Source organism: Somniosus microcephalus, chromosome 28 (assembly GCF_052327205.1).
Source record: "Somniosus microcephalus isolate GS21.2 chromosome 28, FLI_Smic_1.0, whole genome shotgun sequence".
Classification (NCBI taxonomy): Eukaryota; Metazoa; Chordata; class Chondrichthyes; order Squaliformes; family Somniosidae; genus Somniosus; species Somniosus microcephalus.
This window is the reverse complement of record NC_141014.1, coordinates 35,299,311-35,370,856: the sequence shown is the minus strand read 5'-3', so window position 1 is coordinate 35,370,856 and position 71,546 is coordinate 35,299,311. Positions and strand designations below refer to the sequence as shown.

Here is a 71,546-nt window from a genome sequence, read left to right as displayed (position 1 = left end):
CCTCCAATGCAAGTATATCCCTCCTTAAATAAGGAGACCAAAACTGTACGCAGTACTCAAGGCGTGGTCTCACCAATACCCTGTACAGTTGTAGCAGGACTTCCCTGCTTTTATACTCCAACCCCCTTGCAATAAAGGCCAACATTCCATTTGCCTTTTTGATTACTTGCTGTACCTGCATGCTAACTTTTTGTGTTTCATGCACAAGGACCCCCAGGTCCCTCTTGAACTGTAGCGTTTTGTAATCTCTCTCCATTTAAATAATAATTTGCTTTTTTATTTTTCCTGCCAAAGTGCACAGCCTCACTGATGTGCGCCAAAGTTCACAGTGGGAATCAAAGCGATTTGGATCCGCTCGCTGCTTTGTATTCCGAGTGTTCGGAACATGATCGGAACAAAACAAAAACAAAAAAATCTCCATCCTGGTGGAGCTGGTGTTCCCCGCAATCAGTGCTCCCGCCGAGCCGCGCGGGTCATCAGCAAGGTCCCACGCAGGCTGCCCAGCAGCTTTTGCGTTGTTGATACCCGCGCGGGCGCAGAAATTTGAATGGGCCGCGCGTTGTGGGGGTGCGGGGTGGGGGGGGGAAGGCAGGACGGGGGCTTACGGGGGGGACGTTGCCCACAGCGGTGTTCGGGAATTCTAGGATGTTGAACCAGCGACAATGAAGGACCGGCGATATACGTCTGCTTTGGGTGGTGTGTGATTTGGAGGGGACTTTGGAGATGATTAAAAAAAAAGAAAGACTTACATTTCTATAGCGCCTTTCACGACCTCTGGACGTCCCAAAGCACTTTACAGCCAATGAAGTACTTTTTGGAGTGTAGTCACTGTTGTAATGTAGGAAACACGGCAACCAATTTGCGCACAGCAAGCTCCCACAAACAGCAATGTGATAATGACCAGATAATCTGATTTTGTTATGTTGATTGAGGGATGAATATTGGCCCCAGGACACCGGGGATAACTCCCCTGCTCTTCTTCAAAATAGTGCCGTGAGATCTTTTACGTCCACCTGAGAGAGCAGACGGGGCTTCGGTTTAATGTCTCATCCTAAAAAACGGCACCTCTGACAGTGCAGCACTCCCTCGAGTGTCAAGCCTAGATTTTTGTGTTCAAGTCCCTGGAGTTGGGACTTGAACCCGCAGCCTTGCTGACTCAGAGGCGAGGAGTGCTGCCCACTGAGCCACGGCTGACACTACGACCCAGCCCTGAAGACCCTCGCCTATAATGTCAAGTTATTTTTACAGGTTGTAGTTTGGTAGGCTGTAATAGTAATGCCAGTCACACAGCACCGTATCTGCTTGCTCTGTGTCATTACTGCTCTAAACTGCCCACTTTACAGAAACTTAAGCCTAGAGCTGATTATGCCATCGTTAAACTCCAGTTACCGATTTGAGAGCTGACACCAGTAGCTTCAGTTTTAGTTCCCATTAGTGCTTGGCTACAACTGCGGTTCTGCTGCCCAGGAGAGAGCTGTGTGTGTGCTTGGTTACACAGGTACGCAATCTCAGTATCCAGCCATTAAAATCTAATCTCCTGATATTCCCATCAGGCCCAGGGCTTGGTAACATGCAATTAAAAGGGAATTAAAAGCAGAATCCGCTACTGCCAGGATGCTGCTCAGAGTCCCATACAAGGCAATGCAACTCTTGCCAACCGCGGACGGGAGAGCGTTCTGTTAAGCCTTTGGAAAGGCCCTAGACGTCTGCCTAACAAAGGTAATCAATCCTGGAGGGGATTGATTATAGAGTCATCGAGAATCATACGCCACAGAAGGAGGCCATTCGGCCCATCGAGTCCGTGCCGGCTCTCTGTAGAGCAATCCAGTCAGTCCCATTCCCCCGCTCTATCCCCGTAGTCCTGCAAGTTTATTTCCCTCCGGTGCCTATCCAGCCTCCCCCCTTGAAAACATTGAGTGTCTCCGCTTCCACCACTTCCGTCGCCACCACTCGCTGCATAAAAAAGTTTTCCCTCACATCCCCCCCGTATCTCTTGCCCAAAACCTTCAATCTGTGTCCCCCTAGTCCTTGTACCATCAACTACTTTTGTTATGTTCATAAATAAATAGACGATTTCATTATGAACAGCTAGCTTGAGCTAGTCATTTATTCAGCCATGTGGACTAGTGTACAGGCATCCATCTTGACTACTGCCTTGTGGGTAGCCCCTTACTAAACATACAGCTCCACCTAGTGTACCATTCTAGAATGACATGTTACTGATCATTACACTTTTGTAACGCCTCTGATGTAAAAAGACTACTAAGCACTTGGTTTGAGTATAAAACAAGGCTTTAATCAACTGTTTCACAACCATGAGATTCTAGTTACATCACTAGTTCCTGGTTACAGAAACATCCTGAGCAAGCTGGGCCCACGCCCGAGTATTTATACTCCTTGGACAGCGCCACCAGCTGGTCGCCCAGTGTTATTTCATGAATCATTTCTTCATGAATCACAAGATTCATGACAAGGGGTAAGCGGAGGAAATGGGGGAACTAAAGTCTTGCAACCTGCATCAACAACAGAACTGGTGCCAGTAATGACCATACAATGGTCCAGTTGCTACACTCAGATCTGTGACTGCCCACTCCAGGGAGTCTCGCGCTAGTTTTCATCAGGCCAGATTTATACGGCCACTTTAGTGTCATTGTGAAGCAGAAACCTCTTCAGAATTTTTTTTAAAATTTGTTTATGGGATGTGGGCGTCGTTGGCAAGGCCCAGCATTTATTGCCCATCCCTAATTGCCCCTTGAGAAGGTGGTGGTGAGCCGCCTTCTTGAACCACTGCAGTCCGTGTGGTGAAGGTGCTCCCACAGTGCCGTTAGGGAGGGAGTTCCAGGATTTTGACCCAGCGACGATAAAGGATCGACCGATTATATTTCCAAGTCAGGATGGCGTGTGACTTGGAGGGGACCTTGGAGGTGGTGGTAGCAAAATACTGCAGATGCTGGAAATCCGAAATAACAACAGAAAATGCTGGAAAAACTCTATTTCTGTCTCCATGGATGTTGCCTGGCCTGCTGAGTTTTTCCAGCATTTTCTGTTGTTATTTTGGAGGTGGTGGTGTTCCCATGCGCCTGCTGCCCTTGTCCTTCTAGGTGGACGAGGTTGCGGGTTTGGGAGGTGCTGCCGAAGAAGCCTTGGCGAGTTGCTGCAGTGCATCTTGTAGATGGTACAGACTGCAGCCACGGTACGCCGGTGGTGGAGGTCCCCAGAATAGTGCTAATGTTGCAGTGCAAACACACCAGTAGATGACAGCAGTGAGTGTAGGAGGTGTATGGAGCAAGTACTGTCATTATTTTTTTTTTCTATTCATTTAGCAGAAATATTCACTTTATGAGTGTAGCAATTAGAGCAATGTGTGGCAATTACTGACACCAGTTAAATTGTTGAAGCAGGTTGCAAGAGTTTAGTTCCCCCATTTCCTCTGCTTACCCCTAATCTCCCGAACGGGCAGTCTCTTGCTGAATTCCGGTGTCACGGGCACTGACAGTCCTCATCAATGTGCCCACTTATCACACGTGAACCTAGAGTGATGGCCAGGAGGCAGGATATTTTTTACTAAAGATAAAAGAAAGACATTTCTACCGCGCCTTTCACGACCACAAGACGTCCCAAAGCGCTTTACAGCCAGCGAAGGACTTTTGAAATAACAACAGAAAACGCTGGAAAAACTCAGCAGGCCAGGCCGCATCCGTGGAGAGAGAAACAGGGTCAACGTTTCGGGTCGAAACCCTTCTACAGAACTGAGAAAAAAAGGCAGGAAATGAAACAGATTAAAAGGCAGTTTGGGGGCTGGGAAATGGGGGAGGGGATGAAAGAAGAGACATTAAGAGATATTCAAGGTGAGACGAGATGGTACTAGGACAGGTAAAGAAACAATGGCTGTAGATGGTCACTGTTGTAATGTCGGACTATGGAGGGCCTCTGTCAAAGCATTAAACTGTTTCTAATTTGGTTGTTGGGTGGAATGGAAAATACTTGCACTGCTACAGCAGGAAGTGCTCTTCTGAGTTTGGGGCTGAACACCTTGTTCAGCAGAGTGAAGGCAGCTTTAGTCTACATCTGTCTGACCTGCGAATGCCTGGTGCTGTCGCTGGTTGCCTGACGTACTAGGTCCCCAGCGTTAACATGCCTCGTCTTACTAAGCACCACATTCTCACGTTGAGAACAAACTTGCTTAACATTGAGGTAGAGCAGTTTATCATTGCAGCACTCCCTCAGGTCAGCCTAGTTCTATATTATTTACAGATCACTTGCCACCACCCCACCCACCTCACCTTACCCCCTCTAGCCCGACACTCAGAGATCCTTTGTCTCTGTGCATCCCCAACTCTTTCTGCACCAACGGGTGGCAGAGCCTTCAGCTCTGCAAGTTTGCAGATGATACAAAAATCGGCCGTGTGGTTGATAATGAATTAGAAAGCTGCAGACTGCAGGAAGATATCAATGGAATAGACAGGTGGGCAGAACAGTGGCAAATGGAATTCAATCTGGAGAAGTGTGAGGTAATGCATTTGGGGAGGGCTAACAAGGCAAAGGAATACACAAAAAATGGTAGGACACTGAGAAATGCAGAAGATCAAAGGGACCTTGGAGTGCATGTCCACAGATCCCTGAAGGTAGCAGGACAGGTAGATAAGGTGGTTAAGAAGGCATACGGGATACTTCCTTTATTAGCCAAGGCATAGAATATAAGAGCAGGGAGGTTATGCTTGAAATGTATAAAACACTAGTTAGGCCGCAGCTAGAGTACTGCGTGCAGTCCTGGTCACCACATTACAGGAAGGATGTGATTGCACTAGAGAGGGTACAGAGGAGATTTACGAGGATGTTGCCAGGACTGGGGAATTTTAGCTCTGAGGAAAGATTGGATAGGCTGGGGTTGTTTTCTTTGGAACAGAGGAGGCTGAGGGGAGACCTAATTGAGGTGTATAAAATTATGAGGGGCCAAGATAAAGTGGATAGGAAGGACCTATTTCCCTTAGCAGAGAGGTCAATAACCAGGGGGCAGAGATTTAAAGTCATTGGTCGGAGGTTTAAAGGGGAGTTGAGGAGAATTTTTTTCACCCAGAGGGTGGTGAGGGTCTGGGACTCACTGCCTGAAAGGGTGGTAGAGGCAGAAACCCTCATCGCATTTAAAAAGTACTTGGATATACACTTGAAGTGCCGTAACCTACAGGGCTACGAACCAAGAGCTGGAAAGTGGGATTAGGCTGGAGAGCGCTTTGTCAGCCGGCGCGGACACGATGGGCCGAATGGCCTCCTTCTGTGCCGTAAATTTCTATGATTCTATCATGGTCCTACTCTTTGAAACTCTCCCGGAACCCCTACACCTTGCTGCTTCTCTCCCGCATTTACGGGCCTCCTCGCAACCTATCTGTTTAACCATGATTTTGTCATCTCACGTAACTCTTCTACTATAGGTCAGCATCTGCTTCTCCTCTGTGAGGTGGTTTGGGGTGTTTATTATGTTAAAAAGAAAGAAAGACTTGCATTTCTATAGCGCCTTTCATGACCACTGGACGTCCCAAAGCACTTTACAGCCAATGAAGTACTTTTTGAAGTGAAGTCACTGTTGTAATGTAGGAAACGCAGCAGCCAATTTGCACACAGCAAGCTCCCACAAACAGCAATGTGATAATGACTAGAGAATCTGTTTTTGTGATGTTGATTGTGGGATAAACATTGGCTTGGACACCTGGGAGAACTCCCCTGCTTTTCTTCGAAATAGTGCTGTGGGATCTTTTACGTCCACCTGAGAGGGCAGACGGAGCCTCGGTTTATTGTCTCATCTGAAAGACAGCACCTCTGACAGTGCGGCACTCCCTCAGCTCTCCATTGGGAGTGTCAGCCTAGATTTTTGTGCTTAAGTCTCTGGAGTGGGACTTGAACCCACGACCTTCTGACTCAGAGGTTAGGAGTGCTGCCCACTGAGCCACGGCTGACACACAAAGGTGCTATATAAACACAAGTTGTTGTTCAAAAGTAGGGAAAAGTGTTTTTCATTTACATTGAGCTCTGACGAAGAGTCCCACCTGAACCGACAACCTAACCTCTTTTAGATAACTCCACATTTCCCGTGTTTTCCTGTTTTTATTTCAGTCTTGCTTTCCTGTTGCAGATCCCGTACTCCGAGCTCGGGGGCAAGATCCTGGTGATGTCAGTGTACGACTTTGATCGGTTTTCGAAGCACGATGCCATTGGTGAAATTCGGATTCCGATGAGCAGCATTGATCTCGCTCACGTGATCGAGGAGTGGCGAGACCTTGAGTCCGCGGAGAAGGAGGAGGTATGGCGTTAACACTCAGGCAAGCTGGCTGCAGTTTTATGGCAGACTCCTCTGAAGGACAGGTTCAGTTAATGAGAAGGAGACTGTATCAGTAAAGCAAGTAGCACTCACTCAAAGCAGACCTGAGAAAGAAGATGCAATCCCGCTCCTGGACAGGAACTATGTTCTTCAATTAGGAGAGAGCAGAGACGATTCTGAGATTGCTGGCATGGCCACAGATATTTTTTTAAATTCGTTCATGGGATGTGGACGTCGCTGACAAGGCCAGCATTTATTGCCCATCCCTAATTGCCCTTGAGAAGGTGGTGGTGAGCCGCCTTCTTGAACCACAGAGGGCAGTTAAGAGTCAACCACATTGCTGTGGGTCTGGAGTCACATATAGGCCAGACCGGGTAAGGGTGGCAGATTTCCTTCCCTGAAGGACATTAGTGAACTAGATGGGTTTTTACGACAATCTTGTAGTTTCATGGTCACCATCACTGACACTAGTTTTTAATTCCAGATTTATTTAATTAATTAACTGAATTTAAATTCCCCAGCTGCCTGTGGTGGGATTTGAACTCATGCCTCCGGATCATTAGTCCAGGCCTCGGGATTACTAGTCCAGTAACATAACCAGTAACATAACCAGATCTGGTTTTGAAAAGGACAGCCTAGTGTTGGGGTGACCTCCCAATAATTTTTGCACCTCAAAACGAGACATGAAAGTTGACATAAATCTTGTCATTCACGTGGAAATGACTCATGAAATAATACTGGGCGGCCTGCTGGTGGCGCTGTCCAGGGAGAGTATAAATACTCGGGCATGGGCCCAGCTTGCTCAGGACATTCTTTAACAGGAACTAGTGAAGGACACAACTAGATCTCCATGTTGAAAAACAGTTGATTAAAGCTTTGTTTAACGCTTAGACCAAGTGCCTAGTAGTTTTCTTACGTCAAAAGCCTCAAAGTTTCAAGGCGGTGCTTTGTTCGGTTACGCCCCTGTGAAGCGCCTTGACGCGTTTTACTAGGTTAAAGGCACCGTATAAATGCAAGTTGCTGTTGTTGCGGGTGTGCAGGATAGAGAATTAAGCATCGGATTTGCAGTGCTCCCAATTTTCTGGCCATTGGTTTAAGTTGCGGCTTTTAAATCTCTCTGGCTTTTGATCCTTGTATTTAAGAGAAAGCATTTTGCACGTGCAAATGCGGACCTATCTAAAACACAAAACCATCCCTAATTCAGCACTAATTAGCGCTTACTCCCTACTCTCCGGGGGGGGAGCAATGCTCAAACCAAGTGTGGGGCGGAGAATGGTGCTACATTGTTGTAGCTGCGAGTCTGACCCACCCTCCTCCCTCCGATCCCAGCTCCCCGCTGGGAGCACGGGATCAGTGCATTGACCCTTAGATTAGCAAGGCATTCAGAGGGGCCACAGAATACTCTGCAACGAACTGTGATACAATCAACTGGGAACGCTTGATGATGACACTGGGCGTTTGAAATGGAAATTATCCCATTTCAAGGCACCGCATTGGCGTGCAAAAAAAACCCAACAAAAGCGTTTCGGGTAAAAAAAAAGGCCTCGACCAGAGACCAATCATAATTTTGAACGTGCGTTGGAGTAAGCCTGTAATTTTTACCATGTGACATAATTCATTTTGACAGCACAATGTTTTGTTCTGTTTTGTGCGATGCACAGAATATTGGGCAAACACCAGCCATTTGCACACATGTGCTGTACGGGTAACGTACACAGAATTGATATTTGATCCATCAGAAAATTCAGCGTGATGATTGAGAAAGAAATCAGTATTAGTAAAAAAAAAATAGCACTGGAGAAATTAATGGGACTGAAAGCCGATAAATCCCCTGGACCTGATGGCCTACATCCTAGGGTTTTGAAAGAGGTGGCTATAGAGATAGTGGATGCATTGTCATAGATAGAGTCATAGAGTTATACAGCACAGAAAGAGGCCCTTTGGCCCATCGTGTCCGCGCCGGCCATCAAGCCCTCCCTATTCTAATCCCATTTTCCAGCACTTGGTCCGTAGCCTTGTATGCTATGGCGTTTCAAGTGCTCATCTAAATGCTGTTTGGTTGTCATTTTCCAAAATTCCATAGAGTCTGGAACGGTTCCCATGGATTGGAAGGTAGCAAATGTAACCCCACTATTTAAGAAAGGAGGGAGAGAGAAAACGGAGAACTACAGACCAGTTAGCCTGACATCAGTAGTAGGGAAAATGCTAGAATCTATTATTGAGGACCCGGGAACAGGGCACTTAGAAAATAATAATAGGATTGGGCAGAGTCAACACGGAATTTTGAAAGGGAAATCGTATTTGACGAATCCATTAGAGTATTCAAGACAGAGATCGATTAGATTGTAGAACATTAAGGGAATCAAGGGATATGGGGATAGTGCAGGAAAGTGGAGATGAGTTGGAAGATCAGCCATGATCTCATTGAATGGCGGAGCAGGCTCGAAGGGCCGAATGGCCGACTCCTGCTCCTAATTCTTATGTTCTTACGAGAAGTGATCAGCAGCATGGAGTGTTCGAGGATTCTCTTAAGATTCAGCCAGCAGCCTTGTTGCTTAGACTGAATATAACTGCAAGTTGTTGTTGTTGTTGCTGCGACTCAACACAGTTCATTTTGCCAGGAACCTCAGTTACTCATTTCTGATGTGAGATTTTCATGAACATTTTTTTTGTCATTTGTTAAAGCAAGAGAAACTGGGCGACATCTGCTTCTCTCTACGCTACGTCCCGACAGCAGGAAAACTCACCGTCATTGTCCTGGAGGCCAAGAACCTCAAAAAAATGGATGTGGGTGGACTATCAGGTAGGATGCTTTGAAAATTGATTTTTGCTTGAAATTGTTGGGTGGCATCAACCATACACTGCCGCTGTCCCTCAACACTGCTTATTAGGCGATTCATAAAGTGCCAGGCAATGACCATCTCCAACAAGAGAGCCTAACCACTTCCCCATGACATTCAGTGGCACTGCAATCTCTAAATTCCCCCACTGTCAACATCCTGGGGATCACCATTGGCTAGAAACCCAACTGGACCAGCCACATAAATGCTGTGGTTACTAGAGCTTGGGTCAGAGGCTGGGTATTCTGCGGCGAGTGTCTCACCTCCTGACTCCCCAAAGCCTCTTCACCACCTACAAGGCACAAGTCAGGAGTGCGATGGAATACTCTCTGACATGAATCAGTCATTCATGAAAGAAAGACTTATGAAATAATACTGAGCGGTCTACAGGTGGCGCTGTCCAGGGAGAGTATAAATACTCGGGCATGGGCCCAGCTTGCTCAGGACATTCTTTAACAGGAACTAGTGAAGAACACAACTAGACCTCCATGTTGTAAAACAGTTGATTAAAGGTTTGTTTAACGCTTAGACCAAGTGCCTAGTAGTTTTCTTACGTCACTTTCCACTTGCCTGGATGAGTGCTCGACACCATCCAGGACAAAGCAGCCCGCTTGATTGGCACCCCATCCACCACCTTAAACATTCACTCCCTCCACCACCGGCATACCATGGCTGCAGTGTGTACCATCTACAAGATGCACTGCAGCAACTCGCCATGGCTTCTTTAGCAGCACTTCCCCAACCTGTGTCCTCCACCAACTAGAAGGACAAGGGCAGCAGGTGCATGGGAACACGGGCACCTTCAAGTTCCCCTCCAAGTCACACACCCGACTTGGACAGGTAACACTGTTCCATTATTGTCGCTTGGGTCAAAATCCTGGAAACCCCTGCTTAACAGCATGGACTGCAGCAGTTCAAGAAGAAGGCTCACCACTATCTTATCAAAGGCAACGAGGGTAGGGCAATAAATGCCGGCCGTGCCAGCGACGCCCATATACCGAGAATTAATATAGATAAAAAAATGAAACTCTTCGTTTCTCTTGCTCTCTCTTGATCTTGCTTCGCCCCGCCCCCCCCGCCCACCCATAGCGCTCTCCTCATCTCTCTGTCTCTACCCATTTCTCTATGCCCATCTGGCCTGCCCTCCCCAGTCATTGTCTTTCTCTCTCCTCTCTGTCTCTTCGTTTTTGTCTTCCTCCCGCACATTCACTAATTATGTTTAATCATTAGTCATTGTACATTTAAGGTTTTTTTTTTACCATATCTACACACCCTTCACAAGGCATATATCTAGCTGGCATACAATTCTCATTAATGTATTATCAAGCTGCAGTTTAAATCCATTAGGAACAAATCTACAGATGACATTAAAGAGGAAGCACTAACAACTTCTTTAAAAAAAAAACCACGGCATGTGTTGTATTTTAGGAACCGGATGAAGACAAGAAGAGATTAAATTCACACCAGGAATGGCGATATGTGCAACTGTTATTGATCGTATATGTGGGACGGGAAACTGGGAGGATCAAGAGGGGAAGGCACCCTGGAGTTTAATTTCCGTCTAGTGGTGCCAAGTTTCCTTGTATCTAACCCCTTTGGTTCAAAAATAACGCAGTGAATCTTCGGTTCGATGCCATTATAGAGTAATTTACTCAGCATGCCAGATTCCAGCTCCAGGGCGAATGTAGTGTAAGTGTACCTATGAGTCTGAGACTCAGCAAAAGACCACAGTTTAAATTGGGCTGAGCGGAATTCAATCTCCTCATACACACGGGCTTGTTCTCGGAGATTCATATTGCAGTTAGATTATTAACCTGGCTGAGGCCTGGGTCAGGGGCCGGTTATCCTGTGAGCGGGTCTAGGTGGGCTGCTGTCTTTGTGTGGATGTGTGTGGATGCCTTATCGTGTAGAGTGAAAAATAGATGTTATGAACAGAGAATTATTTGTTCTTGGGATGCAGATGACACAGGCAAGTCTGCATTTATGGCCCAGCCTTACTTGCTCTGTTTAACTCTGTATAATGGAGTAGCTTGCTGGGCCACTTGCTGGGTCAGTAACCAGGGGGCATAGATTTACAGTAATTGGGAGGAAGATTAGAGGGGAGTTGAGGACAACTTTTTTCACCCAGAGGGTGGTGGGGGTCTGGAACTCACTGCCTGAAAGGCTGGTAGAGGCAGAGACCCTCATCACATTTAAAAAGTCCTTGGATATGCACTTGAAGTGCCGTAACCTACAGGGCTACGGACCAAGAGCTGGCAAGTGGGATTAGGGTGGGAGAGCTCTTTTTCGGCCGGCACGGAGACGATGGGCCGAATGGCCTCCTTCTGTGCCGTAAATTTCTATGATTCTATGGCTTAAAAGAGCCAAGTAAAGTCAGATATAGGCCAGACTGGGCAGAGGTGGCAAATTCTCCGCCTTGAATCGGAGCAGAAAGTGAAGAGCGTTAATGCACCATCGGTCGTTATGACAATCCAGTAACTTTCATTACCAGATTACCACAGATATTGAAATCCGTTTCACAACTTGCCCAAGGTGGGATTTGAGTTCAGAACCCACGGGTTGGTTGTCCAGTACCTCAACCACTGCACTAACATACCCTAGTTATAACAACGATGAGCCATTAACACGGACAAATTAATGACCCAGAAATTCGGGTCGGGGGCTTCCCGCGGGTGCAAGCCCCCGACCTGCACTTACCTTGCGTGCCAGCAGTTGAGCTGTAGGGCCCCATGGAATTCCGCTCCAGGGCCTGCTCCAACTCCCGGCACGCTGTGCTTGCGTGTCCCAGGGGCGCAGTTAGTGCGATGCGTTCCTTGGGATCACGTGAGCCATGGGCGGCCAATCGGAGGAGGGAAAAGCCCATTCATAAGATTGACAGGAAGACCTGTGAAAACTTATGAATACTACGGGCCCCAAAATAGCAGTAAACCTTCAAATAAATTTTTGAAAAACATCACACTTTTTAAATAAACTATAAATTACATTAAATAACAATTTTAAACAATAATTTAAATTTTTGGAAAAAAATGTTTTATTAAAAAACGGGGCTAAAAATAAACTTACCTTGCTTTAAAGTATTTAAAAATAATAAACCTGTGGAAAAAATGTTTTAATTTTAATTAATTGACCACTTACCTTGTAAAAAGCAGGCCTTACGCCTGCTTTTTAAATGTGTAAATCCTGCAGGCTTAACCTCCCGGGAAAACCTGTAAAAAAAAACTAAGTTCAAAGCGCACGCGCAGCCTCCCCTGCGCGCGCGTTCGAGCTCTGAACCCCTTCGTTCAGAGGATCGGAAGTGCCGGTTTCCCGCGCATGCGTAGTGCATGCAGGAAACCGGCATTTCCATTCGGCCTATGGGTGAGTACCCCGTGCGTACTCACCCGTGGAGAGCCGAATTTCTGGGCCAATGTGTTTTACACTGACACAAGAAGCCTAAGGTACCGGAGACCGAGGGTTGTGTGCTAAATGAGAAGGTGGACGTGATCAACCAAACAGAGATTTACGGAAGACTGAGGTTGGGAGAGAACATAAGAAACAGGAGCAGGAGTCGGCCATTTGGCCCCTCGAGCCTGCTCCACCATTCAGTGAGATCATGGCTGATCTTCTACCTCATCTCCACTTTCCCGCACTATCCCCATAGATGTGTTTTATTCTCCATTAAGCCAGCCTTCTGTGGGGCTGCTAAGGCTGAGAGGTAATGAAGGAAAGTATCACACGGAATTACATAGAATTTACAGCACAGAAACAGGCCATTCGGCCCAACTGGTCTGTTTATGCTCCACACGAGCCTCCTCCCAACCCTCTTCAGCTCACCCTATCAACATAACCTATTACAGGTTGAGCGTCCCGAATCCAACAACCTCGGGGCCGAGGCCGAGCCGGTTTTTGGGGTTTTCCAGACTTCGGAACGTGTTTCTGATGTCCGAAGTCCGGATACGCCCGAGCCCAGGTTGCGATATTTCCAGACTTCGGACATCAGCAACACGTGCCGAGTCCGGAAATGCCTGGGCCCAGGTTGCGCTATTTCCCTTTTTTGGTAAGCCTCCCTCAGGGTGTCCGGATTCCGGAACATTTTACGGATTCCAGACCCCTGCCACCAATCGTCCCGGAGTCCGGATTTCGGACGCTCAACCTGTACTTTCACTCTCATGTGCTTATCTAGCTTCCCCTTAAATGCATCTATGCTATTCACCTCAACCACTCCCTGTGGTAGCGAGTTCCACATTCGAACCACTCGCTGGGTAAAGAAGTTCCTCTTGAATATGGGAACATAACATAAGAAATAGGAGCAGGAGTCGGCCATTCGGCCCCTCGAGCCTGCCCCGCCATTCAGTGAGATCATGGCTGATCTTCTAGCTCAACTCCACTTTCCTGCACTATCCCCATATCCTTTGATTCCCTTAATATCCAAAAATCTATCGCCCTCTGCCTTGAATATACTCAACGACTGAGCATATAGCCAAGGATAGAGTCAACAGAAGGAATAAATAAGGGGAGTGTAGCACTGTGAGTCAGGGAGCACCCAGATAGTAGGATTTTTTCCACCGGACATTAAAAACAGGGGTCGTGTCAGATGATTAGAATATTTTTTCTGAAAATGTCCAAACATGATCCTGAATATTGTAGGTCTGGCAGTATGAAAAACATTGGGGTGTATTACAAAGAAAGCAAAGCAGGACTATTTAAACAAGAGTAAGGATGATGATTCCAGGCCCACGCAGTCTATGAGAGGCGGGGCAACATTTTCTTTGATGGTATGTGAATATAAAAAAGTTGGAATAAGGATCGGTCATCATGCCCACTGCTTCCACAGACCGTGTACACTGTGCCCTATATAGGCAATGCACATTTAATCTTATCTGAGGAAAGATGTTCTTGCCATGGAGGGAGTGCAGCGAAGATTCACCAGACTGTTACCTGGGATGGCAGGAATGACTTATGAGGAGAGATTGGGTCGATTGGGCTTATACTCGCTGGAGTTTAGAAGAATGAGAGGGGATCTCATTGAAACTTATAAAATTCTAACAGGACTAGACAGACTAGATGCAGGAAGGATGTTCCCGATGGCGGGGGAGTCCAGAATCAGGGGTCACAGTCTAAGGATAAGGGGTAAGCCATTTAGGACAGAGATGAGGAGGAATTTCTTCACCCAGAGAGTGGTGAACCTGTGGAATTCTCTACCACACAAGGCAGTTGAGGTCAATTCATTAAATATATTCAAGAAGGAGTTAGATATATTTCTTAAGGCTAAAGGGATCAAGGGATATGGGGAGAAGGCAGGGACAGGGTACTGAGTTTGGATGATCAGCCATGATCTCATTAAATGGCGGAGCAGGCTCGAGGGGCCGAATGGCCTACTCCTGCTCCTATCTTCTGTGTTTCTATGTTTAATCTCTGAAGTGGAAGTTTTATATAAATACCCCCCCGATACCCAAAGCTAATGGAGCAAAACTCCAGAATGTCTATCCTTCCCCAGATATCCACTATTCAATCCTGGCTGGTTGCTTTCCTCAGCTGTCATTCCCTTAGCCAAAGCAACTCCGGACCCATCTCGTTCTGTGGACTATTTGATATATCGCTCTCATCAATACAACAATAGCTTGCATTTGTATAATGACTTTAACTAAAATAAAATATCCCAACGCACCTCACAGAGGAGAGAACAGATGTCAAATAATGGTGGAAAAGAGATTATCAAAAGCATGGTCGAAAAGCTGTGATTTGATGAGGCTTTTAAAGATGGGGACAGCTGTTACAACACAGTGATGTTTAGGAAGGAAATTCCAGGGAGTAGGGCAAAGCAGCTGAAGGCTCTTCAGCTATACTCACCGGAGTTTAGAAGAATGAGAGGTGATCTCATTGAAACATATAAGATTCTGAGGGGGATTGACAGGGTAGACGCTGAGAGGTTGTTTCCCCTGGCTGGAGAGTCAAGAACTAGGGGGCATAGTCTCAGGATAAGGGGTCGGCCATTTAAGACTGAGATGCGGAGGGATTTCTTCACTCAGAGGGTTGTGAATCTATGGAATTCTCTACCCCAGCAGGCTGTGGATGCTGAATCATTGAGTATATTCAAGGCTGAGATTTTTGCACTCTAGGGGAATCAAGGAATATGGAGATCAGGCGGGAAAGTGGAGTTGAGGTCGAAGATCAGCCATGATCTTATTGAATAAGGGTAACACACAGGCGGCCAGAATTGGATGGGTGAAGGGCCTGGGCTACAACGTAGGGTTAGAAGAGGTTGCAGAGATAGGGTGGGGTGAAGACAATGGAGAGATTTAAAGACAAGGATTAGGATTTTGAATTCAGTGAGTTACAGCACATGGAACAACTGGAGGTGGGTACGGACTTGGCTGATGGGTGAGCAGGGCTTAGTTAGGGACAGGGTGCAAAGAGTGGAATATTGGTTGAGTTGGAGTTTGTCTAAAGTGGTACTCAGAGGGCCAACGAGAAAGGAGTTGGAGAAGTCAAGCGTGGAGAATGGTTTCAGTGGCAATAGGATGTGAGGTAGGGGCAGAGGTGAGCTGCGTTGCAGAGGTCGAAGCAAAGTCTCTTGGTGAGGGATAGAATATGGGGTTTGAAGTTCAGTTCGAAGTCACATAGAACATCAAGGATGAACGCTGTCTCACGCAGCCTGAGTGAGAAGCTGGGGAGGGAAATGGAGTTAAGGAGCTAGGGGACAGAGATCTTGGTGGGAGCCGAATTCAAAGGATTATACGTGACGTAAGAACACTTGGTCTAAGCGTTAAACAAAGCTTTAATCAACTCTTTTACAACATGGAAGTCTAGTTGTGTCCTTCACTAGTTCCTGTTAAAGAATGTTCCGAGCAAGCTGGGCCCGTGCCCGAGTATTTATACTCTCCCTGGACAGCGCCACCAGCAGGCCGCCCAGTATTATTTCATAAGTCATTTCCCATGAATGATAAGATTCATGTCAATACGTATATTCCTATGAACTTCAACGGCACTCCTATCCAAAAATGTAAGCAGTTCTTTTTGGAGGAATGAATTGACATCACTGCTGTTGCTGGGAGTCCGCTTCTATATCCATGGCTCTGTGGAGAAAAATATTCATACACCCCAGTCTAGTTTTAAAATGATTAATTTTATACCTGCATCCTGTCGTTCTACGCTCACAGTTCAAGCCAAATTAGTCGTTTACATTTACAAGTGTGGATCTCTGCACTGAAAATAAGCCCAGCTCTTCACAAAGCCTCAGAATCAGCCTTGCTGCTCCTCTCTGAACCCTCTCCAATCGATCAATTTCCTTTTGAAAGGTATGGTGGCCAGGATATTCGTCCAGGTGTGATATCACCAATAACAAAATAATCTGTTTCAGTTGACCTGGTCAAATGGCCACAATCTGCATTATTGTACTTAATTAACCCATTGTGTAACCTGGGCAAATTTACTCGCCCTCCCACGCTGTCAAATTTAATCATCGACACCTCAATTTCCCTAGGGACACTGGTCTTGTTTCTGGCTCAGGCACTGATACAAACACTAATACAGTAATAAAAAGAATTCAGCATCATTAATAACTTTATTATTATTATAATCCTGAGCTGTTAAACACTGAAAAACAATCTTGCATTGAAATAAAAAGCCTTACCTGTGCCTTCATTGTCATCCTTTTTCCGCCTGTTTTCTCTTCCCTAGTCCTTCTGTATCACATATACAATAACTGTTAGTCCCACTCCCCTTGCTCTTTCCTGTAAATGTTTCTATTTGCTAATTGTCAGTTAACCTATATTCACATAAGTGTTTCCCCCCCCCCTTGTATCGATGACTCTGAAGGTGGTGGCCACATTTCAGGATTTTTTACTCATTTTTTTTTAACCTCCGTGGAAAGGATTTGGGAATAAGTTGCGTTTAAGTATTGTGTTTTAAAGCAAAGTGATTCGGCAGTCCTGAGCTTTTTCTCCCTTTTTTAGAATGGTAAATCTTGTGTTTACCTGACACTAGCTGACAGTAACCTTGATGGGAACGGTAGTACAGTGGTAATGTTACTGGGCTAGTGATCCAGAGGCCTGGACTAATGATCTTAAGTCGTAGAGTCATAACAGCACAGAAGGAGGCCATTCGGCCCATCGAGTCCACGCCAGATCCAGAGACGTCGGCAGCTAGGGAATTTAAATTCAGTTACTTAAATAAATCTGGAATAAAAAGGTAGTATCAGTAATGGTGACCATGAAACAATGAGATTGTCGTAAAAACCCATCTGGTTCACTAATGGAAATCTGCCGTCCTTACCCGGTCTGGCCTATATGCGACTCCAGACCCACAACAATGTGGTTGACCCTTAACTGCCCTCTGAAATGGCCTAGCGAGCCACTCAGTTGTAACAAACCGCTACGAAACACAATAATAAGAATAAAACCGGACAGCCCTAGCAGCACTGTGGGAGCACCTTCACTACACGGACTGCAGCGGTTCAAGAAGGCGGCTCACCACCACCTTCTCAAGGGGCAATTAGGGGGTGGGCAAATGCTGGGCCTTGCCAGCGACGCCAACATCCCAGGAACGAATAAATAAAATAAAAAAACATTTACAGGAATATGGGGAAAGAGCGGGGGAGTGGGACTGACTGGATTGTTCTTCGAAAGAGCTGGTACAGACTCGATGGGCCGAACAGCCTCTATCAGTGCTGTTCTATTGCCTCGCTGCTCCCAGTGTCCATTGGGGCCAGGTTCTGTTAGCAATAATTTCCCTTCAATGCTAGCTCCGAAGGTTTGTTTTTTCCAAACCAATAGGAAGTCAAGACATAGTCACATCGCAACCTTTGACCAGGCTAGGATGCCGTTTCCCTGGGTGGAAGTGGGTGTTTTGTTTGTTCGCAGCTCACTAGCTGTGAAGGCAAGTGCCGACTGGCAAACATTGCAGTAACCGCAGGAATAGCTTTACCACCTGAAGGGTTTCTGCTAAAAGTACGCTCGCTTAGTGACCCCCTTCAACCCGCCTGATCCCAAATAAGCAAAGTTGGCCACAGCACTCAGAGGGTTAGATATTACACTGAATATTACATACTGGATTTTTTTTAAGTCTCACATTATTACATAGTTTGCAGTTATTGATTATTCCGATGATTAACATGTCTACCCTAGATCCATATGTGAAGATCCACCTCATGCAGAATGGCAAGAGGCTGAAGAAAAAGAAGACCACCATTAAAAAGAACACTTTGAATCCTTACTACAATGAGTCGTTCAGCTTTGAAGTACCCTTTGAGCAGATTCAGGTATGGCCAGGTGCTTGCATTCATTTGCAAAAAAAACAGCAGACAGCGAGTCTGGAGACAAGGTCACTGCCACGGTGCAGAGTGTTATAATATCCACAGGGAACCAAGAACATCAGCAAATTCTAAGCGTCCATCCAGTTATTCTAACACCAGTCTGAAGAGACTTTGTTGTCTCAAGTTATTTCTTCCAATTCATGACTTCTTACACCAGTGAGTATCCTTATGCTGTTCTAGAACTAGGGGGCATAGTCTCAGGATAAGGGGTCGGCCGTTTAAGACTGAGATGAGGAGGAATTTCTTCACTCCGAGGGTTGTGAATCTTTGGAATTCTCTGCCCCAGAGGGCTGTGGATGCTGAGTCGTTGAGTAGATTCAAGGCTGAGATCGTTAGATTTTTGGACTCTAGGGGAATCGAGGGATATGGAGATTGGGCGGGAAAGTGGAGTGGAGGTCGATGATCAGCCATGATCTTATTGAATGGCGGAGCAGGCTCGGGGGGCCGTATGGCCTACTCCTGCTCCTAATTCTTATGTTCTTATGTTGAGTAAACAGCAACGCTGTACAATTACAGTGTGTAACCCATTTCCTACATTACAACAGTGACCACACTTCAAAAAGTGCTTCATTGGCTGTAAAGCGCTTTGGGACGTCCGGTGGTCGTGAAAGGCGCTATAGAAATGCAAGTCTTTCTTTTTTCTTCTTTCTATACCCTAATGAATAAGCAGGGAGCTCTGTACAGTCACACAGTGTGTAACCCTTCCCCTATTGATCAAGATAGACACAGTAGACACACGGCCGTGACAAGCCGCTGGTATCGGTCCCGGTCGGACAGACAGCTGGCGTGCGTGGTCAGCTCTTCCCTTCCCTTCGCCGTCTTGTGCTAAAAGCTCTTTAGATATCTCTTTTACGCTCTTTTTAGGGGTGGGCCTAGGGTAGATTATCAAAGACACAGTCAACAACCTTTCTAGCGCACAAACAGCAGACGGCTAGTCTGGAGACAAGGTCACCGCCACGGTGCAGAGTGTTCTAACATCCGCAGGGAACCGAGAACATCAGCAAATTCTAAGCGTCTAGCCAGTTATTCTAACACCAGTCTGAAGAGGCGTTGTTGTCTCAAGTTATTTCTTCCAATTCACGATTTCTTACACCAGTGAGTATCCTTATGCTGTTGAGTAAACAGCAGCGCTGTACAATTACAGTGTGTAACCCGTTTCCCACATTACTACAGTGAGCACTCTTCAAAAAGGGCTTCATTAGCTGTAAAGCGCTTTGGGACGTCCGGTGGTCGTGAAAGGCGCTGTAGAAATGCAAGTCTTTCTATTTTCTTCTTTCTATACCCTACTGAATAAACAGGGAGCTCTGCAGTTACACAGTGAGTGCCCTGCTGCTGCTGCTGAATGAACAGGAGCTCTGTACAATCACACAGTGTGTAACCCTTCCCCTATTGAATAAACAGGGACTCTACAGTTACACAGCGAGCAGCTCCACTGCTGCTGAACAAACAGCAATTCTGTATCATTATACAGTGTGTCACCCCGCTGAACAAATAGGAACTCTGTTCAGCTCCACAGTGCCGTCAGAACGCCAACTAAAGATGGAGGAGGGATCCGCACAATTTTGAAAACTTCTGACGAGCATAATCTTCATGGAAAAGCCTTGAGACAAAGCTTGCGGTTCTGAAACACCCTTGTGTCAAAGCAGATCTTTGAATCCTGTGTTTTTAATTGTGCGTTTTACTGAGTTTCCATGGTAACTACTTAGGCCGACAATTCCTCCCTACTACAACAACAACAACAACAACAACAGAAAATGCTGGGAACACTCAGCAGGTCAGGCAGCACCGTGAGAGAGAGAAACAGAGTTAACGTTTCGGGTCGATGACCCTCCGTTAGAACTGGTAAAAGAAAATTAGAAACTGCTGTTTCAGATTTCCAGCATCCGCAGTATTTTGCTATTGCAATCCCTACTACCCTTCATTTAAAAGGATTTCTAATTTGGACACTCTTTTTTTAATTCCTCGACAGTGTCTTCATTGCACAGATTGCGATATTTCTGTTATCAGCCCCACTGCTGGCTGCAGGAGTTACGGGCTGACAAGTCAACAATCCCCGACAACCTTTTCCCCATTTGTTTTTTTTTGGGTTGCATTTGCCCGCCTATGTTCCAAAGGTATCCTCATGTCTGCCGGAGGTGTTGCCGCCAATTGCTGCGAGCTGCAGTATAACTCAAATCCTGCCCTTCTTTGGCGGCACCCCTGCAGTAAAGATTCTCCACTGATCTGTATCACCTGTTCTGTCAACAACAAAAGGTGTACCATGAGTGACAGGTAGGGAAAGAATTGCATTCACATCCCTATTGTGATTCACATTTACAAAAAAAAACCCTTACCCACGGCACTTGGTCTAAGCGTTAAATAAAGCTTAAATCAACTGTTTTACAACATGGAGGTCTAGTTGTGTCCTTCACTAGTTCCTGTTAAAAATGTCCTGCGCAAGCTGGGCCCGTGCCCGAGTATTTATACTCTCCCTGGACAGCGCCACCCGTAGGCCGCTCAGTATTATTTCATAAATCTTTCTTTCATGAATGACTGATTCATGTCACCCACCTTGTTGAATTAACTCCGTACAGTTACACAGTGTGTAACATTGCTCGTCTTCGCCCTTGCCTCAGCTCATCCGCTGCTGAAACCCTCATCCGTGCCTTTGTTACCTCTAGACTTGACTATTCCAACGCACTCCTGGCCGGCCTCCCACATTCCACCCTATGTAAACTTGAGGCCATCCAAAACTCGGCTGCCCGTGTCCTAACTCGCACCAAGTCCCGTTCGCCCATCTCCCCTGTGCTCGCTGACTTACACTGGCTTCCGGTTAAGCAACGCCTCGATTTCAGAATTCTCATCCTTGTTTTCAAATCCCTCCATGGCCTCGCCCCTTCCTATCTCTGTAATCTCCTTCAGCCCCACCCCCCCGAGATATCTGCGCTCCTCTAATTCTGCCCTCTTGAGCATCCCTGATTATAATCGCTCAACCATTGGTGGCTGTGCCTTCTGTTGCCGAGGCCCTAAGCTCTGGAATTCCCTGCCTAAACCTCTCCACCTCGCTACCTCTCTCTCCTCCTTTAAGACTCTCCTTAAAACCTACCTCTTTGACCAAGCTTTTGGTCACCTGCCCTAATTTATCCTAATGTGGCTCGGTGTCAAATTTCTTTGTCTTTTAATACTCCTGTGCAGCGCCTTGGGACGTTTTACTACGTTAAAGGCGCTATATAAATACAAGTTGTTGTTGTAAATCTTTACCCTGTTGAATAAACAGGAACTCAGTGTAGTTACCCAGTGTAAGATTTGGATCGCAGGTCACACACACAGATTACCCAAAGGGTCTTAGGAGTTGTAAGGCGTTTTTATTAAGTAGCGGCAATTTAAGTTAAGTACAACATGCAATCAAGATAGACACAGTAGACATACGACCGTGGATCCAAGAAAGATGTTCTTGCCATGGAGGGAGTGCAGCAAAGATTCACCAGGCAGATACCTGGGATGGCAGGAATGATGTATGAGGAGAGATTGGGTCCATTGGGCTTATACTCGCTGGAGTTTAGAAGAATGAGAGGGGATCTCATTGAAACTTATAACATTTTAAAAGGACTAGACAGACTAGATGCAGGAAGGATGTTCCCGATGGCGGGGGAGTCCAGAACCAGGGGTCACAGTCTAAAGGTAAGGGGTAAGCCATTTAGGACTGAGACGAGGAGGAATTTCTTCACCCAGAGAGTGGTGAACCTGTGGAATTCTCTACCACACAGGGCAGTTGAGGCCAATTCATTAAATATATTCAAGAAGGAGTTAGATATATTTTTTAAGGCTAAAAGGATCAAGGGATATGGGGAGAAAGCAGGGACCTGCGACCAGGAAAAGCCTGCGGGACAGACGGCATACTAAACGAGATGATTAAACACACAGACAACAAAATGAAACTGGCTATCCTAAAACTCTTCAACTTGGTTCTGAGTGTCGGTTATTTCCCTGATATCTGGAACAAAGGACTCATAACGCCCATATACAAAAGTGGGGACAAAATCGACCCAAACAACTATCGAGGCATCTGTGTAAACAGTAACCTGGGGAAGGTATTCTGTAGCATCATAAACAAAAGACTTATAAACTTCCTTGAGGAGCACAATGTCTTGAGTAAAAGCCAAATTGGATTCCTGCCAAACTATAGAACATCCGATCATATCTTCACCCTACAGACCCTAATTGACAAACACGTTCACCATAACAAAAGCAAAATCTACGCATGCTTTGTAGATTTCCAGAAGGCTTTCGACTCCATCTGGCATGACGGTTTATTCCTGAAACTTATCGAAAGTGGGGTAGGAGGGAAAACATATGATGTAATTAAATCAATGTATACAAACAACAAATGTGCAGTTAAAATTGGAGACAAACAAACAAAATACTTCCCACAGGGGCGGGGGGTGACGCAGGGCTCGCCAATCTCACCGACACTCTTTAATATTTACATAAATGGATTGGCAAAACTACTTGAACAATCTACAGCACCCGGCCTCACCCTATATGAATCCAAGGTTAAATTCCTCCTCTATGCAGACGACCTGGTTCTGCTGTCACCTACTAAAGAGGAGCTACAGCAAAACCTGGACCTGCTGGAGTTGTACTGCCAGACTTGGGCCCTGACAATAAATCCCCAAAAAACCAAAGTCCTTGTGTTCCAGCAAAGATCCAAACATCAGGGACCCAAAATAAATTTCACAGTAGGAACAACCAAAATTGAACAAACCACTAACTACACATACTTGGGCTTAAAAATCAGTTCTACGGGAAACTTCAAACTGGCTGTGAATGAACTGAAAGAGAAAGCAAGAAGGGCTTTCTATGCCATCAAAAAATCAATCCAAATAGAAATCCCAATTAGCATTTGGCTCAAAATTTTCAAATCAGTAATTGAACCAATTGCACTCTATGGCAGTGAGGTCTGGGGACCACTAACTCAACAAGAATTTGCAAAATGGGACAAACACCCAATTGAGATCCTACATGCAGAATTCTGTAAAAGTATCCTCCGGACTCAAAGGAAAACAGTAAACAATGCATGCAGGGCGGAACTAGGCCAATATCCATTAATAATCACTATCCAAAAAAGAGCCACCAAATTTTGGAATCACCTACAAATGAGCAATCCCCAATGCTATCACTACGACGCCCTGAAATGCCAAGAGCTGACCATAAAGAAGAATACCCTCAGTCAACTAGTCCTGGGACTCAGTGAAGTAACTACTAACAATACTAACAATAACCAGCCCCAGGACAGTGACAGGGTAACACAAAGAATTCGACCCAACACAATCGTCGCTAAGCAAAAGGAAAAATATCTGACATATTGGGCAGAAACAACAAAAACCCAAAGCAAACTCAATTGCTACTTGGCCCTAAACAGACAATACAACATAGCTGATTACCTGACCATGGTAAAGGATAACAAACTGAGAAGAACCTTGACAAGGTACAGACTTAGCGAACATAGCCTAGCGATCGAAAAAGGCAGACACAGGCAGACCAGGCTGCCAAGAGAGGACAGGATATGCTCTCACTGCAGTCAGGGAGTGGTGGAGACAGAGATGCACTTCCTCACAGCTTGTGGAAAATATCAGGGCATCAGGGAGAATTTCTACCAAAAATTCTCACAAATATGCCCTGATTTCAGAAATCTGAATGACAACCAAAAACTCCCATTCCTACTGGGAGAGGAGAGAAGCTGTATAACACTGGCGGCACACTATGTTACAGCTTGCCATGAACAGAGGGACAACCAGTAAACTAAGAAAAGAATATATATAAACAATGCGAATGTATATTTATACACTCAGGGATATACCTGTTTATACACTGTATGAATAGAACTGCGTTTATGTGCTAAACCATAAATGTATTTTGATGCTTTGGCAACATAAGATGTAACTTATCATGCCAATAAAGCGATTTGAATTGTGAATTGTGAATTGTGACAGGGTACTGAATTTGGATGATCAGCCATGATCTCATTAAATGGTGGAGCAGGCTCGAGGGGCCGAATGGCCTACTCCTGCTCCTATCTTCTATGTTTCTATGTGACAAGCCGCTGGTATCGGTCCCGATCGGACAGACAGCTGGCGTGCGTGGTCAGCTCTTCCCTTCCCTTCGCCGTCTTGTGCTAAAAGCTCTTTAGATATCTCTTTTACGCTCTTTCTTGGGGTGGGCCTAGGGTAGATTATCAAAGACACAGTCAACAACCTTTCTAGCGCACAAACAGCAGACGGCTAGTCTGGAGACAAGGTCACCGCCACGGTGCAGAGTGTTCTAACATCCGCAGGGAACCGAGAACATCAGCAAATTCTAAGCGTCTAGCCAGTTATTCTAACACCAGTCTGAAGAGGCGTTGTTGTCTCAAGTTATTTCTTCCAATTCACGATTTCTTACACCAGTGAGTATCCTTATGCTGTTGAGTAAACAGCAGCGCTGTACAATTACAGTGTGTAACCCGTTTCCCACATTACTACAGTGAGCACTCTTCAAAAAGGGCTTCATTAGCTGTAAGTCGCTTTGGGATGTCCGGTGGTCGTGAAAGGCGCCGTAGAAATGCAAGTCTTTCTATTTTCTTCTTTCTATACCCTACTGAATAAACAGGGAGCTCTGCAGTTACACAGTGAGTGCCCTGCTGCTGCTGCTGAATGAACAGGAGCTCTGTACAATCACACAGTGTGTAACCCTTCCCCTATTGAATAAACAGGGACTCTACAGTTACACAGCGAGCAGCTCCACTGCTGCTGAACAAACAGCAATTCTGTATCATTATACAGTGTGTCACCCCGCTGAACAAATAGGAACTCTGTTCAGCTCCACAATGCACAGCCCTTACCCTGCTGAATAAGCGGGAACTCGGTACAGTTAGACCCTTAGAAACCGTTATCCTGCTGAATACAGCAATCCCGCACAATGAGTAACCATTACCCTACCGAGTGAGCAGTAACTCTGCCCAGTTACACAACGAGGAACTCCTACCCCGCCGAAGGAACAGGAATTCTGCACAGCAACTTACTTTTACCCTTCTGAATAAACAGGAACTCCCCCACAGTTCCGGTGCGCAACCTTCACCCCAACAAATAAACAAGGACAATAACCTACATTTTAACTTACACCCTGTTGAATGTGAGTCTAGAAGTTACAGTCCATTTTGGGCACAGAACTGAAATAATCTGGGTTGCGGGGAAGACTTGGGAGCATAATCCGTTTCCTCCTTTCTGGCCAGGTTCTGGAATTCCAAGGTGGGGGTTGGGGCACCTCTTCCTACCCCTCCCCCCCCCCCCCCCCCCCCACCTGTTGTGATACTACATTTGGAGACGAGACTGGAAATCCGGAGAGATTGATTGCCATTAGGAAAGCAGCTTATCATAACGGGATGTGGTCAGCATTCCTCCTTTGGGGGCACGTTGGTCGGAATGGCCCCCATGACGGAGCGGCGAGCTGCCACGCTGGTATCCCACCGCCCCACAGCACTACAAATGACACAGGCGCCTGCCCTAATGGTGCAAATGGCCCCCCAGCCCTGGGATTTGGAACAGGTCCGTTGCCCCGGCAGATGAGCAGGTGAGAGGTCCCGCCCCGCTGCGCTTTCGGCCGCTCGCCACAGGGATCAGAGTCCCCAGGCTCGGACCCCCCGAGTTGAGTAGAGCAAGCTGTGTCTTGCCTTTAATTAAAAAAAAGAAAATGCTGGAGATACTCCGCAGGTCAGGCGGCGTCTGTGGAGAGAGAAACAGAGTTAACGTTTCAGGTCGATGACCCTTCGTCAGAACTGGAAAAAAGCTGGAGATGGAGCAGGTTTTTAAGCAAGTGTAGGGGGCCGGGAAAGAGGGGAGGGGCGGAAAGAACAAAAGGGAAGGTCTGTGATAGGGTGGAAGGCAGGAGAGATTAAGAGACATTAGGAGATGGTGCGAGGCAAAAGGAGATGGTAATGGGAAATAACAACAGAAAATGCTGGAAAAACCCAGCAGGCCAGGCAACATCCGTGGGAGTCAACGTTTCAGGTCGAAACCCTTCGTCAGGACTGAGAAAAAGCACAGGAAATGAAACAGATTAAAAGGCCAGTTTGGGGGCTGGGAAATGGGGATGAAAGAACAAAAGAGAAGTGAAGAGACATTAAGAGGTATTCAAAACCAGACGAGATGGTGATAGGACTAGTGGAGAGGACTAGTCTCTTTGCTCGTCCTATCACCATCTCGTCTGGTTTTGAATACCTCTTAATGCCTCTTCACTTCTCTTTTGTTCTCTCATCCCCATTTCCCAGCCCCCAAACTGGCCTTTTAATCTGTTTCATTTCCTGCTTTTTCTCAGTCCTGACGAAGGGTTTCGACCTGAAACGTTGGCTCTATTTCTCTCTCCACGGATGTTGTCTGGCCTGCTGAGTTTTTCCAGCATTTTCTGTTGTTATTTCGGAGTTCCAGCGTCCGCAGTATTTTGCTATCGTATATCGAGATGGTAATGGGACAAGTTAAGAAACAAAAGATGGCTGTAGATGGAAGGCAGGAGAGATTAAGAGACATTAAGAGATGGTGCAAGGCAAAAGGAGATGGTAATGGGACAAGTTAAGAAACAAAAGATGGCTCTAGATGAAGTGTAAATGGCGATGGCAGAATGAAAGACAGCTGATTTCCAGCATCCGCCGTATTTGCTTTTGTATTTGTGTCTTGCCTTTGCTATTTGTGCGGTAACAGTTTTCACGTTTTTTTGTATCTGTTCCTCTTCCAGAAAGTCCAGGTGGTCATTACCGTACTGGACTATGACAAACTGGGGAAGAACGATCCTATCGGCAAGTGTTTTGTGGGCTGCAATGCCACCGGCGCCGAGCTGCGACACTGGTCCGACATGCTTGCCAACCCGAGACGGCCTATCGCGCAGTGGCACACCCTGCAGCCTGAAGAAGAGGTCGACATTGCCCTGGGAATCAAGACGTCATGATATCACACCCCGGGGCCATTAGAAGTTGCAGTAGTTGAATAAGCTTTGAACAGCCGTTTGTTTTCTGTGGCTATTTGTAAAATATATCACAAACACGTTGTTGATGAACCTGCACATGTACCTGTTTCGGGATGTCACAGTATGTTCAGAGTAACCTTGAATAAGCCCAGGTGTTTCTCTATTTTTCAGGCAGTCTGTGCTCAATGATTGTATTTGAGGGACTGTTTTTATTCCAGACCTGGTTGTATTGTTATTTCCATTATCTGATTGTGTAGCTTCGTGCCTCTATTGTAAGAAGAAAGTAGGAATCGAAAGAGAGCAAGATCAGCGGGGCGGGGGGGGGGGGGGGCGGGCGGGGGGAAAGGACGGGAAAAAAAAATTGCAATCAAAATAAAAGAAAAAATGAAGGCAAAATAAAAGATGCGAAGGAGATGGAAGGAAGGAAACCGAGAAAGGGAAAGGACTGTACACCGACCCCTAACGGCGTGATCAGAGACTGCAGTGAACAGGCAGAATTCTATTTTGTGAACAGAAGTTTGATCTGTTGAATAAAACTTAAGTTATTGTTGCTCATGCTTCTGTGACTGGTGGTTGTAATTGGAACCCGCTTCTGGAGGCCCAGCTCCTGCCCAAAGGATAGCGTTATGCTTACATACTCCGCTTACATCATGCCCATAGAAACATAAAAGATAGGAGCAGGAGTAGGCCATTCGGCCCCTCGAGCCTGCTCTGCCATTCAATGCGATCATGGCTGATCATCCAAATTCAGTACCCTGTCCCTGCCTTCTCCCCATATCCCTTGAGCATAGAAACAGATTTCCTTCCCTAAAGGACATTAGTGAATCAGATGGGTTGTTATGATAATCTGGTAGCATTCATAGTCATACTGATAGTAGCTTTTTATTCCAGATTTATTTAATTAACTGAATTTAAATTCCTCAGCTATCATGGTGGGATTTGAACTCTTATCACTTGGATTTTTAGTCTAGGCTTCTGGCTTACTAATACAGGTAGACTATCCTTTATCCGAAAACCTCGGGACCAGCCGTGTTTCGGTTTTTGGAAAATTTCGGATTTCGGAAGGTATTTTATAAGACTGGGAAATTTGTCGGGGGTGGGTCGGCGGGGGGGTCGGCGGGGGTCGGGGTCGTGCGCCACTCTGGTCATGTCGTGCGCACGACTTACACTGAACGAAAAAACCTTCGGTTTTTAGAGGGTTTCGGTTTTCGGAAGTTCGGATAAAAGGTAGTCTACCTGTAGCAGTAATATTACCACTATGCTACTGCCCGCCGCAGTTGCTTCTCTATTACAACGAGCACACCAGTCTGAGGCATCTCAATAGGGTAGTTCAGTCTGTGAGAGCAAGATGCGGCAAAGCACCGTCTCCCATTTTATTTTGCGCAAGAGCCCGAGCGTTCTTTAAATTGAAGGACGAGAAAGGTGATTTGAAATAGCCTCTGATTAATTTAAGAGCCAAGGCCGAAAGCGCTGTCGGCTGTTTAGCGTCGCCGGAGCAGGAGCTTCCCCAGAACTACTGCAAAACTTTAGAGTCGGGCATGTGTTCAGGGGAAAAGATTAATAGTCACACGAAATGGCTCCAGAGCCCATTAAATGATCAGTAAAGGGCTTTAAGAGTCTATTAAATGATCAGTAAATTGGAATTACAGATATAAAGAACCGCTGGCAGTCCAGATGTGTCTCTGAGGCCTGTGAACACTACATTAAAGGAAGTTGTAAATCTCCAGCAGAAAATGAACTAATTGTTTTTTGTAAATTATTAATTCCTGGGATATGGGCGTCGCTGGTAAGGCCGGCATTTATTGGCCCATCCTCTAATTGCCCCTTGAGAAGGTGGTGGTGAGCCGCCTTCTTGAACCGCTGCAAAACTCATACAATCGCACGACACGGAAGGTGGCCATTCGGCCCATCGAGCCTGTGCCGGCTCTTTGAAAGAGCGATCCAATTAGTCCCGCCTCCGCCCCCCCCCGCGCTTTCCCCACACCCCTGCAAATTTCTTCAAGTAATAATCCAATTCCCTTTTGAAAGATACTGCTGAATCTGCTTCCACCGCCCTGTCAGACAGCACGTCCCAGATCATCATGACGCGCTGCGTAAAAATAAAATGCCTCGTCTCACCTCTGGCTCTTTTGCCAATTACCCGAAAATTTCTCCTCCAGTGTAATTTTTTGGGGGGGCAAACGGTATTTCAGTTAGACCCCGTACTGTGCACTTTCTTCAACAGTATCCGGGGCAGGGATGTTATGCAGTATTTGCCTTGAGTGGCAACTGTGTCTCAGTGGGCAGCACCTCTCGCCTCTGAGTCTGAAGGTTGTGGGTTCAAGTCCCCACTCCAGAGACTTGAGCATAAAAATCGAGGCTGACGCTCCCAGCGCGGTACTGAGGGAGTGCTGCACTGTCGGAGGTGCCGTCTCTCAGGTGGATGTAAAAGATCTCATGGCCACTATGTGAAGAAGAGCAGGGGGAGTTCTCCCTGGTGTCCTGGGGCCAATATTTATCCCTCAACCAACATAACAAAAACAAATTATCTGGTCATTATCACATTGCTGTTTGTGGGAGCTTGCTGTGCGCAAATTGACTGCCACGTTTCCTACATTACAGCAGTGACTACACTTACATAGGATTACAAAAGATATTCAGCACAGAATCAGGCCATTCGGCCCAACCAGTCCATGCCGGCGTTTATGCTCCACTCGAGCCTCCTCCTGTCTTTCCTCATCTAACTCTATTACAATAACCCTCTATTCCCTTCTCCCTCATATGCTTGCCCAGCCTCCCCTTAAATGCATCGATACTATTCGCTTCAACCACTCCCTGTGGTAGCGAGTTCCACATTCTCACCACTCTCTGGGTAAAGAAGTTTCTTCTGAATTCCCAATTGGATTTCTTGGTGACTATCTTATATTGATGGCCTCTAGTTTTGCTCTTCCCCACAAGTGGAAACATTCTCTCTGTATCCACTCTATCAAAACCTTTCATAATGTTAAACCCTCTATTAGGTCACCCCTCAGCCTTCTCTTTTCAAGAGAAAAGAGACCCAGCCTGTTCATCCTTTCCTGATATGTATACCCTCGCATTTCTGGTATCATCCTTGTAAATCTTTCCACACCCTCTCCAGTGCCTCTATATGCTTTTTATAATATGACGACCAGAACTGCACGCAGTGCTCCAAGTGTGATCTAACCAAGGTTCGATACAGGTTTAGCATAACTTCCCTACTTTTCAATTCTATCCCTCTAGAAATAAACCCTAGTGCTTGGTTTGCTTTTTTTATGGCCTTGCTAACCTGTGTCACTACTTTTAGTGATTTGTGTATTTGTACTCCGAGATCCCTTTGTTCCTCTACCCCACCCAGACTCGCACCCTCCAAGTGATAAGTGACCTCCCTATTCTTCCTACCAAAATGTAATACCTCACATTTATCTGTGTTGAACTTCATTTGTAAATTCTGCAAGTTTATTATTGTCCTCCTGTAACTTGTTGCAGTCCTCCTCAGTATTGACTATCCCCCCAATTTGGTGTCAACCGCAAATTTAGAAATTGTGTTTTTGATTCCTAAGTCTAAATTGTTAATGTAATTCAGATGAGACGTTAAACCGAGGCCCCGTCTGCTCTCTCAGGTGGCCATAAAAGATCCCTCGGCCACTATTTCGAAGAAGAGCAGGAGAGTTATCCCCAGTGTCCTGGGGCCAATATTTATCCATCAATCAACGTCACTAAAAAAAAAACCAGATTATCCGATCATTATCGCATTGCTGTTTGTGGGAGCTTGCTGTGCGCAAATTGGCTGCCGTGTTTCCCACATTCCAACAGTGACCACACTTCAAAAGTACTTAATTGGCTGTAAAGCGCTTTGGGACGTCCGGTGGTCGTGAAAGGCGCCACATAAATGCAAGTCTTTCTTTCTAGTACCTGTGGTGCACATTGTACTGCTTTTGTTCAGTGATCTTTAGACGATTTTCTCCATTATTTGGATATCGGCAGAGCAAATGTAGCCACCACCATAAGTATAGCCTAGTAATAATGACTGTTGGCGAGGTCAGAGAGCAATCACTCAGTGCATTCTCATGGCAGCCCTGTGTCTGCAATTTTAGTGGAGACAATTATCTGCTTATTTTAAAATGGGTTGACCTGCGGGTTAATATGGCGGACAGAGGAAATGCCATCCGAACGTGTTAATCATTCATCCACTGACCTCGCTAGCAGCAACTTTAAGGCTTGTGCCGCTCGGCTCCATCCATCCCCAAAACCGTGCCCCAAACACCCCAAGCCACAGCTCAGCAGGCCATCGACTACTTCATGGGGGCTTTGGTGCACTGAGTATTTCTGCCGACAGAACTCTGCGAGGGTCTGCTCCAAAGACAGAGGACTTTGGTTAAGATGACAGGTGAGTGTACCTATTCAAACTTGCAAAAATTAAAATCAGGCCACTTAACTGGAGTGGTATTTCTGCTCCATCGTGACATTGTAAATGTCTCACTCTGAATAGAGGCCTGGAGCTCTGTTTGTGTTTAGAAGGCAGAGTTTAGTCAAATAGGATAGCAAAATACTGCAGATGCTGGAAATCCGAAATAACAACAGAAAATGCTGGAAAAACTCAGCAGGCCAGGCAACATCCGTGGGGAGAAATTAAAGTGACGTTTCGGGTATAACCCTTTTTCAAACTGGAAAGGAAATAAAATAGATCGAAGGCAGGGCTGCGATAGAACAAAAGAAGTAAAAGAAGTAAAGAGACATTAAGAGGTATTCAAAACCAGACGAGATGGTAATAGGACAGTGGAGACAAAAGACGGCTCAGATTAGGTGTGAAGTGTACTGGCAGAATGGGAGACAGCTGCCATGTGGGAGAGAGAAAAAAAAGGAAAGGCGGGGGGAAGGGAAGATCCAAAACAAAGGGGTGGAAAAAATATATAAGTAAAAATGTAATAGGGGCCGAGGTTATGATCTGAAATTGTTGAACTCGATATTGAGTCCGGAAGGCTGTAAAGTGCCTAATCGGAAGATGAGGTGCTGTTCCTCGAGCTTACGTTGAGCTTCCGTGGAACAATGCAAGAGGCCGAGGACGGTGAGGTCCGAGTGGGAATGGAGCGGTGAATTAAAATGACAGGCGACCGGAAGCTCGGGGTCACCCTTACGGACTGAACGGAGGTGTTCCGCAAAGCGGTCACCCAATCTGCGTTTGGTCTCCCCAATGTAGAGGAGACCGCATCAATGTTTGGGTGTGTTAAAATTCTTAGAGGGCTTGACAGGGTAGATGCTGAGAGGCTGTTTCCCTCCCTGGCTGGAGAGTCTAGAATTAGGGGGGGTCACAGTCTCAGAATAAGGGGTCGGCCATTTAGGACTGAGATGAGGAGAAATTTCTTCACTCAGAGGGTGGTGAATCTTTGGAATTCTCTACCCCCGAGGGCTGTGGAGGCTCAGTCGTTGAGGATATTCAAGACAGAGGTGGATAGAATATTGGGCACTAAGGTAATCAAGGGATTTGGGGATCGGGCAGGAGCGGGGAGTTGAGGTAGAAGATCAGCCATGATCTCATTGAATGGCGGAGGGGCCGAATGGCCGACTCCTGCTCCTATCTTCTGTGTTTCTATGTTCTATGTTCTTATGTACCAGTCAACACTTTTGTGCAGCTCAATAGCATCTGGAAAAAACTGCATTTTTTAATGTAGAAATTTGGGATAATTTTAGTGTGGTTTCTTGTTGTCACAGGGTAATGAGCTTAGTTACAAGTGGCTAATGGGGGATCTCATTAGAGTGCATAAATTATTAAACAGTTTAAATGAGGCGTACCCAGGATATTACTTCAAAGTAGGACACGCCACTAGGACATAGAAAAGTAAATTAACAATCAATTACAGGACGAACTTTACACAAAGGGTGAAGCCAATACTTATCCCTCAACCAGCATCACTAAAAAACAGATGATCCGGTCATTATCACATTGCTGTTTGTGGGATCTTGCTGTGCGCAAATTGGCTGCCGCCTCTCCCTACATCACAACAGTGACTCCGCTTCAAAAAGTACTTCGCTGGCTGGAAAGTGCTTTGGGAGGTCCGGCGGTCGTTAAGGGCGCTCTACCTTTCTTTTTTTCTTTTGAGATATTTGGGATAATGTGCTGGGCGGGGGGGTGGCGGGGGTGGGGGGTGGAGGTGTTGCAGAGATTAAAGTGGATGTTAGAAACATAGAAGATAGGAGCAGGAGTAGGCCATTCAATGAGATCATGGCTGATCATCCAAATTCAGTGCCCTGTCCCTGCCTTCTCCCCGTATCCCTTGATCCCTTTAGCCTTAAGAAATATATCCAACTCCTTCTTGAATATATTTAATGAATTGGCCTCCACTGCCTTCTGTGGTAGAGAATTCCACAGGTTCACCACTCTCTGGGTGAAGAAATTCCTCCTCATCTCTGTCCTAAATAGCTTACCCCTTATCCTTAGACTATGACCCCTCGTTCTGGACTCCCCGGCCATCGGGAACATCCTTCCTGCATCTAGTCTGTCCAGGCCTGACAGAATTTTATAGGTTTCGATGAGATCCCCTCTCAATCTTCTAAACTCCAGTGAGTACAAGCCCAATCGACCCAATCTCTCCTCATACGTCATTCCTGCCATCCCAGGTATCAGTCTGGTGAATCTTCACTGCACTCCTTCCATGGCAAGAACATCTTTCCTCAGATAAGGCGATCAAAACTGCACACAATACTCAAGGTCTCACTAAGGCCCTGTACAACTGCACTGTTCCTTGTTCCTGTACTCGAACCCTCTCGCTACGAAGGCCAACATACCATTTGCCTTCTTAACCGCCTGCTCCAACTTCAGCGACTGGTGCACAAGAACACCCAGGTCTCTTTGCACTTCCCCTTCTCCCAATCTATTGCCATTCAAATAATAATCTGCCTTCCTGTTTTTGCCACCAAAGTGGATAACCTCACATTTATCCGCATTATACTGCATCTGCCATGTTTCTGCCCAATCACCCAACCTGTCCAAATCGTACTGGAGTTTCACAACATCCTCCTCACAGCACACACGCCCACCCAGCTTTGTGTCGTCTGCAAATTTGGAGATACTACATCCAATTCCCTCGTCCAGATCATTAATATATATGTTAGGGTGGGAGAGTGAGGGTACTATGGGTTGTAAACTTCAATGGGCCCAATGGTCCTTTCACTTCCTAGACGTTTCGGATCTTCTCATATACATAAGCATTTTTTAAATCCACACTTTTGTCTGGGCTTTTTTCTTCCCTCTCACATGGCAGCTGTCCTTCATTCGGCCGGGGCCATTCACACTTCATCTAGAGCCATCCTTTGTTCCTTGAATATCTCTCAATGTCTCTTAATCTCTCCTGCTTTCTATCCTATCTCTGACCTTCCCTTTTGTTCTTTCATCCCCTCCCCCTTTTCCCAGCCCCCACTTGCTTTCAAATCTAGTACGATAGCAAAATACTGCGGACGCTGGAAATCCGAAATAACAACAGAAAATGCTGGAAAAACTCAGCAGGCCAGGCAACATCCGTGGAGAGAAATTAGAGTCGACGTTTCGGGACACCTGGAGCACTGTGTGCAGTTTTGGTCTCCTCACCTAAGAAAGGATATACTTGCCATAGAGCTAAACCCAGAAAAGAGTCCCCTGAGTCAGCTGCTACTGAAACTAAGTACTCAGCCGGACCCTGACCAGCCCCAGACCAACACAGCCGTCCAAACACCAATCCGAGTGAACCAAATCATTAAAAAATGCAAAGAAACCTACCTGGAACATTGGAACAAAATAACCGAAAGCCAAAGCAGATTAGAATGTTACCGGGCCCTAAAAAGAGAATATAAACTGGCAGACTACCTCACGACCATCAGAGACACAAAACAGAGACAGACCCTCACCAGGTACAGACTAAGCGACCACCAACTGGAAATTGAAAAAGGCAGATACAAGAAATCCTGGCAGCCTAGAGAGAATAGAATATGCGATCAATGTCTGGCCGGCGAGGTTGAAACAGAAATGCATTTCCTCCTAAAATGCGAAAAATTCAACACATCAAGAAACATATTATTCAACAAGCTAAGCCAAACAACCCCAGATTTCAAGGAATTGGATGACCTGTCAAAATTGAGATTAGTCCTAGGAGAAGGAGACAGACCATACCTTGGGGCCAAATACGTAACAACATGTCACAACCTGAGGACTGTTTAAAATTAAGACTGTTTAAAATTAATATTGAACGTACCAAATGAAGTACAAAGACTGTTTAAAATTAATATTGTTTAAAAGTAATATTGTATGTACCCAACAAATGTCAAATCGATTGACACCTACAGAATGTTGGAAAACTGTACCTTTTTGCTATGTAAGCTTTGGCAATATGGTTCTCTGTAAACTTTCATGCCAATAAAGCATTTGAATTGAATTGAATTGAATTGAATTGAGTGCAGCGAAGGTTCACCAGACTGATTCCTGGGATGGCAGGACTGTCGTATGAGGAGAGATTGGGTCGACTAGGCCTGTATTCACTCGAGTTTAGAAGAACGAGAGGGGATCTCATTGAAACGTATAAAATTCTGACAGGGCTAGACAGACTGGATGCAGGGAGGATGTTTCCCCTGGCTGGGGGGTCTAGAACGAGGGGTCACAGTCTCAGGATACGGGTTAGGACTGAGATGATGAGAAATTTCTTCACCCAGAGGGTGGTGAACCTGTGGAATTCTCTACCCCAGAAGGCTGTGGAGGCCAAGTCACTGAATATATTTAAGAAGGAGATAGATAGATTTCTAGACACAAAAGGCATCAAGGGGTATGGGGAGAGAGCGGGAATATGGTGTTGAGATAGAGGATCAGCCATGATCATATTGAATAGTGGAGCAGGCTCGAAGGGCCGACTCCTGCTCCTATTTTTCTATGTTTTCTATGTTTCTATGTAAAACCCTTTTTCAAAACTGGAAAGGAAATGAAATAGATCGAAGGCAGGGCTGCGATAGAACAAAAGAAGTGAAGAGACATTAAGAGGTATTCAAAACCAGACGAGATGGTAATAGGACAGTGGAGACAAAAGACGGCTCTAGATTAGGTGTGAAGTGTACTGGTAGGATGGGAGACAGCTGCCACGTGGGAGAGAGAAAAAAAAGGAAACGGTGGGGGGGAGGGAAGACCCAAAACAAAGGGGTGGGAAAAAATATAAGTAAAAATGTAATAGAGGCCGAGGTTATGATCTGAAATTGTTGAACTCGATATTGAGTCCGGAAGGCTGCAAAGTGCTTAATCGGAAGATGAGGTGCTGTTCCTCGAGTTTATCCCTCTTAAAATCTATCCCTCTTCCTGCTGTTTTTCCAGTTCTGACGAAAGGTCTTCGACCTGAAACGTTAACTCTGTTTCTCTCTCCACCAATGCTGCCCTGGCCTGCTGAGTTTTTCCAGCGTTTCCTGTTGTTATTAAGCATTTGCTAAACTATTTTGCAAACCTGCTCTCTCGTTGTGTTAGGTTGTCCCCTTCAGGAGAAAGTTGAGTACTACAAATGTTTCTGGTTCTGATTTTCAGCATGTTTTTAAGTCCTGATTTCCTGCACTGAAATCAATGGGCCGGATTTTCCGACCCCCCCACGGGTGCGTGCGAGGTGTGTGCGCGCCCGTAGGGGCCGCGTGTGCGAAGCGCACGCGCTAAAAACCCGGCACTTGCGATCTATCAAGAATCCTCTTGACGGATCCTCCGCCTGCCCGGGAGAAAGGCCTCCGCGGGCGGAGAGTTCCGCTTTCTACACAACCTCCGCCCGCTGAAAACCTTTAAAAATCTTACGCCTGCTTTTACCAGTTTAAAAAAATTAAATTTTTTCATTCATTTACAATTTTAAAATACTTTTAAAAAAAGGTACGTTTATTTTTAGCCCCATAAAAAACATTTTCTTCAAAAAATTAAATTTTTGTTTAAAATATTTAATGTAATGTAATTTTAATTAATTTTAAATACGTGATTTAAAAAAAATGTATTTAATGTTTAACTGTGTTTTTCAAGTGATCCCCATTCATATTTTTGACAGATCAGTGTGTAGAGACCCGTCAAAAGTGCGAAGGGGGATTCCCTTCTTTGATTGGTTCCCCGTGGCCCACGTGATCCCAGGGACGCTTGCAGACCGCCTGCGCCCCTGGGATACTGTAGTGTCTGTGCTTTAAGTCAGAACTACTTTTTACAGCTCCTGTATACTGTAGTACCGGCAGTGACCACACCGGTATATAAGCTGTGCGCATACCTCTGTACCCCAGTCTAGAGATTACCCTCCTCCAGTAAAGACCTGTTATTTGTTTATCACAGAAACCCCACAGTGCAGACAGAGGCCATTTCGGCCCATCGAGCCTGCACCGACAGATATCCCACCCGATTCCCCGTAACCCCGACACCAACACATATCCCACCCTATCCCCGTAACCCCACGTATTTAATCCCCCTAACACTAAGGGTCAATTTATCATAGCCAATCAACCTAACCCGCACATCTTTGGACTGTGGGAGAAAACCGGAGCACCCGGAGAAAACCCACGCAAACACGGGGAGAATGTGCAAACTCCACACAGACAGTCACCCAAGGCTGGATTTGAACCCGGGTCCTTGGCGCTGTGAGGCAACAGTGCTAACCACTATGCCACCGTGCTGCCCATGTACAGCATCCATGTAATTATTTATCCACTGAACCACGGATCTAACAGTGGCGACGAGTATTGATGCGAATCTACCTGCAGCGCGGTGGCATAGTGGTTAGCACTGTTGCCTCACAGCGCCAGGGACCCGGGTTCAAATCCGGCCTCGGGTGACTGTCTGTGTGGAGTTTGCACATTCTCCCCGTGTTTGCGTGGGTTTCCTCTGGGTGCTCCGGTTTCCTCCCACAGTCCAAAGATGTGCGGGTTAGGTTGATTGGCCATGATAAAAATTGGTCCTTAGTGTTAGGGGGGATTAAATACGTGGGGTTACAGGGTTACGGGGATAGGGCTTGGGTGGGATGGCTGTCGGTGTAGGGACCGGGTGCTAGGGTTTGGATGATCAGCAATGATCTCGTTGAATGGCGGAGCAGGCTCGAAGCGCCGAATGGCCTACTCCTGCTCCTATCTTCTATGTTTCTATGTAACATTAAAAAAAAAATAGTCGACTCCAGGAACACGGGCGTCGACTGCGAGCAACCGCCCAGCAGTCAGGCAGAGATCCAACTTTGCTGGGGAGGCTGTGGAGAGCCGGGCTTGGTTCCCCAGCCACAACGAGCAGTAAGAGACCGACGACAGGTCCAGAGCAGACCCTTCCTGAGCAGCGGCGGCTGGAGCCGACCGACGGCAGAGAGAGAGAGCCGGGCAGCGTCGACGGGGTAAGAAAGAGGGTGAAGAGAGCAGGGCGCAGCCGGGGGTTGATCACCGAGCAGCGTCGAGGAAAAATACTGCAAACCGGAGAGAGGGTAAGAAACAGCCGGGTTCTAGACTGAGCGGCGTCGACAAATATCAAGAGAAGAACGCGCAGAGCACAGCCAGGGATCACGGGCTGATCAGGGTCCGCGGGGCGAAGCAAGGGGAGACGCCATTGCGCCGCGGAGAAGCAGGGAGAGCGCGGGAGACGCCATTGAGCCGCGGGAGAAGCAGGGAGAGCACGGGAGACGCCATTGAGCCGCGGAGAAGGAAGAGCGCGGGAGATGCCATTTTGCGAAGCCACAGCGGAGAAGACGGGCGAGCGCGGGAAGGAAGGAAAGCGCAGGAGACGCCATTTTGTGCCAGCAGAGAAGAAGGGGAAGCGCGGGAGGCGCCATTGGGGATAGTTAACGCACAACCAAGGATGCCGAAGATTATTTATCCACTGAACCACGGATCTAACAGATACCTGGGCCTCTGCGCATTTCCTAGTGGAGAGGCCCAGGGTCGGAAGTCTCGGGGCCTGCGGAGCCTGCAGGTAAGTGCGTAGACTTTTTTCCGATCGGAGGCATCCGCTCGCAGGAAGCTTCCGATCGGAAATTCAGGGCCATTATTTCTACGTGGGTCAATGTTTTTATTTAATTCTTCATGTATCTTCTGTGGAGTCTCCACGCACCAAGCAGGCGAGGGAACTGGCTCCAGCAGTAAAGATAAAAGAAAAGACTTGCATTTCTATAGCGCCTTTCACGACCTCAGGACGCCCCAAAACGTTTTACAGCCAATGAAGTACTTTTTGAAGTGGAGTCACTGTTGTAATGTAGGAAACACGGCAGCCAATTTGCGCACAGCAAGCTCCCACAGACAGCAATGTGATAATGACCAAATCATCTATTTTTAATGATGTTGATTGAGGGATGAATATTGGCCCCAGTACACCCCTGCTCTTCTTCGAAATCGTGCCGTGGGATCTTTTACGTCCACCTGAGAGGGCAGACGGGGGCCTCGGTTTGACGCCTCATCCGAAAGGCGGCCACATAGGAAGGGTGATAGGCCTTCTAACTTCGCCTCCCGCCCTGGTTCTGCTTAACACCTTTCTCTTGCGCCACAGTTCAGGTTGCGAGTTCACCATGTGGGGAATTGTGACCAACGAACGATTATACTCCCTGACGGAGAAGAGGGCTGCAACAACAACTTGCATTTATATAGCGCCTTTAACGTAGTAAAACCTCCCAAGGCCGCTTCACAGGAGCGTTATCAAACAAAAAAAATAGACTGCCTGAGTTGCTGTCTTTCGGATGAGACTGCGGAGAGAGAGAAACTGTTAACATTTCATAATATCGTCTGACACTGTACTGAGGGAGTGCTGCACTGTCGGAGGTGCCGCCTTTCAGATGAGACGTTAAACTGAGGCCTCATCTGCTCTCTCAGGTGGACGTAAAAGATCCCACGGCACTATTTCGAAGAAGAGCAGCGGAGTTCTCCCCGGTGTCCTGGGGCCAATATTTATCCCTCAATCAACATCAATAAAAGCAGATTATCTGGTCATTATCACAATGCTGTCTGTGGGAGCTTGCTGTGCAAATTGGCTGCCGCGTTTCCCTACATTACAACAGTGATGATACTTCGAAATGTACTTCATTGGCTGTAAAGAGCTTTGGGATGTCCTGAGGTTGTGAAAAGCGCGAAACAAATGCAAATCTTTTTGAGTTGAATTGTTTCCAAAATGACCTACCTGGCAATGGAAGATTGGAATTGAGTCAACTTTCCACAGTAGACTCAATAATCCATGCAAGATTAATTTCACTGAAAGCCATTTAAGAGAGATATTTTGTTGAAAGATGTTTCATCATGTCAGCCTGGAGTGTCCAAGCTAATGTCTTTTTTGGCTGCATAGAGCCATGGAGCCTCAGGGGCCACATATAAAGAAAGAACTTGCACCTAGCACAACCTCAAGATATCCCAAAGCGCTTCATAGTACTTTTGAAGTGTAGTCATTATTGCAATGTAGGAAATGGGGCAGCTAATTTGCACACAGCAAGCTCCCACAAACAGCACTGTGATAATGACCAGAAAATCTGTTTTAGTGATGTTGATTGAGGGATAAATATTGGCCCCAGGACACCGGGGAGAACTCCCCCTGCTCTTCTTCGAAATAGCAGCCATGACATCTTTTACATCCACCTGAGAGGGCAGACAGGACCTCGGTTTAGAAACATAGAAACATAGAAGATAGGAGCAGGAGTAGGCCATTCGGCCCTCGAGCCTGCTCCGCCATTCAATGAGATCATGGCTGATCATCCAAATTCAGTACCCTGTCCCTGCCTTCTCCCCATCTCCCTTGATCCCTTTAGCCTTAAGAAATATATCTAACTCCTTCTTGAATATATTTAATGATTGGCCTCTACTGCCTTCTGTGGTAGAGAATTCCACAGGTTCACCACTCTCTGGGTGAAGAAATTCCTCCTCATCTCAGTCCTAAATGGCTTACCCCTTATCCTTCGACTGTGACCCCTAGTTTTGGACTCCCCCGCCATCGGGAACATCTTTCCTGCATCTAGTCTGTCTAGTCCTGTTAGAATTATATAAGTTTCAATGAGATCCCCTCTCATTCTTCTAAACTCCAGCGAGTATAAGCCCAATCGACCCAATCTCTCCTCATACGTCATTCCTGCCATCCCAGGTATCAGTCTGGTGAATCTTCGCTGCACTCCCTCCATGGCAAGAACATCCTTCCTCAGATAAGGTGACCAAAACTGCACACAATACTCAAGGTGTGGTCTCACCAAGGCCCTGTACAACTGCAGCAAGACATCCTTGTTCCTTACTCGAACCCTCTCGCTAATAAGGCCAACATACCATTTGCCTTCTTAACCGCCTGCTGCACCTGCATGCTTACCTTCAGCGGCTGGTGCACAAGGACACCCAGGTCTTGTTGCACTTCCCCTTCTCCCAATCTATTGCTGTTCAGATAATAATCTGCCTTCCTGTTTTTGCCACCAAAGTGGATAACCTCGCATTTATCCACATTATACTGCATCTGCCATGCATCTGCCCAATCACCCAACCTGTTCAAATCATACTGGAGTTTCTCGGCATCCTCCTCACAGCACACACGCCCACCCAGCTTTGTGTCGTCTGCAAACTTGGAGATATTACAACTAGTTCCCTCGTCTAGATCATTAATATATATTGTGAATAGCTGGGGTCCTAGCACCGACCCCTGCTGTACCCCACTCGTCACTGCCTGCCACTCGGAAAAAGACCTGTTTATTCCAACTCTTTGCTTCCTGTCTGCCAACCAGTTCTCTATCCAAGTCAGTGCCTTTAACACTGCTGAAAGACGGCACGCTTGCTCTATGGCACTGGGAGTATCAGCCCAGATTATTTGCTCAGGTCGCTGGAGTGGAGCTTGAACCCACAACCTTCTGGCTCAGAGGAAAGAATCCTACCGCTGAGCCACGGCTGGTACATATAAAGTTGAAATCTATGCTCTTGGTCATTTTTTTTAATTCTCAGGATGTGATGCATCACTGACGAGGTCAGCATTTATCACCCGTCCCCTAGTTTCCCTATTGAATGGCTTGCTAGACAGTTAAGAGTCAATCACATTGGTGGGAGAATGGAGTCGCATAGGGGCCAGCCAGGGTAAGGACGACAGATTTCCTTCATAAGAACATAAGAAACAGGAGCAGGAGTCAGCCATTCGGCCCATCGAGCCTGCTCTGCCATTCAATAAGATCATGGCTGATCTTTTACCTCATCGCCACTTTCCTGCACTATCCCCATATCCCTTGATTCCCTTAATATTCAAAAATCTATCGATCTCTGTCTTGAATATACTCAACGACTGAGCCTCCACAGCCCTCTGGGGTAGAGAATTTCAAAGATTCACCGCCCTCTGAGTGAAGAAATTTCTCCTCATCTCCGTCCTAAATGGCCGACCCCTTATTCTGAGACTGTGACCCCTGGTTCTAGGCTCCCCAGCTGTAATGATATCAGCAAATAGAGATGGTATTTGCCTGTTCGATTATGATGCCTTAGCAGCATGAGTGCAGGTATTGATTGCTTGTGCCTGACCAGCAGAGGTCATGTGACCGAGACAAGCAAGGCAGTGGAGTTTAGTTTCAGTTTCGTTCTAGATGCATCACTAGCATAATGGTGTCTCCTGAATGCTGTATAAAGAGTTGAACAGACTTTAGATTAAAACTCATTCTCTTTCATAAATGTCTCATCATTGAACCCACAAAGAAATCAATACATGGTGTTAGAAGTGATTGAAAGAGATGAAGAGAAAAATTCTGAAGTTAAATCAGCTCTCCACAGATTAGCAAGCCAAAAGAGAACATCGTTGCTTACCATTAGAGAATAGCTAACGAAGTGAAAAATGGAAGGTTTACTCCCACCGGCGACGCTGCAATTGACAGGTAATGTGGCTGAAAATTGGAGGAGATTCAAACAACGTGTGGAGTTGTATTTAGCAGCAATCGGAGCTGACGAGAAAAGTAATAAAAGGAAATCGTCACTGTTCTTACATGTCGTGGGTGATGAAGCGCTGGAGGTGTATAATAACTTCACATTCGCTGTTGATGGGGACAAAATGAAGCTAGATAAAATAATGGAACAGTTTGAGGCCTACTGCATACCTAAACGTAACGTGACGTTTGAGAGGCACAGATTTTTCACATGTGTACAGAAAACGGGTGAGACTATTGATCAGTATGTGACTGAACTGAGAAACTGAAGCAAATCGTGTGAATTTGGGGGACTGACAGACTCACTGATAAAAGACAGACTGGTGTGTGGTATTCCAGATAATGGTCTAAGGGAAAGACTGCTAAGAGAGCAAGATCTAGACCTGGGAAAATCCATAGCACTGTGTAGGGCTACAGAGACTGTGAAGTTGCAGGCAAAGGAGCTGTTCAGTGACAATAGCTGCAACATGGATGCAGTGAGTAAGAACGGACACAAACCGTTTAACAAAAAGAGCGCCAATGTGAAAAAAGAGGCGTGGCCAGCGAACGAAAATGAAAGGGACAATCGAAAGCCATGTAGTCGATGCGGTACACAGCATCCACCAAAAAAGTGTCCAGCATATGGTAAAACATGCAATAGTTGCAACAAGAACAACCATTATGCCCGTTGCTGTAAGAACCAAATGCAACAAAGCAAGGTCCATGCAGTAGATGAAAGCGAGATAGAGGAGTTCAATGCAGATGTTGTGTCTGAAAACAAAGAAGAAGAAAGAGACTGGATGTTGACACTAAAAGTGAATGACATACACATTCCATTTAAATTGGATACTGGAGCACAAGTTAATGTGATATCAGAGACTGATTTCAAGAAAATTAGACCCAGACCAAAGATACATGGAATAAAAGTGAAAGTGACAGGATACACAGGTACTGATATACCAGTGAAAGGAAGATGCATTGTCAAATTAACACACAAGGACAGAGAGCACACGCTAGCATTAATCGTGGTGCCAAAGGATGTGCAAGCCATATTAGGTTTAAAAGCCTGTGAGAGACTGAACCTAGTAAAGAGAGTCCTCGTTGTGGAAAGCGAAGGAGAGACCGTTTATGATGAACTGAATGTTGCGTACACACCGGGTAAGCTGATGTATACAGCAGACACGTTGTCCAGAGCTGTTGACCCAGGAGAGCCCGCAAACACAGTGAAAAGACGGATGTACAAGGAAAAAGACAGTGGAACTGACTTCTACCAGAGCATGCTTGTATACCGCACAACGCCGCTCGAGTGTGGTATGTCACCAGCCCAACTCCTGATGGGACGTCGGCTAAGGTCAAACCTACCCATCCCGGAGAACCTCCTGAAAACAAAAGAGGGGGAGAAAGTGAGGAAGTTCAAAGAACAGAAAGAAAAGCCAAAGTACTACTATGACAGAGGAACACAAAACCTACCTGAACTCCACACTGGTGACCAAGTAAGGTTGAAAGACAAAACAAACACATGGACTCAGAAGGGAACTGTCCTGAGTGAAGTTCAACCAAGATCATACACCATTCAGACAGATGAGGGTGCTGTTCTGAGAAGAAATCGTCGAGATCTTCTCATGGGACCAGCCACAGCAGGTCAAGAGACTGATACTGTTGAACAACCTGATCACACAGCTGAGAACCAATCATCTGAGGCAACAACTCAGATTCAAGGACAATCAATCAGAAAATCCTCAAGACACGTGAAGCCTCCTGAGAGACTCATTGTGCAAATTTAAGGACTATTGTTATAGAAGGAAGTAATGTTATCTTATTCTTTCTTCAAGTTCTAGTGTATTGACATATTTCATGTGAACACACAAAGCAAGGTTAAAAAACCTTGATCATGATAATGATAATGTAAGTTCATTAAGTGTTACAGTTAAAATGCAGATTAATACAAAGAAAACATGTTGTTAGTTAAAAGTAAAATACTTTTGTTTTAAGGAAAGGAGATGTAATGATATCAGCAAATAGAGATGGTATTTGCCTGTTCGATTATGATGCCTTAGCAGCATGAGTGCAGGTATTGATTGCTTGTGCCTGACCAGCAGAGGTCGTGTGACCGAGACAAGCAAGGCAGTGGAGTTTAGTTTCAGTTTCGTTCTAGATGCATCACAGCATAGTGTCTCCTGTAAAAGCTGTATAAAAGAGTTGAACAGACTTTAGATTAAAACTCATTCTCTTTCATAAATGTCTCATCATTGAACCCACAAAGAAATCAATACACCAGCCAGGGGGAAACATCCTCCCTGCATCTACCCTGTCAAGCCCTGTAAGAAATTTGTATGTTTCAATGAGATCACCTCTCATTCTTCTAAACTCTAGAGAATATAGGCCTAGTCTGCTCAATCTCTCCTCATAGGACAATCCCCCCCCCATCCCAGGAACCAGTCTGGTGAACCTTCGTTGCACTCCCTCTATGGCAAGTATATCCTTCCTTAGGTAAGGAACCAGTTGGGTTTATACGACAATCCGACTGCTTGACTTTCACTTTTAGTGACACCAACTTTTCATTTCCAATTTTTTTTAACTAACAGCAAGTTGTCAAACTGCCCTGGTGGGATGTGAACTCACATCCTCTGGATAACTAGTCCAGTAACATAGCCATTACACTTAACGTTCCAATATCTTAAGTTGTTGCTACTGCCAAATCTTGGGGTTCTGATTTCACACTTTTAAAATGACTAGGCCCATTAAATTCAAACAGGACAAACAGGACTAGTTGGGCCGAATGGCCTGTCTCTGTGCTGTGAGACCAAGTGACCACCTTATATTGTGGTTAAACCTCTCCGCCTCTCCGCCCCTCTTTTCTCCTTTTAAGTTACTCCTTAAAACCTACCTCTTTGACCAAGCTTTTGGTTATTTGCTTATGTGGCTCGGTGTCAAATTTTTTGTCTTATATTGCTGCTGTGAAGTGTCTTGGGACTTTTTACTACTTTAAAGGCGCTTTATAAATACAAGTTGTTGTTGTTGTTATCTCTGACTTCTTGCGGTGGCGCTGTTGTTGGGCGCTGCAGCACTGACTCCTCCCGGCCGCGGGGCGGCGCTGCAGCACTGACTCCTCCCGGCCGTGGGGTGGCGCTGGCGGGCACTGACTCCTCCCGGCCGTGGGGCGGCGCTGGCGGGCACTGACTCCTCCCGGCCGCTGTTTTCCGTTGGGGAGCCGGTTACCAGGGAGACCGCCGAGAGTTCACGCCCCCTGCCTCGTTGCGATTGGCTAGCTCGCCTAGGCAACAAACCCGGAGGGGGTTTTGATTGGTGGAGCGGACTGTCCCTCAAGCACGGCGGCGGCTCCGATCCTCATCCTTCGACGCGCTGTGAGGATTTTATTTCGATTCTTTTTTTTCTCCCAAAAACTTTATTTCCGAAAGGGCGCCGTGAGAACCGTTTTCTCTTTATGTCTGTCCTGGGGGTAAGGTTGGTTGGCTCAGCAGCCTGGCTGGTGCTGGACATGGGCAGAGCAGCTGGGGGAGGGGCAAAGGTCAGGGGCTGGGGGTCATAGAATGGGGTTGGGGCAAAAGTCAGGGTTGGGGTCACGGTCTGGCAATAGGGTCACGGACTGGGGGCGGGGTCACGGACGCGATGGGGTCACGGACTGGGGTTGGGGGTCACGGACTGGGGTTGGGGGACACGGACTGGGGTTAAGGGTCATGGACTGGGGTTGGGGGTCACGGACTGGGGTTGGAGGTCACGGACTGGCGATGGGGTCACGGACTGGGGTTGGGGGTCACGGACTGGGGTTGGAGGTCACGGACTGGGGTTGGAGGTCACGGACTGGCGATGGGGTCACGGACTGGGGTTGGGGGTCACAGACGTGGGTTGGTTCACAGACGTGGGTTGGGGTCACGGACTGGGGTTGGGGGTCACGGACTGGGGTTGAGGGTCACGGACGTGGGTTGGGGGTCACGGACGTGGGTTGGGGTTCACGGACTGGGGTTGGGGGTCACGGACTGGGGTTGGGGGTCACGGACTGAGGTTGGGGGTCACGGACGTGGGTTGGGGTTCACGGACTGGGGTTGGGGTCACGGACTGGGGTTGGGGGTCACGGACTGGGGTTGAGGGTCACTGACTGGGGATCGGGGTCACGGACTGGGGTTGAGGGTTATGGTCTGAGGTTGGGGTCATGGACTGGTGATGGGGGTCATGGACTAGAAATGGAGCCATGGTCTGGCAGGGCTGTGTACTGGTGATGGGTGAAATGGTCTGCTGGGGTGTGGACTGACAATAGGGCTCATGGATGATCTGGTGGTTGGGGGGATGGTCTGGTGGTTGGGGGGATGGTCTGGTGGGGATGTGGTCTGACAATGCAGCCATCGACTGGCAGAGGAGGTCATTGCCTTCTGGCTTGAGATGGCTGTTTGCTTTGCTGCTGATGCAAATTCATTGAAAACCTTAATTAATGCCTCCTCAAGACTCAGAGCTAAGGCACAAAATACGGTTTGTGTTTGTGAGCATGTTGCAGTGTCCCTTCCTCCACATGCAGGCCTTATTCCCACATTACAACAGTGACTACACTTCAAAAAGTACTAAATTGGCAGTAAAGCGCTTTGAGACGTCCGGTGGTCGTGAAAGGCGCTATATAAATGCAAGTCTTTTATTTCAACAAATGATACATTGGAAAAGAATTCTCCAGAAAATGAGTCCACTACAGTTTTCTGTATCGACAGCAACATCATCAACAGCCTATATTTGTTTAGCGCTTTTCACATACAAAATAACCCAAGGCATATTAGGGGATAATAAGAAAGAGCTTGCATTTATATAACATGAATTCAGGATGTCGCAAAGTGCTTCACAGTCAAGTACTTCTGAAATACAGTCACTGTTGTAATGTCATTGAAGGCCTGGGAGAAATGATAAGTATTAAGATTTTTAAAGGAAGCTAGAGAGGCAGAGGGGCCTCGGCAGAGAGTTAAAGGGAGCAGCGCCAAGGTAGATGAAAACTCTGCCAGGGAGAGAAGGCAGTGCACAAGAGGCCAGAGTCCGAAGACTGAAAGGTGTAGGGCAGAAAGTAACTGGAGGAGATTGCACAGGTAGAGTGGAGTGAATCTGTAGAGGAATTTGAAAGAAAGAAAGACTTGCATTTATATAGCTCCTTTAGCAACCTCCAGACGTCTCAAAGCGCTTTACAGCCAATGAAGTACTTTTTGAAGTGAAGTCACTGTTATAATGTGGGAAACGCAGCAGCCAATTTGCGCACAGCAAGCACCCACAAACAGCAATGTGATAATGACCAGATCATCTGTTTTAGTGATTTTGATTGAGGGATAAATATTGGCCCCAGGACACCGGGGAGAACTCCCTTGCTCTTCTTCAAAATAGTGGCCATGGGATCTTTTACATCCACCCGAGAGAGCAGACGGGGGCCTCGGTTTAACGTCTCATCCGAAAGACGGCTCCTCCGACAGTGCAGCGCTCCCTCAGCACGGCACTGAAGATAAGCATTTTAAATTGAATACGTTGGGTAACAGGGAGTTGGCAAGGATGGCAGTGATGAACAAGTTGGAGTCTACGGAGTGTGGATAAAGCAAGGACAGCATTGGAATAATTGCGTTGGAGGTGACACAAGCATGGATAAGGGCTTCAACCGAGGAGCCCGCGTGGAATGGGGCCAGAATCTGGCTGTAGCAGGGTCTACAACCACTGCAGTGTAGCACTTCCGCAAGCCCCACTGTTGACAGTAAAAATTCAATGAACAATTTTATTATTTTTAACACTGAAGCCTATGTAATTGCTTGTTCATTGATTGTTTGCACAGGTTTGGGGCCAATTAAATAGTAAATGGCTCTCACACCACCCATAGCAATGCTGAGTGCCAGGGATGAAGAGACATCCCTTGTGTCCAGCGTTACTATGGCACAAATGGCAGGAAATATGCCAGACGTTGTATCTTTGCATGTTATTACAATAGGCTTGCCTGTTTATGGACATGTGTTGTATGTTCCCCCATCACGTCCAGAGGGAAATTTTAGAAACCGCAGGGGCAAGTGGGGAGCTGGTGGATTGCCTCCCGCTGCATTCACTGCCCCAGTCACTCAACTTATGCTGGCATAATCCAGGTCGAAAATCTAGGCTGTGTTTTGAAAATGTAGATTAAAGGCGGATATGTTCATGAATTACAGATCAGGTTTCCACCCCTGCAACAGTACCGAAACGGCTCTAATCAAAGTCACAAATTATATCCTTTGTGACTGTGACAAAGGTAAAGTATCCCTCCTTGTTTTACATAGAAAACATAGAAACATAGAAGATAGGAGCAGGAGTAGGCCATTCGGCCCCTCGAGCCTGCTCCGCCATTTAATGAGATCATGGCTGATCATCCAAATTCAGTACCCTGTCCCTGATTTCTCCCCATATCCCTTGATCCCCTTAGCCTTAGCCTTTCTTGACTTGTCTGCAGCCTTTGACACGGTTCACCACTCCATCCTTTTCCAACGCCTCTCCACCGTCGTCCGGCTGGGTGGGACTGCACTCGCCTGGTTCCATTCTTATCTATCTAATCGGAGCCAGAGAATCACCTGCAACGGCTTCTCTTCCCACTCCCGCATCGTTACCTCTGGTGTCCCCCAAGGATCTATCCTTGGCCCCCTCCTAATTCTCATCTACATGTTGCCCCTTGGCGACATCATCCGAAAACACAGCGTCAGTTTCCACATGTACGCTGACGACACCCAGCTCTACCTCACTACCTCTTCTCTCGACCCCGCCACAGTCTCTAAATTGTCAGACTGCTTGTCCGACATCCAGTTCTGGATGAGCAGAAATTTTCTCCAATTAAATATTGGGAAGACCGAAGCCATTGTTTTCTGTCCCCGCCACAAACTCCGTTCCCTAGCCGCCGACTCCATCCCTCTCCCTAACATCTGTCTGAGGCTGAACCACACTGTTCGCAACCTTGGTGTCAGATTTGATTCTGAAATGAGCTTCCGACCACATATCGGCAGCATAACTAAGACCACCTACTTCCACCTCCGTAACATCGCCCGTCTGTGCCCCTGCCTCAGCTCATCCGCTGCTGAAACCCTCATCCATGCCTTCGTTACCTCTAGACTTGACTATTCCAACGCACTCCTGGCTGGCCTCCCACATTCCACCCTACATAAACTTGAGGTCATCCAACACTCTGCTGCCCGTGTCCTAACTCGCACCAAGTCCCGTTCACCCATCACCCCCCATGCTCGCTGACCTACATTGGCTCCTGGTTAAGCAGCGCCTCGATTTCAGAATTCTCATCCTTGTTTTCAAATCTCTCCATGGCCCTCGCCCCCTTCCTATCTCTGTAATCTCCTCCAGCCCCACAACCCCCCCAAGTCCAAAGATGTGCGGGTTAGGTTGATTGGCTATGATAAATTGACCCTTAGTGTTCAGGGGATTAAATATGTGGGGATACGGTGGGATATGTGTTGGTGTAGGGGTTACGGGGATCGGGTGGGATATGTGTCGGTGCAGGCTCGATGGGCCGAAATGGCCTCTATCTGCACTGTGGGGTTTCTGTGATATCTGCGCTCCTCCAATTCTGCCCTCTTGAGCATCCCTGATTATAATCGCTCCACTATTGGTGGCCGTGCCTTCTGTTGCCTGGGCCCTAAACTCTGGAATTCCCTGCCTAAACTCCTCCGCCTCGCTACCTCTCTTCCCTCCTTTAAGACACTCCTTAAAACCTACCTCTTTGACCAAGCTTTTGGTCACCTGCCCTAATTTCTCCTTATGTGGCTCGGCGTCAAATGTTTTGTCTTCTAATACTCCTGTGAAGCACCTTGGGACTTTTTACTGCATTAAAGTCTCTATATAAATACAAGTTGTTGTTGTTGAATCGCACGGTGCATTTCACCTTCTAACAATATGTTCGGAAATTCAGTAAAATTATGGGAAGGACTCAACCTTTTTTACATCCAGAATGATGTCCGTTCAATCTCCAGGACATCAGTATTTGTTGTAGCTGATTGTGTGGATAATAGCTGTGACTGATGGAGATGGGAGTTGCATCTGACAGCATTGTGACTGAGGAGAGGAACGAAAGTCACAGATGTGTTGAGTCAGCATCAGATAGAAAGGAGATAGCGTTCTTACCTACTGCAGAATGCTTTTCATAGCCAGTGATTGAAATTTAAAACTGTGGAGAATAAAATTAGAAACTTGGCTCTTTATAACTTAATTGATGCAGTGTTGCGATGAATTTAATGTAATTGTTTTTTCTATTCCTCAGTCCAGTAGAAGAGATGACTGCCAGTGGGACTGGGGAGGGGTTTGGAGCAGTGACCTGGTGGGGGTTCAGCCCAGCAATGGATTTCCAAATGAAAGGTGAGTGTGATTTGAAAATCTCAACTAAAGTTAAACGTAGTAACTCATTTTTTTCTTTAAACTCTCCCATCATTTCGGCATTGCAACTGAGTTTATGGAAGTGATTTTTTTTAAATTCGCTTATGGGATGTGGGCGTCGCTGGCAAGGCCCAGCATTTATTGCCCATCCCTAGTTGCCCCTTGAGAAGGTGGTGGTGAGCCGCCTTCTTGAACCGCTGCAGTCCGTGTGGTGAAGGTGCTCCCACAGTGCTGTTAGGGAGGGAGTTCCAGGATTTTGGCCCAGCGACGATGAAGGATCGGCCGATATATTTCCAAGTCAGGATGGTGTGTGACTTGGAGGAGAATTGGAGGTGGTGGTGTTCCCATGCGCCTGCTGCCCTTGTCCTTCTAGGTGGAAGAGGTCGCGGGTTTGGGAGGTGCTGCCAAAGAAGCCTTGGCGAGTCGCTGCAGTGCATCTTGTAGATGGTACACGCTGCAGCCACGGTGCGCCGGTGGTGGTGGGAGTGAATGTTTAAGGTGGTGGATGGGGTGCCAATCAGACGGGCTGCTTTGTCCTGGATGGTGTCGAGCTTCTCGAGTGTTGCTGGAGCAAGTGGAGAACATTCACACTCCTGACTTGTGCCTTGTAGATGGGGGAAAGGCTTTGGGGAGTCCGGAGATTGTCAGTTGTTGTCAGGGTTGAGTGGCGGGACTGCCTGTCACTTAACTTTGCCTGTCTCGTTGTAGTGGTGTTGTTTAGGGCCTGTGGTAGCTAGGTCCAGATTGTGATGAAGGAGCAGCACACGAAATGCAGGCAAAACCTGTTTCATCTGCTTCCTGTTACAAGCGCTCATCGGCGTTTTAAAATCAATTCATATCGTAAGGGGCAGAGTAGGAGCAATGGAGTGGGGTTAGGAATATTTTAAAATGAGTGTTTACTCCAGTTCAGAGTGGCGTCTTGAGATGTGTGTACGTCTTTGGAAGATTTTGCGGGGATTGAGGAACAGGGCCAGGCTGGGAATATTTATATTTAGAAGGAAAATCCCTATCCAAAAGAACATAAGACGGAGGAGCAGGAGTCGGTCATTCGGCCCCTCGAGCCTGCTCCGCCATTCAATAAGATCACGGCTGGTCTGATCTTGGCCTCAACTCCACTTCCCTGCCCACTCCCCGTAACCCTCGACTCCCTTATCGTTCAAAAATCTGTCTATCTCCACCTTGAATATATTCAATGACTCGGCCTCCACAGCTCTCTGGGGAAGAGAATTCCAAAGATTCACGACCCTCTGAGAGAAGAAATTCCTCCTCATTTCCGATTTAAACGGGTGCCCCCTTATTCTGAAATTATGCCCCCTAGTTCTAGATTCCCCCACGAGGGGAAACACCCTCTCAGCATCTACCCTGTCGAGCCCTTTCAGAATCTTATATGTTTCAATAAGATCCCCTCTCATTCTTCTAAACGCCAATGAGTGTAGGCCCAACCTGCTCAACCTTTCCTCATAAGACAACCCCCTCATCTCAGGAATCAACCTCGTGAACCTTCTCTGAACTGCCTCCAATGCAAGTATATCCCTCCTTAAATAAGGAGACCAAAAAAGCAGATGATGAAGTCAGAAAAGTGGGGTTACTAGAATACAACATGGAAGAGAAAAAGGAAATGGATTGGAAAGAGCTGTGGGTGTGGACCCATTGGACCTGTCGCCATAGGACCTTTGAGCCGGAGAGATGACGACACACCGATTTTAATAATATATAGATGATCTTTTAGCTGGACTAATTTGCATGCTTTGCAGACAGTAGATTCGAGAGAAGTCAAATGCCTGGCTTCCAAGCTGAAATCTAAAGTGTGTTCGAGTTTAATAATGGTTCAATGCTGTGTTCTGCCATCACACTATAATCAATGATACTATAGTCACGAGTGCTTCTACTCATTTGGTTTTGAGTAGGTGCGGTGAATGCACCAGAGTATTCTGATAATGAGTTTATTCAGTAAAGTAGTCGTCATAATGGGAGCAACAGTGCATTCATTTACCATCAGCAACGCCTGCAAACTATACTTGGAGAGACACATCATGTGAGATCCAGAGCTTATAAAAGCCTTTGAAGTCACAGGCCTAAAAATTCGGTTTCTTTGCGCCTCCCGATTCTTCTTCATTTTCTCCTGTTGCAGGCTCGTGTAGCAAAGCAACTAGCGCCTGGGGGCGGCATCGCCAATGCCCCCTGCGAAATTCAGCGGGAGGTTAGCGGCGGCGGTAACCGTTAGCGCCCCACTGCGCCGCCGACGATGACGTCAACGACGTGCGCAGCGCCCCGCTCGCGCCCGGGCCATGAGCTTCGGTAGTGCCCCCCTATCTTACCGCCGGACGCTATGTCCGACGGGGTCAGGGGGGCCGTACCTGCGGCCGGGACGGCGCTAATTAAAGGGAAGGTGTCGGGCGGCTATTTTTGTTGCTGGCCACCAGCCAGCACCTGCCCCCGTTGCCGTCCCCGGCCTCCTGAGCAGACCCCCCCCCCCCCCGCGGAGTGCAGGCTGCGCTCCGTGAGTCTGGCACTTCTCTCGAGTGCCGGGCTCTTTTGCCGGCACTCCCGATCCCCGGTGGCCTGGCTGGGCCCCGGGTCGCGGTGCGCTAGGCCCCTCCCCTTTAATAAGGGGAGGAAGGCCTGCAGTACCATGGCGCGACGTGCCGCAGAGCGGCAGATTCCCTCGCAGCGCCCCAAGAGGGAGGTGGGGCGCTTCCAGTAGCACCCCACTTCCTTCTTGGGGCGCTACAGGTGAATTTCGGCCGCGGGGGTGCTAATTTTTTCAGGGCGCTTAAAGTAGCACCCCGTCAAAGTTAGCACCCCAAGGGAGGTGCGGCTCAATTTTTTCCCTGTAGAGTCATAATGGCACAGAAGGAGGCCATTCGGCCCATCAAATCCGTGCCAGGAAGCAACGCAGGAAAAAGCATGATTGTGGTTTAGATTAATCGGCAGTAATTTTACTAAAATAAATGGTCTGGGGAAACGACGTTTTAGAGCACCAGTGTACTTTGTAGCAGCACTGATGTGACACAAGTGTGACCTTCCGACTTCATTCTCAAATGAAGTGGGGAGAAAATAGGAAGGGTTCTTATCATCAGAAGTGATTTTAAAGAATAATGCCTGCTTAAAATTCACCTCTACCCAACTCTTCTAATTGCATCTAGTGTAATCTTGGCAGGTTTAACTGTTACAATGGAGACTCTGAGCTCAAGCGAAGATAACGTCCCCGAACTGAATATTCTCATGGTTGGTGCTGGTGACAGCCGACATCTCTTAACAACTATCTGCCAGGCTCACCGCTGGCCACGGAGAAAGATTAATGTAAGTCAAGGACGAGAAGACAGCAGAATCTTTGTTTGATTTTATTTTTCCTTCCTTCCTCTCCTGAAAGTATTGATTCTTGCTGAAATATCAGTCCACTGATGCTGACTGCCTCGGCAGTGAGTGTCATCGGGCTATTTGACTCCAGAAGCTGAGCCAATCTTTTTTCTCGCCCATTGTTCACACACGTGTCAGCCGTGGCTCAGTGGGCCGCACTCTCGCCGCTGAATCAGCAGGTTGTGGGTTCATCGTTCCCACTCCAGGGACTTGAGCACAAAACTCTAGGCTGACGCTCCCAGTGCAGTACTGAGGGAGTGCTGCACTGTCGGAGGTGCCGTCTTTCGTATGAGACATTAAACCGAGGCCCCGTCTGCCCTCTCAGTTGGACATAAAAGATCCCACGGCTCTATTTCGAAGAAGAGCAGGGGGAGTTCTCCCCGGTGTCCTGGGGCCAATATTTATCCCTCAATCAACATTACTAAAACAGATGATCTGGTCATTATCACATTGCTGTTTGTGGGAGCTTGCTGTGCACAAATTGACTGCTGCATTTCCTACATTACAACAGAGACTACACCTCAAAAAGTGCTTCATTGGCTGTAAAGCGCTTTGGAACATCCAGTGGTCGTGAAAGGCGCTATATAAATGCAAGTCTTTCTTTTCTTTTTTGCATATTTTCTCTTTTCTTCTCTTGTGCCCTTCTGCATTGTTTCACTACTTTTCCCACGTGGATTCTGCTCTGTCTTGCTTTCTAATGATTTTGCGCTCTCGTTGTCTCCTGCTTTCTGTTGCTCATCTGCTTCCTCCGCACTTTCATGCTATCCCTCGTGTTTTCTCTCCGGTGGTCGTGAAAGGTGCTATATAAATGCAAGTCTTTCTTTCTTTGATGTGCACTTTCCAATGAGGCTTCAGTCTCTCGCTAACGAGGAATGGGAACACTGGATTTTTCTTTTCTCGCCCTCCCTGGCCCAAGATACTGAGGCCAACTGTAGTGGCTGTCATGAATCTCATCATTCATGAAGAAATAACTCATGAAGTAACACTGGGCGGCCAGCTGGTGGCGCCATCCAAGGAGTATAAATACTCGGGCGTGGGCCCAGCTTGCTCAGGATGTTTCTGTAACCAGGAACTAGTGATGTAACTAGAATCTCATGGTTGTGAAAGAGTTGATTAAAGCCTTGTTTTATACTCAAACCAAGCACTCAGTACTCTTTTTACATCAGTGGTGTTGATGTGGGAGAATACAATTACAGGAAACTCTTTGGTATCCGGCACCGACGGGACCGGCGTGTTGCCGGTTGATCAAAAATTCCGGATGACGGAGAGGGTTATCTACTGAGGCTATTTTTAACAAAGAAAAATAAAAAAAATCAAGCAATGTGCAGTATACAGTAAATGGGTACTCACCTACAGAATGTTGTGTTAAATGGATGGTGGAAGATGCTTGATCAAGTACAGTACTGCCAGTTGAGGGTAATGCAATGCAATGACTACCGGCAGCGTGGGAGACACACAGTACCCCTGTAAAATGGCGGATCAGAAGAGACTACCGGCAGCGCGGGAGAGTCAGTCTCCTGTTACAGGGGTATTGAGGTGTTCCGACTTCCAACAGCGCCAAGAAGCCGAGTAGTGGCAGTTTGGAGAACTACCCCCACTGACTAACTCGGCCACCGCGGGAGACTCGGACTCGGACTCGGCAACACTGCCGGTTATTGAGGTGTTGTTTTCGGAGTGAGAATTTTGCCGGTTAATAGAGAATTCCGGATATTTAGGTGCCGTTTAAACGAGAGTTTCCTGTAGTGGCCAACTTAGCCTGCTCCTATCTCGCTTCCTGTTGTGGACAGTCACAGTGGTCTTGGTGAGGACTGCAGCCTGGGGCATCCCTCATGGCTGAAGGGGATAGTCTTAAGGTGCGCTGACCCTAAAGAAAACACGTAGGGGCAGTGTTCCTCCTAAGCTGCGTGTGAGCTGGGCTGCGCAGTAATCTGGAAGGTCGGTCACAAGCTTATCCATCTGAAATACCGCGCATGCGCAGAAAATTAAAGAGGACGCCCATTGAAATAAACAGGCCGCGCAGAACAAAGACAATTTAATGGGAATATTGCATGTCGGGGTACAGGCAGAGAACAGAGACCCCCCCACATATCAATATTTCCATTTAATGGAGCTCATTTCTTTAAATATCTTTTTGCTGACTTGGATAGCAAACTGGTTGGCAGACAGGAAGCAAAGAGTTGGAATAAACGGGTCTTTTTCCGAGTGGCAGGCAGTGACTAGTGGGGTACCGCAGGGATTGGTCCTAGGACCCCAGCTATTCACAATATATATTAATGATCTAGACGCGGGAACTAGATGTAATATCTCCAAGTTTGCAGACGACACAAAGCTGGGTGGGCGTGTGTGCTGTGAGGAGCATGCCGAGAAACTCCAGTATGATTTGGACAGGTTGGGTGATTGGGCAGAAGCATGGCAGATGCAGTACAATGTGGATAAATGCGAGGTTATCCACTTTGGTGGCAAAAACAGGAAGGCAGATTATTATCTGAACGGCAATAGATTGGGAGAAGGGGAAGTGCAACGAGACCTGGGTGTCCTTGTGCACCAGTCGCTGAAGGTAAGCATGCAGGTGCAGCAGGCGGTTAAGAAGGCAAATGGTATGTTGGCCTTCGTAGCGAGAGGATTCGAGTACAGGAGCAAGGATGTCTTGCTGCAGTTGTACAGGGCCTTGGTGAGACCACATCTTGAGTATTGTGTGCAGTTTTGGTCGCCTTATCTGAGGAAGGATGTTCTTGCCATGGAGGGAGTGCAGTGAAGATTCACCAGACTGATACCTGGGATGACAGGAATGACGTATGAGGAGAGATTGGGTCGATTGGGCTTATACTCGCTGGAGTTTAGAAGACTGAGAGGGGATCTCATTGAAACTTATAAAATTTTAACAGGACTAGACAGACTAGATGCAGGAAGGATGTTCCCGATGGTCGGGGGAGTCCAGAACCAGGGGTCACAGTCTAAGGATAAGGGGTAAGCCATTTAGGACAGAGATGAGGAGGAATTTCTTCACCCAGAGTGGTGAACCTGTGGAATTCTCTACCACAGAGGGCAGTGGAGGCCAATTCATTAAATATATTCAAGAAGGAGTTAGATATATTTCTTAAGGCTAAAGGGATCAAGGGACATGGGGAGAAGACAGGGACAGGGTACTGAGTTTGGATGATCAGCCATGATCGCACTGAATGGCAGAGCAGGCTCGAGGGGCCGAATGGCCTACTCCTGCTCCTATCTTCTATGTTTCTATGCTGGTACATTTTTAGATGATGTTTAACAGTGAGCGGTAATATGCTGCTATTTATATTTTACAATCAAACTTGCTGTAGATTGACATTTTTATCACTTCCTTATGCCAGTTCTACATTGCGGAGAATAACTTGGAGCTGATAGGCCGACATCTCCTTTTTCTCACCCTTGCTCTGGAACCCCCAGGACAGATGGGTTTACAAGGTATAGGCTTATTTCCTACTCTTAATGTAAAAATGCACCAAAGAGCACCCTCCTAATTCTCCAGTTGTAGTGCTTTCCTTTATTTTACGTTCTTTTTTAAACAATTGTCAATCTCTTGACCGCCTTTGTCTTCCTTTTCCCTGCAGAAAAGAGTGAACTCCTGCTTGAGTTGTTTGGTAATAGCCTGATACGGAGTCAGACTGCCGCCTACCTGCAGGACAAGGCTGACCTCTTCATCCGCTACGTAACGGACCTTGATTACCTTCACAAGAAACTGCCAATGGTTGACGTGTCTGGCCTGAAGGTAGGAAGCTAGTATAGTCACTAGTAGTATGATAGCAAAATACAGGAAACTTTGTGATATCCGGCACCGACGGGACCGAGCTGTTGCTGTCCCATCAAAACTGCCGGACAAACCAACGCTAATGTTAAAAGATACGGAGCTTTTGAGCTCCGTATCTAGCAACAATCCCTGTTGCTTAGCAACAGCTTTTAAACAGTCGGCCGTACCTTGTTCAGCTAGACCTTGCAGAGCCTGACTGGTGAAAAAAAAGCAACGAAAAGAAAAAAAACCTAACGAAACGGCTCCTGATTTTTGCCGGTGGATCGAGCATTCCGGACAGTTAACCTCCGGATAAACCAAAGTTTCCTGTACTGCGGATGCTGGAAATCCGAAATAACAACAGAAAACGCCGGATGGCGGGGGCGTCCAGAACCAGGGGTCGCAGGCTAAGGATAAGGGGTAAGCCATTTAGGACTGTGAGGAGGAGGAATTTCTTCACCCAGAGAGTGGTGAACCTGTGGAATTCTCTACCACACAAGGCAGTTGAGGCCAATTCATTAAATATATTCAAGAAGGAGTTAGATATATTTCTTAAGGCTAAAGGGATCAAGGGATATGGGGAGAAGGCAGGGACAGGGTACTGAGTTTGGATGATCAGCCATGATCTCATTAAATGGCGGAGCAGGCTCGAGGGGCCGAATGGCCGACTCCTGCTCCTATCTTCTATGTTTCTATGAAAAACTCAACAGGCCAGGGCAGCATCCGTGGAGAGAGAGAAACGGAGTCAACGTTTCAGGTCGAAGACCCCTTTCGTCGGAACTGGAAAAAAAAAGCAGGAAATAGAAAGCAGGTTTAGGGGCTGGGAAAAGGGGGAGGGGATGAAAGAACAAAAGGGAAGGTCAGTGATAGGATAGAAAGCAGGAGAGATTAAGAGACATTGAGAGACATTAAGAGATATTCAAGGCGAGAGGAGGTGGTAATGGGGCAGGTTAAGGAACAAAGGATGGCTCTAGATGGGGTGTGAATTGCGCTGGCAGAGTGAAGGACAGCTGGCACGTGGGAGGGAAGGAGAAAAACAAAGAAGAAAATAAGCATTAGTGCCTTGTTCTCACACAAGTCCAAGCATATGAAAGGCAACAGTTCTTTTAATGTTACAACACAGTAAAAGGGGTTTATTTTCCATCCAGATGTTGTTCATTGATGTCTCATGGAACCATAACGTTAGCAATATATTTTTTTAATTCCTCGTTTCACATGATTTAAACATGATAAATGACCCGCGTCCGCATGTGGCGCTGACTGAAATGTAAGCATCCCCATACCGTTGCCTAAGTAATCCTTGATCAATTTGGACTTGCTTCGTTTAGCTAATTGCCTGTGACATTTTTGCTAAATTTATTGTTCGACTTCGCGTCTCCAAGGTGCAATATCTGTAGGAGTGAGCAGATCTGGAGACAGACCAGAAGCAAATGGTACAAAGTCAAAATGCTGCGGATGCGGGTAAATCTGAAATAAAAAACAGAAAATGCTGGAAACACTCAGCAGGCCAGGCAGCATCGGCGGAGAGAGAGAAACAGAGTTAACGTTTCAGGGCGATGACCTTTCGTGACGAAAGGTCATCGGCCTGAAACGTTAACTCTGTTTCTCTCTCCACAGATGCAGCCTGACCAGAAATAGATGATGTTGTATATACATACATGTAAATGTGCAAATGTCTCCTGAGCAGGCTTTCCATGTGACATTAGCCATTTGGACAACAATGGGCCTGCAGGTCAGTACTGTTTGGTTTCCTCTCTCTCATTGTCCCTCTCTTTCCCAAGCCTGTGGAGGTTGCATTGACCGTAGCCGTGTTTACTTCCTACCCCTTCTCTTAGCAACTGGCTCTGTTCCACTAGTGCATACAGGTGGGTGCTGTTAATGACTTATTCACTCCACCCTCCCCTGGCTGGCTGTGAGCTTTCTGCAAGCCCCTGTGGGCTGGCAATCTGATCGTCATTCGCACGACCAGCTTTCCCGGGCTCCTGCAGTAGCTCCCATTGTAAACCCCGTGACTAATGGGATCTCATTGAAACTTATAAAATTCTAACAGGACTAGACAGACTAGATGCAGGAAGGATGTTCCTGATGGCAGGGGAGTCCAGAACCAGGGGTCACAGCCTAAGGATAAGGGGTAAGCCATTTAGGACTGAGATGAGGAGGAATTTCTTCACCCAGAGAGTGGTGAACCTGTGGAATTCTCTACCACAGAAGGCAGTTGAGGCCAATTCATTAAATATATTCAAGAAGGAGTTAGATATATTTCTTAAGGCTAAAGGGATCAAGGGCTATGGGGAGAAAGCAGGGACAGGGTACTGAATTTGGATGATCAGCCATGATCGCATTGAATGGCGGAGCAGGCTCGAGGGGCCGAATGGCCTACTCCTGCTCCTATCTTCTATGTTTCTATGTTTATTTTGTTCACGCTAAATTAGTGGCTTATGTAGCTCATTCCGGTAATTCCAATTCCCTTTAGCATCAGAATTACATCCTTTGGATGCAACACTCACAAGCTTGAGCATGTTGCTCTAGAGAGGGTACAGAGGAGATTTACAAAGATGTTGTCAGGACTGGAGAATTTTAGCTATGAGGGAAGATTGGACAGGCTGGCATTGCTTTCTTTGGAACAGAGGAGGCTGAGGTGTATAAAATTAAGAGGGGCCTAGACAGAGTGGATAGGAAGGACCTATTTCCCTTAGCAGCGAGGTCAATAACCAGGGGGCATAGATTTAAAGTAATTGGTCGGAGGTTTAGAGGGGAGTTGAGGAGAACTTTTTTCACCCAGAGGGTGGTGGGGGTCTGGAACTCACTGCCTGAAAGGGTGGTAGAGGCAGAAACCCTCATCACATTTAAAAAGTACTTGGATATGCACTAGAAGTGCCGGAACCCACAGGGCTACGAACCAAGAGCTGGAAAGTGGGATTAGACTGGAGAGCTCTTTTTCAGCCGACGCAGACACGGCGGGCCGAATGGCCTCCTTCTGTGCCGTAAATATCTATGATTCTATGATACAAGTTATCCACGGTGTCACTAGTTGTACGCTGCCATGGCTTCCAGTGGCAGGCGTACCTCAGTCCTGCTTGTAGGCGTTACTAGCGCTATATGAACCTTAAGATAAGATTCTTGAGGTTTGATACTGTGGTCCAAAAGTTGTTTAACAGGTCCTTTCCAAAGTATATGAATTCTTGTAAGAGTTTGATTTTCAATTTTAAAACTCTTTTTCGCACCTTCTTGCAGTTTAAAGAGAGAGACCAGTTGGAAGCTACTTTTAAATTCTGGAGGAATCCGGATCAAAAGGTGTTTCAGATCAGTAAGATGTGGGATTTACGAAACAGGCAATACTTGGGCAACCGATATGACTCTAAGCAAGGAGCCTATGACTGGGACTTGCATATGAAATTGTATGATCGAGGGGTAAGTATTCGCGCTCACGGGGTGAGTGCTGCAGCATTTCAATATGTTCTCCATTTGTCATGAATTAAAACCAGCTAAGATATTTGGTAATGAGAAGACATAAAATTCTCTCACTGAGGTGGGTGGTAGACTATATTAAAATAAGCTTTCGATGTTTAAAACCTGGGTTTAAATCAAATTACAGCACAGGAAATGAAGGTCCCTTTCTCTGAGTTTTTCAGTGTGTTAAAAACAGTAATCTACAGCTTCAGCAGATTGATAATGCAACGCGGCCAAAATACTTGCTGAATTAATTCAAATGTTAGAAGCCTTTTAGGTGATGCACTTTTGTCGTAAGCAAAGCATCGCTGCAATACGACTGAATAAAATATGCCCCATATTTCTAATCTGGATGTTGAGGTGGATTTGGACGATCATAGTAATGACATTGACAAATTAGGACACTTTGGAAAGCAGGGAACTGAAGTTGGTTAGAGCGTTGGATGTCCTCTGCAGTACAGGCTGAGGAGTTGGGAGACACGAAACTGAGGCGTTACGGCGCCCCGACTGCTGGGAGGATGTGATCTCAGAATGACAATTTACATAGGCAGCTTCCATTATACATTTGGACACAGGATAGCACTCAAATGGCAAATGTTGACACCAGCAATGTGTGCAGACCCAATACGATAGCAAAATACTGCGGATGCTGGAAATCCGAAATAACAACAGAAAACGCTGGAAAAACTCAGCAGGCCAGGGCAGCATCCGTGGAGAGAGAAACAGAGTTAACGTTTCAGGTCGAAAACCCTTCGTCAGAACTGAGAAAAAAAAGCAGGAAATGATACAGATTAAAAGGCCAGTTTGGGGGCCGGGAAATGTGGGAGGGGATGAAAGATCCACACAATGTTCCCTCTTCATTTTTTTTCCGTGCGTGGTCCCTTTAACTGGCTGCGCGGTCCATTCAAATTTCTTCCACGTAAAAGCCGATGAGCGGCCTGCGCGGGGGCCTCCAGACCGCGGCTGCGCAGCTTAGCGGAAACGTTGGTGCGGACCTAAGATTTTTAATCTCCTGTGGCACTTTGCACGGGGAACCAAAACCAAGTATACTCTTCAGGTGAGGAAATATTAGAAGCTGGGGAATAATTGGGCCAGGGCGCACAGACATATTTGAGCCTCTATTTTAAAGTAGTAGATTTTATCCTTATTATGTTTCCATTATAAATTGCTATATGGGGACGATCTTGCTGAAAGCATTCTTCCCCACAGGCCTTTTTTCTCATTTTATTAGGACTGAGTCATAAATGACCGTCATTGTGCTGTCAAGATTCTTCATAATTTTCTCCTGTTGCAGGCTCGTGTAGTAAACAATCGACAGTACTACCAGTGGCGAGATAAAGGCTTGGCATTTGAGGCCCGTGAGGGCTTGTATGATGTTCCTAACAAGTCTCTGGCTTCTGGGCTGCTGATGAATTACGTACGTTCAGCTACAAGTCAAGCATCTGTTTTTGTATAATTTGTGTAATATTGTAAATGTCATAAATTTAGGTGGAAAAGAAAGGGATATATTCGTAACTTTTAGATAAAGGGCGAGCTCTTATTGGCGTTGGTAAAGGGGAGCAATGTTCCAACCATGAGCTTTAGACAAGGACGATAGCAATTCAGGTAAGGTGACCTGAAAGAATTGGGTCAGTCGTACTTCCGGCCCATCACCGAAGGTGCTTATTTTTCATGTGATCACATTTTCCAGTTCCCTTCATGCGCAGCCCCTTGAAACGTATAAAATTCTGACAGGGCTGCACAGACTGGATGCAGGGAGGATGTTTCCCCTGGCTGGGGGGGTCTAGAACGAGGGGTCACAGTCTCAGGATACGGGGTAGGACATTTAGGACTGAGATGAGGAGAAATTTCTTCACTCAGAGGGTGGTGAACCTGCGGAATTCTCTACCACAGAAGGCTGTGGAGGCCAAGTCACTGAATATATTGAAGAAGGAGATAGATAGATTTCTAGACACAAAAGGCATCAAGGGGTATGGGGAGAGAGCAGGAATATGGTGTTGAGATAGAGGATCAGCCAAGATCATATTGAATGGCGGAGCAGGCGCGAAGGGCCGAATGCCGACTCCTGCTCCTATTTTTCTATGTCTCTAAGGAAGGGAATCAGGTGCGTGTTTTCCTTCAGCTCCACTTCCTCGATAACACACAATTATGTGTGTGCGCGTGCATGCGTGCCCACACACGCACAAACACACACCCATTGGGTGAGGCTGAGTTGTGGGGGAAATCGAGAAAAGGTGGCCACCGTGAAAGAAGGAAAAAGAATTTCCTTTGTGATTGTCTTGCTGTCTAATTTCCCTGGGGCGAGGAGGCCGGGTGAGAGGAAAAGGAGACGGTGAGAAAGAAATAAAGAAAGACTTGCATTTATATAGCACTTTTCACAACCACCGGACCTAGGAAACGCAGCAGCCAATTTGCGTACAACAAGCTCCCACAAACAGTAATGTGATAATGACCAGATCATCTGTTTTACAGGAAACTCTCGATTTACCGGCACCCAAACAACCGGAAATCTCGGTTAACCCCCGGCAAAATTCAGGAGTAGGTTCAGTTAAGTTTTTCTTCATATTAGTGGCCGTTCCTGGATCTGTGGCTGTGTAATCGGGGGTTTCTGCACTTGTTGCTAAGCAACAGGGACGCTTGGTCTGTGGCCGGGGTTCCTGCGGCTGTTGCTAAGCAACAGGGAAGCCTGGATTTGTTGCTGTGTACGGAGCTCTCGTACCTTTTAACTATACCTCTCTGTAATCCGGTCCCGTCGGTGCCGGATGAAAAAGAGTTTCCTGTACTGATGTTGATTGAGTGATAAATATTGGCCCAGGACACCGGGGAGAACTCCCCCTGCTCTTCTTTGAAATAGTGGCCTTAGGATCTTTTACGTCCACCTGAGAGAGCAGACGGGGTCTCGGTTTAACGTCTCATCCGAAAGACGGCACCTCTGACAGTGCAGCGCTCCCTCAGTACCGCGCTGGGAGTGTCAGCCTAGATTTTTGTGCTCAAGACTCTGGAACGGGACTTGAACCCACAAGTTTCTGACTCAGTGGCGAGGGTGCTACCCACTGAGCCACGGCTGACAGAGTCATACAGAAAGAGAGGCAAAAACCGAGAGGCACACAGAGCGTGAAATCATACAGAAAAAAAAGAGGAGACCAATGGAAAGAAAGACTCACCGAAATAGTGAGGGAAAAAAATCTGAAATGATAAACGGATGACAAGAATAAATAGTGTGACCGCCATAGCGAGTGTGAGTGAAAGAGTGGAGGACAAGTGAAAAGTCAGAGAAAGTGAGACAGACAGCATTAAAGAGTGGGAGACAAGCAGAGAGACAGTGACAGGAAGTAAGCAACAGAAATGTTATTTTTATCTGTGAGCGTTGTTAGCAGAGACTCATTCATTTCCCTGAATGCCTTATGAAGATTGCACTGTCTTCCTGCAGAAAGGAGAGAAGGTTCCTACCCGCGGTTACTGGGGAGATATTGTCACGAGTCCATACATTGCATTCGGAATTGTAACTGAAGAGCAATCCCTTCTAAAGACAGCAAATGGCATCCATGTTAAGGTAACAAATCAACCCGTCTGTTTTACAGCCATTATGACAAACTGTTCACTTTAGCAATCTCTTAGCGAGTGAAGAATCCTGATAAAGGACCCTGAGATCTACATGGTATTTAAGTATTTACAAACCCTGCTCCAGGAGTTGTATTAAAGAGAATGCGAGTCTCGCCTCCTGCTGCGCCAGTGTAACATTTCCATTTCCCAGGCTTCAATGTGTTCCCTATCTGAATGAGATCGAAAGAAAGACTTGCATTTATATAGCACCTTTCACAGCCACCGGACATCCCAAAGCACTTTACAGCTAATGAAGCACTTTTTGAAGTGTAGTCGGTGTTGTAATGTAGGAAACGCGGCAACCAATTTGTGCACAGCAAGCTCCCACAAACAACAATGTGATAATGACCAGATAATCTGTTTTAGTGATGTTGATTGAAGGATAAATATTGGCCCCAGGATACCGGGGAGAACTCCCCTGCTCTTCTAAGAAATGGTGCCATGATTGAGACTAGAATTCACTGAATTTCATCTGCCTAGGATTAAGATAATAACTGCTTAAGGCATACCTGCATTGATGCACATAATTAGGGCATTTAGTACATAACAATGGAAACATATGTAAAAAAAAATTGATCATGTTTCTTTTCTGTAGACAGCACAGGATATCTCTCAATACAACATAACCGCCTTCCTCCACGAGCTGGTTGCTAAGGAGAGATATGTACTGCTGCCACCAACAGAACAGGCCATCTTGCGTGAGCTTACAGAAGAAGAGGAGGAAGCCGAGATGGTGAATGACCCTTCTAATATAAACGACGAACCGACCCTTAAAAGTGAACAGCCAGGGATTGTGATAGAGGAGGGAACGGTGAAGCAAAACAATGAGGTGGATGACACCGGGGCCGATGGAGGCCGCAGTACAGCTGAATATGGTATGGTTTACAGAAAAACTCAGGGGAGGGGATCAAACACAGAACACTCATCCAGTGGCTGGTTCCTGTCAATAATTAGTTGTTATCTTTGGCTTACACAAGTTGCATATTGAACGGGTGCCAACAGATTGGAGGAAGACACCATTCCCTATTTGTCGACCCTCGTATATCCCGGGGTTGGCCCGAGACATCAGTAGAGGAAAAGTCCCCAAAACATCTGTCGCTCCTATGGCTTATTTCTGACTTCATGGTACTGACCCTGGGTAAAAGCACTTCCTTGCATACTGTAAAATCATATCCACGTTCACACGCACTCACCTTGTTTCCAGAATCTGATTGGCAAGAAGGTTTGTTTTTTGTGATTATTTTAACAGCGTTAGACATCTCCGGTTTCCGTGTGTCGGCTTGGGTAGATGCAAGAAAATTCAGTTACTTAACTTTTTCTCTCTCCTCGCTCAGATTACCTCCCCCTGCCTGATGTGAAGATTCATTTCCTACCATTAAACTGTGTAACAGAGCTTCATAAGAAGAGCAACTACAGCAACCTATTTAATGTGATCTACTTCTCCTGCAGGTGAACCGGAGACTTTCTGTATGTGCGTTTCATTCCTCTGTATATGTGTGTTGCAAACGCCTTTGTTTCAATAGCTCCATTAATGTCTATCGTGTCAGCTGTGGCTCAGTGGGCAGCGCTCTCGCCTCTGAGTCAGAAGGTTGTGTTTTCAAGTCACACTCCAGAGATCTGAGCACAAAAATCTAGGCTGACACTCCCGGTGCCGTGCTGAGGGAGCGCCGCACTGTCGGAGGTGCCGTCTTTCGGATGAGACATTAAACCGAGGCCCCGTCTGCCCTCTCAGGTGGACGTAAAAGATCCCACTGCCACTATTTCGAAGAAGAGCAGGGGAGTTCTCCCCGGTGTCCTGGGGCCAATATTTCTCCCTCAATCAACATCACTAAAACAGATTATCTGGTCATTATCACATTGCTGTTTGTGGGAGCTTACTGTGCGCAAATTGGCTGCTGCGTTCCCTACATTACAACAGTGACTACACGTCAAAAAGTACTTCATTGGCTGTAAAGAACTTTGGAACATCTGGTGGTCGTGAAAGACGCTATAGAAATGCGAGTTTCTTTTTTGCATATTTCCTCTTTTTTTCTCTTGTGCCCTTCTGCATTTTCACTACTTTTCATGTGGATTCTGCTCTGTCTTGCTTTCTAATGATTTTGTGCTCTCGTTGTCTCCTGCTTTCTGTTGCTGTTCTGCTTCCTCCGCACTCTCGTGCTATCTTTTGTGTTTTCTCTCTGTCTGTAATTTTATTCTTATTTTTTTCCCCCAGTATGGTTCACCAGCTGAAACCAGAGGTGAAGCAGATTGTCGCTCCACACGCAACTCTAATTGTGGAATTAGCAAAGTAAGTTTTTCGCGGCTTCTGATATGTCACTTAAATGGTCCTTACGCTGATCGCAGACAGGATTTTAAGCCCCGCTCCACTTCCTTGCTGTGCTTTGGTGAGTTTCAATTGAAGGTGTCTTTTTTTTGTCAGTACTGTATCTGACACATGCAGAAACCCATCACTGATTTAAGGGTCTTCACACAGGTAGTGCCGCTATTCGCCCAATATGTCGAGCACTGTCTCTGCCCATGGCGACACACCTCATTTACCCAAGTCCAGAGAGCTTAGGTACAGGTCGACACAATCAAGGCTTAATGCACTAAAGTACTGCTAGAATTTAAATATCTACAATCAAGCAGCCTACCAGCATAGAGCATTGGTACGTTTCCGCTGCTCATTCAGCAAGGATCACCCTATTACAGCATTGGTGTCAAGGGCTACTTGCGGAGGGTACTGAAGCTCCATGGGGCATGCTGTAGTCAGGAGGATGGTGGCAGTGCACTGACATTATACAGTGAGCTGTGCTACAAACTAAGTTGCTCATGAATACCTGGGGGGAAAAATTCAGTTGTTTGCGCCGCCCATTAGTGCCTTAAGAGGGCGCCAATTGGGGCGCAAATCAACGAGCGCCCGGGCGCAGCGATGTTTGCGCCACTCGCGAAATTAACTAGACATTTTGTGGCGGTGCTAAACACTTCCGCCACGATCTCCTGCGCCGGCAGATTGTGACGTCAGTCGAGTGCGCAACGCCCCGGTAGCGCCCCGGACCGGATATTGAGTGGCGCCTCCTGCCTTACCGCCTGCCGCAAGCAACGACAGGTTGAGGGGAGCGTTTTGCTGTCAGAAAGGGACTAGGGGGAGCGCTATTTAAAGGCGACCGCTTCCTGCCTTTTTTTGTCGGTGACATTTTTGCACCACGCATTCTGAGAGAGAGAGAGAGAGACTTCTGGAGAGATTCAACGCTGTGTGAAGGAGTTTTGAGTACTGAGCAGCACTTTGCAGGTTCATTTTGATTTGCCCTTCCGTGCTTCACCAGCGCTCTGAGGTAGCGCCTCGCTCCTCAGCGTTTGCGCCTTAAGACAGGTGTGAAGCGCCTGATTTAGCGCTCCAATCACCTCCAGGGGTGATAAAAGCCAAGTTTGCCGTCGGAGGCGATAATTAGCGCCAGGCGCTAATCTTTGCGCACAGCCGGTAACGGCGCCCCAAACGGGGCGATACTGAATTTTTCCCCCCTGATGTCCACCTAGTAAGGCCCCGAAATAAATAGTTCAAACAAAAAAAAAAGTTTGCAGTGAACAGCCACCAGAGCCAGTGTAAATCTTCAACTTATTTCCTAAATATGATAAGAATAATGAGCACTATTTCTCTACAATTTTTATTAGGGTGGCAGGGTAGATGCTGAGAGGGTGTTTCCCCCTGGCTGGAGAGTCTCAAACTACAGGTCACAGTCTCAGGATAAGGGGTCGGCCATTTAGGACTGAGATGAGGAGAAATTTCTTCACTCAGAGGGTGGTGAATCTTTGGAATTCTCTACCCCAGAGGGCTGTGGAGGCTCAGTCGTTGAGTGTATTCAAGACTGAGCAATAGAGTTTTGATCATTAAGGGAATCAAGGGATATGGGGATAGTGCAGGAAAGTGGAGTTGAGGTGGAAGATCAGCCATGATCTCATTGAATGGCGGAGCAGGCTCGAGGGGCCGAATGGCCGACTCCTGCTCCTATTTCTTATGTTCTTATTCAGACTTTGAACAGTTACTGGACAGGGGCAAGTAAAAGAGTTGATTCCTCAGTCTTTGTGGCTTGGTCAGACTGGAGAATAGCGTGTAAAGGTTTGAAGTAAAGTACACCGTGTTTTGTTTCACTAGGTTTATGCTAGATCTGCGGAAAGAACTGATAACCGGGTTTGCCAGCCGTGCGACCGAAATGGCAAAGGAGGCGGGCTTCGTGCCTTTTGGGAACGTGGATGACGAGAAGGATTCGTTTGCACGATTTGAACTAAAGGATGACCCGTAACTTTGATCAACCAGTGTGAGGGCAGAGGATAGCTGAATAGAACAGACGCATCAAACATCTCCGGTACCAAGTACTGATTGTCCTGATGCGTTTAAAACTGGAGGTGACTGCACTGGGACATTCTGCCGGGAGCACATCAGGTCAAAGCACTGGAATATAATTTTTAAAAAACCAACTGAATGGATTGTCATTTCAAGCTTGTGTTGCGATGGAAAATTATTATTTATAACAATTTCTACATCAAAATTTGAAGTTTTTAAAACTAATCTGGAACACTGTATGAAAATGGATTCATTCTGACAGTGACGGTGCAGTCTGAGAACATTTCATTCCAGTTGAAGGCTTCCCTGTTTCCCTCTCAATGTTGACTAAAATTCATTGGGAATAAATGGGTGTCTGAAAGTGTCCCAAGAAATGAATGACCTCACTCTTTTTACACAGGATTACATCGGATATACAGCACAGAAACAGGCCATTCAGCCCAACCAGTCCATTCCGGCGTTTATGCTCCATTCGAGCCTCCTCCAGTCTTTCCTCATCTAACTCTATCAGCGTAACCCTCTATTCCCTTCTCCCTCATAGGCTTGTCCAGCCTCCCCTTAAATCCATCTATACTATTCGCCTCAACCACTCCCTGTGGTAGCGAGTTCCACATTCTCACCACTCTCTGGGTAAAGAAGTTTCTCCTGAATTCCTTATTGGATTTCTTGGTGACTATCTTATATTGATGGCCTCTAGTTATGCTCTTCCCCACAAGTGGAAACATTCTCTCTGTATCCACTCTATCAGAACCTTTCATAATTTTAAAACCCTCTATTAGGTCACCCCTCAGCCTTCTCTTTTCAAGAGAAAAGAGACCCAGCCTGTTCATCCTTTCCTGATATGTATACCCTCGCATTTCTGGTATCATCCTTGTAAATCTTCTCTGCACCCTCTCCAGTGCCTCTATATCCTTCTTTCCGCTTTCTCCCTCTTGCTTGGTGTCTGTTCTTTGGCCACTGCCCTGTGAAGTGCTCTGAGATGTTTTGCTGTACATGAGCAGCGCTAGAGAAATGCAGGTTGTTGCTCCAATGAATGTGGTGTCTCCATCCTTACGTGTAGCTGTAGTGCCTGCTGCCCTTCCGCTAAATCCAGTGGGAAGTGTTGACAGCACCTATATCCCCTCGGGATCCTATCCGTTCACTTTTTTTTCCTATTTTCAGTTCTTAGCACCTTTATTTAAAACAGCATTGGCTTCACAAAAGTGCTGGCTCTCAAGGGTGTACAGTTTTTACTGTTTTGAGAGGTTAACGGATTTCTTCATTTATCTAAGATTACACAGGACTGGCTGACCAGGCAGCAGAAGTTCTGTGCCGTGGCATTCTCAGAGTATTTGGCTTTTACCCTGTACCCACGTGGCGATATGGGTATAATTATTCAGTCCTGATGTTTCTGTTCTTTCAATATACAGGTGGTATATGATACCCTGAAAGTGGCTCTCCTGC

General features: G+C 46.6%; 2 protein-coding genes across 5 annotated transcripts in view; both read left to right on the top strand.

Annotated features, from left to right (window-relative positions):
* LOC147099545 (synaptotagmin-1-like) overlaps positions 1-27,736 on the top strand; it is a 152,168-nt gene extending 124,432 nt beyond the window's left edge. For all 3 annotated transcript variants that reach the window (XM_085969789.1, XM_085969790.1, XM_085969791.1), the window contains 4 exons: positions 6,128-6,295; positions 8,999-9,116; positions 18,258-18,391; positions 27,191-27,736. In XM_085969789.1, the coding sequence (XP_085825915.1) occupies positions 6,128-6,295; positions 8,999-9,116; positions 18,258-18,391; positions 27,191-27,400 (630 nt within the window). In that variant the 3' untranslated portion in view covers positions 27,401-27,736. The remainder of the gene's footprint in view (positions 1-6,127; positions 6,296-8,998; positions 9,117-18,257; positions 18,392-27,190) is intronic.
* An 18,775-nt stretch (positions 27,737-46,511) lies between these two features.
* dnaaf3l (dynein axonemal assembly factor 3 like) lies at positions 46,512-70,467 on the top strand. Of its 2 annotated transcripts, XM_085969786.1 has the most exons (13): positions 46,609-46,696; positions 49,407-49,486; positions 51,491-51,585; positions 54,764-54,906; positions 58,314-58,407; positions 58,554-58,711; positions 61,964-62,140; positions 63,474-63,596; positions 65,610-65,732; positions 66,378-66,657; positions 67,117-67,231; positions 67,995-68,069; positions 69,915-70,467. In XM_085969786.1, exons 3-13 carry the CDS (start codon positions 51,504-51,506, stop codon positions 70,060-70,062), a joined length of 1,518 nt encoding a protein of 505 aa, XP_085825912.1. In that variant the 5' UTR covers positions 46,609-46,696; positions 49,407-49,486; positions 51,491-51,503; the 3' UTR covers positions 70,063-70,467. The 2 variants fall into 2 exon arrangements, with proteins under 2 accessions (XP_085825913.1, XP_085825912.1); XM_085969787.1 differs by lacking the exons at positions 46,609-46,696; positions 49,407-49,486 and adding an exon at positions 46,512-46,601.
* Positions 70,468-71,546: the final 1,079 nt, after the last annotated feature.

Coding starts and splice junctions, on each gene's coding strand:
- dnaaf3l (XM_085969787.1), top strand. CDS start 51,504: ATGACTGCCAGTGGGACTGGGGAGGGGTTTGGAGCAGTGACCTGGTGG. Junction 54,907..58,313: donor GGCCACGGAGAAAGATTAAT/GTAAGTCAAGGA, acceptor TCCTTATGCCAG/TTCTACATTGCGGAGAATAA. Junction 58,712..61,963: donor TTGACGTGTCTGGCCTGAAG/GTAGGAAGCTAG, acceptor ACCTTCTTGCAG/TTTAAAGAGAGAGACCAGTT.